At 41.7% G+C, this 60,948-nt stretch overlaps 3 protein-coding genes across 5 annotated transcripts in view; 1 reads left to right on the forward strand and 2 right to left on the reverse strand.

Moving 5' to 3' along the window:
- The window catches only part of LOC110520048 (polypeptide N-acetylgalactosaminyltransferase 5), a 14,575-nt gene extending 3,988 nt beyond the window's left edge, over window positions 1–10,587 (forward strand). For both annotated transcript variants that reach the window (XM_021597026.2, XM_021597027.2), the window contains 6 exons: window positions 3,654–3,773; window positions 6,041–6,158; window positions 6,412–6,741; window positions 7,283–7,363; window positions 8,929–9,081; window positions 9,459–10,587. In XM_021597026.2, the coding sequence (XP_021452701.2) occupies window positions 3,654–3,773; window positions 6,041–6,158; window positions 6,412–6,741; window positions 7,283–7,363; window positions 8,929–9,081; window positions 9,459–9,599 (943 nt within the window). In that variant the 3' untranslated portion in view covers window positions 9,600–10,587. The remainder of the gene's footprint in view (window positions 1–3,653; window positions 3,774–6,040; window positions 6,159–6,411; window positions 6,742–7,282; window positions 7,364–8,928; window positions 9,082–9,458) is intronic.
- Window positions 10,588–15,650: 5,063 nt separating this feature from the next.
- On the reverse strand, window positions 15,651–22,762 carry LOC110520049 (cytohesin-interacting protein). Its single transcript, XM_021597028.2, has 8 exons — window positions 21,408–22,762; window positions 20,897–20,946; window positions 20,617–20,671; window positions 20,398–20,500; window positions 18,047–18,140; window positions 17,665–17,731; window positions 17,257–17,323; window positions 15,651–17,028 (listed from the first exon to the last, which is right to left on the reverse strand). The coding sequence occupies exons 1-8, from the start codon at window positions 21,738–21,740 to the stop codon at window positions 16,574–16,576; spliced, it is 1,224 nt and encodes a 407-aa protein (XP_021452703.2). The 5' UTR covers window positions 21,741–22,762; the 3' UTR covers window positions 15,651–16,573.
- A 2,866-nt stretch (window positions 22,763–25,628) lies between these two features.
- Window positions 25,629–54,933, reverse strand: LOC110520051 (activin receptor type-1C-like). Of its 2 annotated transcripts, none has more exons than XM_036974311.1 (9): window positions 54,708–54,933; window positions 44,042–44,272; window positions 36,820–37,071; window positions 36,036–36,266; window positions 35,695–35,862; window positions 34,827–34,983; window positions 34,126–34,250; window positions 30,052–30,182; window positions 25,629–28,596 (listed from the first exon to the last, which is right to left on the reverse strand). In XM_036974311.1, the coding sequence occupies exons 1-9, from the start codon at window positions 54,775–54,777 to the stop codon at window positions 28,471–28,473; spliced, it is 1,491 nt and encodes a 496-aa protein (XP_036830206.1). In that variant the 5' UTR covers window positions 54,778–54,933; the 3' UTR covers window positions 25,629–28,470. The 2 variants fall into 2 exon arrangements, with proteins under 2 accessions (XP_036830206.1, XP_036830207.1); XM_036974312.1 differs by lacking the exon at window positions 54,708–54,933 and adding an exon at window positions 49,781–49,938.
- Window positions 54,934–60,948: the final 6,015 nt, after the last annotated feature.

The raw sequence follows: 60,948 nt of genomic DNA on the forward strand, positions 1-60,948 counted from the left end.
GTAGACCTGCACCAGGCTGGGAAGACTGAATCTGCAATAGGTAAGCAGCTTGGTTTGAAGAAATCAACTGTGGGACAATTATTAGGAAATGGAAGACATACAAGACCACTGATAATCTCCCTCGATCTGGGGCTCCACGCAAGATCTCACCCCGTGGGGTCAAAATGATCACAAGAACGGTGAGCAAAAATCCCAGAACCACACGGGGGGACCTAGTGAATGACCTGCAGAGAGCTGGGACCAAAGTAACAAAGCCTACCATCAGTAACACACTACGCCGCCAGGGACTCAAATCCTGCAGTGCCAGATGTGTCCCCCTGCTTAAGCCAGTACATGTCCAGGCCCGTCTGAAGTTTGCTAGAGAATATTTGGATGATCCAGTAGAATATTGGGAGAATGTCATATGGTCCGATGAAACCAGAATATAACTTTTTGGTAAAACCCAACTCGTTGTGTTTGGAGGACAAAGAATGCTGAGTTGCATCTAAAGAACACCATACCTACTGTGAAGCATGGGGGTGGAAACAGCATGCTTTGGGGCTGTTTTTCTGCAAAGGGACCAGGATGACTGATCCGTGTAGAGGAATGAATGAATGGGGCCATGTATCGTGAGATTTTGAGTGAAAATCTCCTTCCATCAGCAAGGGCATTGAAGATGAAACGTGGCTGGGTCTTTCATCATGACAATGATCCCAAACACACCGCCCGGGCAACGAAGGAGTGGCTTCGTAAGAAGCATTTCAAGGTCCTGGAGTGGCCTAGCCAGTCTCAAGATCTCAACCCCATAGAAAACCTTTGGAGGGAGTTGAAAATCCACGTTGCCCAGCAACAGCCCCAAAACATCACTGCTCTAGAGGAGATCTGCATGGAGGAATGGGCCAAAATACCAGCAACAGTGTGTGAAAACCTTGTGAAGACTTACAGAAAACATTTGACCTCTGTCATTGCCAACAAAGGGTATATAACAAAGTATTGAGAAACTTTTGTTATTGACCAAATACAGTGCCTTGCGAAAGTATTCGGCCCCCTTGAACTTTGCGACCTTTTGCCACATTTCAGGCTTCAAACATAAAGATATAAAACTGTATTTTTTTGTGAAGAATCAACAACAAGTGGGACACAATCATGAAGTGGAACGACATTTATTGGATATTTCAAACTTTTTTAACAAATCAAAAACGGAAAAATTGGGCGTGCAAAATTATTCAGCCCCCTTAAGTTAATACTTTGTAGCGCCACCTTTTGCTGCGATTACAGCTGTAAGTCGCTTGGGGTAAGTCGCTTGGGGTATGTCTATCAGTTTTGCACGTTGAGAGACTGAATTTTTTCCCATTCCTCCTTGCAAAACAGCTCGAGCTCAGTGAGGTTGGATGGAGAGCATTTGTGAACAGCAGTTTTCAGTTCTTTCCACAGATTCTCGATTGGATTCAGGTCTGGACTTTGACTTGGCCATTCTAACACCTGGATATGTTTATTTTTGAACCATTCCATTGTAGATTTTGCTTTATGTTTTGGATCATTGTCTTGTTGGAAGACAAATCTCCGTCCCAGTCTCAGGTCTTTTGCAGACTCCATCAGGTTTTCTTCCAGAATGGTCCTGTATTTGGCTCCATCCATCTTCCCATCAATTTTAACCATCTTCCCTGTCCCTGCTGAAGAAAAGCAGGCCCAAACCATGATGCTGCCACCACCATGTTTGACAGTGGGGCTGGTGTGTTCAAGGTGATGAGCTGTGTTGCTTTTACGCCAAACATAACGTCTTGCATTGTTGCCAAAAAGTTCAATTTTGGTTTCATCTGACCAGAGCACCTTCTTCCACATGTTTGGTGTGTCTCCCAGGTGGCTTGTGGCAAACTTTAAACAACACTTTTTATGGATATCTTTAAGAAATGGCTTTCTTCTTGCCACTCTTCCATAAAGGCCAGATTTGTGCAATATACGACTGATTGTTGTCCTATGGACAGAGTCTCCCACCTCAGCTGTAGATCTCTGCAGTTCATCCAGAGTGATCATGGGCCTCTTGGCTGCATCTCTGATCAGTCTTCTCCTTGTATGAGGTGAAAGTTTAGAGGGACGGCCAGGTCTTGGTAGATTTGCAGTGGTCTGATACTCCTTCCATTTCAATATTATCGCTTGCACAGTGCTCCTTGGGATGTTTAAAGCTTGGGAAATCTGTTTGTATCCAAATCTGGCTTTAAACTTCTTCACAACAGTATCTCGGACCTGCCTGGTGTGTTCCTTGTTCTTCATGATGCTCTCTGCGCTTTTAACGGACCTCTGAGACTATCACAGTGCAGGTGCATTTATACGGAGACTTGATTACACACAGGTGGATTGTATTTATCATCATTAGTCATTTAGGTCAACATTGGATTATTCAGAGATCCTCACTGAACTTCTGGAGAGAGTTTGCTGCACTGAAAGTAAAGGGGCTGAATAATTTTGCACGCCCAATTTTTCAGTTTTTGATTTGTTAAAAAAGTTTGAAATATCCAATAAATGTCATTCCACTTCATGATTGTGTCCCACTTGTTGATTCTTCACAAAAAAAATACAGTTTTATATCTTTATGTTTGAAGCCTGAAATGTGGCAAAAGTTCGCAAAGTTCAAGGGGGCCGAATACTTTCGCAAGGCACTGTACTTATTTTCCACCATAATTTGCAAATAAATTCATAAAAAATCCTACAATGTAATTTTCTGGGTTTTTTTTTTTCTTTCTCATTTTGTCTGTCATAGTTGAAGTGTACCTATGATAAAAATACAGGCCTCTCATCTTTTTAAGTGGGAGAACTTGCACAATTGGTGACTGACTGAATACTTTTTTGCCCCACTGTAAATTGACTGAATTATCACGATGAATTGAACAATAAATATCAAACAATGTGCATCAGTTGCTTTTTTTATTTATTTTTTTATTTTAAAAAAATTATTACATTACACTTAAAACTAATACTACTTTAGAAGTTTGTAGCTATCAATTGTCCTGTTAGCAATCTCCCATATTAGCGTACTTATTTCATTTCAAACTTCACATTTCTCTAGTGTAGGCTACTTTATCGGAATTATCAGTAACATTTTCTCAAGAAGTGATTATTTAGATCGGTGTTACATTTTGGTTTATTGCCCCAGCTCTAATTTCAGAGTTATTATTCAACCTTATTGTCTAGGCGTTAGACCCCCAAATTTGGTCTGTCAGTATCATCTGGGGGCACAATGTCTCTTTATTTACCTAGACTGGGCCGTTCTGGCTCGGACACTGCTTACTTATCTGTCTATGTCCCTAGAGTTGCAAAATGTGTGATAACATTGCAGCAATGGAAGCTTTGTGTGTTACCTACAAATCCTACATCATTAGAAATATTACATTCACAGCTATCCATCTGATACATTTTCTGAATATTTGAGTCAACGGCCTTCTGACTTCTAGGGTTCATGTTGGACTTACCTGTATACATTGCTGTGAAAAGTAACCCAGACGACCAGAATTGTATCAACTTATTTTTATCCAGCCAGGTTTGATGCAACATCCTGTTTACTGGATGTTGTTGATATATGTGATTTGTCGGCGCTATCTTGAGTTTCGTGCATTTCATTCCCTCACGCATTGTTAATCCAGTAATGTAATATTTGTTTAATGATATTCTGTTTACAGCTATGCGTTGGTTGACAACTTCCAAAGAGGGGTGTTCAAATGGCCCTTGGTGTTTTGGTGGCGCAGGTTATCAGAGGACGTCATTAAGAAGAATCACATGAAGGCTTCAGATCCCATCAGGTAGTTCTGGATTTCATTTACGTCCCTCATTACTGTATGTTTACAAACACAGCAAATTGGCTAGTGTTTATTTTTCCTTCAGTGTAGCATTTCTAGTGTTGATTCAGGGTGTTAAATTAACTCTAAGAGTGAGAATTACACATCACTCTGCAAGCCAGCATAATGAGATTTGCTGGCCTGTAAAGCAGGAGGTTCCTAACACCACTGTTAGGGTAAAACGTGGCTTTCAAAGTAAGTAATTCCCACTGGGCACCTACTGGTGGAAACAACATTGATTCAACGTCATTTCAATGAAACTACGTTGAACCAACATGGAATTGAAGTTGAATTGACGTCTACGCCCAGTGGGTTATGATATATGTAATGTATTGTCATAAACAGTTGCATGATAACATAGGAGGAACGATAGGAATTCACTTGGTGAAGTCCACAGGATTGAAAATTGGCTAATTAAAAAATTCTGAATTTATTGGTCACATACGCAGATATGTTTCTAGCTCCAACAGTGCTCCCTCTTCCTCCCTTTATCTTTCACCCCCTCCACTTCCCTCTAACTCACCAAGTTACTCTCACTTTAACTAAACTAGACAGGGCTTTCACTCTTGTGCCTAATAGGTACACAAGAATACGCACAACAATCAATATCAGCATTTGTGAGTTTGATTACAGGCTCAAAATGTCCAGAAACAAAGACCTCTCTTCTGAAACCTGTCAGTCTATTCTTGTTCTGAGAAATGAAGGCTATTCCATGTGAGAAATTGCCAAGAAACTGAGGATCTCGTACAACGCTGTGTACTACTCCATTCACAGAACAAGAGCAATCTGGCTCTAACCAGAATAGAAAGAGATGTGGGAGGCCCCGGTGCACAACTGAGCAAGAGAACATGTACATTAGAGTGACTCGTTTGAGAAACAGACGCCTCAAGTCCTTAACTGGCAGCTTCATTAAATGGTACCCGCAAACATCCGTCTCATCGTCAACAGTGAAGAGGCGACTCCGGGATGCTGGCCTTCTTGGCAGAGTTCCAGTGTCTGTTCTTTTGCCCATCTTAATCTTTTATTTTTATTGGCCAGTCTGAGTTATGGCTTGTTCTTTGAAACTCTGCAAACTTAACATTGTCACTAACCAGGTTTCCATCCAAACTTTTTATGTGTGTAAAGTGCATGATGGATAAACTAATGTCATGCCAGGCCTGATGGAAACAACATCTTTGGGTAAATTTTCCAAATGTTGAAAAAACTAAATACGCTAGACAAGGTGGGCTCTCTATGTATTTGTAAAATGAATGATGAGAGATGTCGGTGGAAACGCTTTTATGTGCAAATATTGTTATAATAACCATAATATTGAAGTAAACATGGAGTCATGTGATGACAATGTTGTGTGGTCCTCCCACTATGACTCATTGGAAAAGAATGCAATTTATTTAACTACAGATTAACTTCACAGTGCAAGGTGATGAGCTTGATGCTCCTTTCCAATAAATATTGAGGGTGTTATTGTGGTGACATGATGATCAATGCTTGGCTGCCATTTGACTAATAAATTTAATCTGGCTCTTTTGTCCATAATAATCTCTCTCGTGCGCTATACGTGCTCTCTAGCCAACCATATATATATATATATATATTTTTTTTTTAAATTTGGTACATGGGAATTCTAACCGCAAGAGGTATTTTTTTATGTGCACGCCATCACGCACAGCCTTTATCTGCAAGTCAATTTGATGGAAACGCATCTCTGGTGGGAAAATGTGCATATTGTTTTTATGCAATTTTTTTGGAATATTTGCATGAAACTTAGCTAGTGTTGATTTAACACTGGAGAATTTGTTGTGTAGTAACAGTTGCGGATTAGTTCAAGTACATAAGTATTGGGGCCCTCTTCCAATACTTTGGAAATTCATCCTTCGTTCCTTGTTTCCTTCAGTTAATCATCGATCTATACACGATTGGATAGGTCAATGCTAGTTTACGCCAACCTATTACTTTCACCAATCCAACCAGTTGAGATCAGTGACTACTTCAAGGAAAGGAGGAAGGAAGGATGCAGGATGGAAGTATTCCAACAGGGCCAAGTTCTGACTCATCCAAATTACTCTTAAGTTAATAAGACCAAGGAGGAATGTTGTGTTTTGAGAGAAACTGAGTTATACAATCTCCAGGACATCTCAACAGAAAACATTTCGCAGCTAAACAAATGGTACTTATTGCATAAGTTCAGGTTAGTCCCTCCCTTCTATATGACTGTGTACTTTGTTTCTCAGGTGTCCCATCATGGCAGGAGGACTTTTCTCCATTGATAAGAAGTACTTCTATGAACTGGGCTCTTATGATCCTGGCTTGGATGTATGGGGTGGAGAGAACATGGAGATCTCTTTTAAGGTCAGTGACTAATTTCTTCTGTTTTTAAAAAAAAAATGTATTAGAGATTGAACTATTTGCAGGTTTGTTATTCTTCAACCTGTTCCAGGATTACACACTTAACTCAGCTCATGATCAAGGCCGCCTCTTAAATGGCACCCTATACCCTATGTAGTAGTGCACTACATTTGACCAGTGCCCGATGAGCAATAGGGTGCCGCGTGGGACTTCAATCAAATGTTCTGATCACATCCTACTTGTGTTGTTTTTGCAGATTTGGATGTGTGGAGGTGAGATCGAGATCATCCCATGTTCCAGAGTGGGCCACATTTTCCGAGGCGCCAACCCATACAAGTTCCCCAAGGACAGGCAGAAGACGGTCGAGCGTAACCTGGCCAGGGTGGCAGAGGTGTGGCTGGATGAGTACAAGGACCTGTTCTACGGCCATGGATACTACCATCTGCTGGATAGGAGTGTCATCGACATCGGCAACCTCACAGACCAGATCGAGCTCCGGAAGAAGCTCAAATGCAAGAGCTTCAAGTGGTACCTGGATAATGTGTACCCAGACATGGCTGCTCCATTGGTCAAAGCTGAGGGGCTAGTAGGTGTACTTTTTTATTATAAAAATAATTGATTTGATATTTATAGCACTTTTCCAGATGCTCAAAACCCTTATGCAGTTTATTCCTTGTGGTTTATAACTTTATTTGAAATGCTTAAAATCATTGTCTCTACTGAACTAATAGGAATCCAGTTTTTGCTTTTAGGCTGTTTATCTTAGAATATATTGCAATTGGTGCTCTTTGTCTGGCAAACAATTGTTATTCTTAGTTTATTTTTCCGTTAACTTATCCCGCCTCTCGATGCTGATAGACAATTGTACTTTTTTTTATGAGCGGGGGATGTTTACTTGTCTGCTCTCAATGCCTCTGCAACACAGAGATGCCAATTGTCCTCTTATGTGAACAAAAAGTGACTGGATTGTGACAGTTGTCTGTCAGGATCTGTTGAAGGCGCAGAATGGAAAGAAATGAGAAGCTTTTCTACTGTCAATAGTGCAGTGACAATGCCTACGTAAACTACTGCTATGACTGCTCAACGCATTGACATGAAATTTTATACCTGTGATCCTCCTTTGCTAGGTTTTCAATCGTGGAGTAAGAAAATGCCTCGCTCTGCAGAAAGGCTCCCTTGCCTTTGAGATATGTGATCTCAGCAAGCTGGTAAATACTCCTAAATTCCCTATTTGAAATGAACAGCTGTCTTATGACTATAACCCACTATGGAATCCTTGTTGAGTTCAACACACACCGAACCGCACTTGAAAACCCCATAGTTATCATGAAGCCCAATTATACAGTACCAATCAAAAGTTTGGACACACCAACTCATTCAAGGGTTTTTCTTTATTTTTACTGTTTTCTACATTGTAGAATAATAGTGAACACATGGAATCATATAGTATCCAAAACAGTGTTAAACAAACACAAATATATTTTACATTCAAAGTAGCCACCATTTGCCCTGACAGCTTTGCACACTCTTGACATTCTCTCAACCAGCTTCATGAGGTAGTCACCTGGAATGCATTTCAATTAACGGGTGTGCCTTGTTAATTTGTGGAATTTGTTTCCTAAATGTGTTTGAGCCAATCAGTTGTGTTGTGACAAGGTAGTGGTGGTATACAGAAGATAGACCTATTTGGTAAAATACCAATTCCATATTGTGGCAAGGACAGCTTAAATAAGAAAAGAGAAACGACAGTCCATCATTACTTCAAGACATGAAGGTCAGTCAATCTGGGGAAATTTCAAGAAATTTTAAGGTTTCTTCAAGTGCAATCACAAACACCATCAAGCGTTGTGATGAAACTGGCTCTCATGAGGACCGCCACAGGAAAGGAAGACCCAGAGTTACCTCTGCTGCAGAAGATAAGTTCATTAGTTACCAGGTTCAGAAACTGCAGCCAAAATAAATGCTTCACTAAGTTTAAGTAACAGACACATCTCAACATCAATTGTTCAGAGAATAATCAGGCCTTCATGGTCGAATTGCTGCAAAGAAACCACTACTAAAGGACACCAATAAGAAGAAGAGTCTTGCTTTGGCCAAGATACTCAAGCAATGGACATTAGACCAGTAGAAATCTGTCCTTTGGTCTGATAGTCCAAATTTGAGATTTTTGCTTCCAACCGCCGTGTCTTTGCGAGATGCAGAGTAGGTGAACGGTAGGCTGTGTAAGGGCTATTTGACCAAGAAGGAGAGTGATGGAGTGCTGCATCAGATGACCTGGCCTCCACAATCACGCGACCTCAACCCAATTGAGATGGTTTGGGATGAGTTGGACCGCAGTGAAGGAAAAGCAGCCAGCAATTGCTCAGCATATGTGGGATCTCCTTCAAGACTGTTGGAAAAACATTCCTCCTGAAGCTGGTTGAGAGAATGCCAAGAGTGTGCAAAGCTGTCAAGGCAAAGGGTGACTACTTTGCAGAATCTGAAATCTAAAATATATTTGGATTTGTTTAACATTTTCGGTTACTACATGATTCCTCATGTTTCATAGTTTTGATGTCTTCGCTATTCAACAATGTAAAAAATAAAGAAAAACCCTTGAATGTGTAGGTGTCTTCAAACTTTTGACTGATACTGTATGTCTGGCATCCCAAATTGCACCATATTCCCTAGATATTGCACTACCCTATTGGTCTCGGTCAAAAGCAGTGCACTATATAGGTAATGGTGCCATTTGGGACACACCTTAACTATCCCCTCTGTCCCTAAACCTCAGAATCAGCACTTCAATTACACCTGGATGAGGCACGTTCGCCAGAAAGATGTCTGTCTCACTGCTCAGGACAAAGGTAGCAGCCTGGCTATGCAGCCGTGTGACAACACCAAGCCACAGCTACGCTGGCTCCACAAGGCCTCCAACTCTGCTCTGGTAGGTTCGCTTTACAGTGGGCCTTTACCTCCTCTACTAGAGTTCTCTGGATATCGATTTTTGTGACAAATATTTGTTATTCTTATGCCAAGCTACTGTCAGCAACTAGCATACAGAAGATGTACAGTGTGCTTTAAGGTTGGAGTGAAGAGGAAATTCAGCAACTCTTGGAGGATAGTGGATGTTGATTTTAAATTGCTTCTTTATTGTTAAAACCATCGCATTTTTGGTCCTTAGCCTCGTCAGGGTTTGCACCTCAATTCACAACACCTTGGTTGGAGAGCGAGGTAGCAGCAGTGCTCCTTTGCTGATTGAAAGTTAACATTATGTACATCCTGGTGCTTACTGTACTATTGCCCTGTGTCGTCTTTGTTCAGGTGGAGCACCTCGTTATGGAGCTTGCTTCCCAGCGTTTGTGTCTTGAGGCTGGGGCTCTGGGTGACCGCATGCAGCTGAAGAGGTGTGAGCCTACCAGTCCCTACCAGAAGTGGCAGTTCACACACTACCGCGCTGAATGACGGGAGTACAGGGCTACAGCACTATTCATGCATTAGTGATCAACACTCCGGTACTTGACTGTGCTGTGTGTGTGTGTGTGTGTTTGTGTGTGTGTGTGTTTTGGATTTGGTCTGTTGCAATAGGAATACGCATGGTGTTGGTTTGAGGGTGGTGTTGGGATGTGCAATGTTTTCTTAAAAAAAAAATATTTTTATATCATGATCAACTTTTGAATGACTTATGAGGCCCCGGAAATGATTTGAAAGGGCAGCTATTAGACAATGTAATCACAGTGTTTTTGGATGCATTGTTTACTGGAGTTGCACTTTTTATTGAGCTCTTTGGTTTTACACTGTATGTTCATCAGCTTTGCAAAAACAAATGTTCTCTAAAGAGCCGTGGCATATCGACTATTTTTCTACAGATGTTCTCTATATTGTCGCTCTCGGTTTGACCACACAATTGACCATATTTCCTACTGTTTCAGTGCCAAATGGCTGGATATATTATGCCACTTTTCCATGATTCATGTAAATACATATTTTCTGTCCTTGTACCATTTTCACTGTTTGAAATACCATTTTATGTACAAATTGATGAGCCTGTGTAGACATTACATATCACAGATAGCTTTGCTAAAGACTTTTTTTTTTTTAATGAGATTAAAAATAATTGCATTTGCATGCATGCATGTGAGGTTATGACTCAGCTCTGGGTTGACGTTTCCCCTAAGGTACCGATCTAGGTTCAACTTCCCTTCCCCCAATCCTGAACCACCAACGATTAGTGGGGGGAAATGCAAAACTGACCCAAGATCAGTGTCTACGGGCCACTTCACCCTACACCGAATGTCTCACTTAGGATAATAAGAGCTGCTTCTTTATTACTATATGGGAATAGGTTTAGTACATACTGTATGTATATTTCTCTAACACTAGAGGGGACTGTTGTTGAAGGAATATCATTTTTTTCTCCTTTTCTGAATAGATATTAAAAATGATCATTTAACGTGGGTTTCTTTTTCCAATTTTTTTGCAACAAATATTTCACGAGAACCTATAGGCCTACACTTTCTCACTGTTCTTATGGAAATATTACGGCATGGAAAGGTATGGCTGTTACAGAGAGCTTTAGGGGTTAACTTTAGTAGTTGGATCTTATGGCCTAACGGGAACTATATACATTTAAATAGCAGGACTTCTTGGGTTGATCACCTTAAAATAAAATAAAAAATTGCGGTGGGTTTTAAGATGCTTACATTCATACTTCCAGTGCTTACCAAACTAAATTGAAATCTATACAGGCCAGATTCCTTGGGAAAGTATTCAGACAGCTTGACTTTTTCCGCATTTTGTTACGTTACAATTACCCCATAATGACAAAGCAAAAACAGGTTTTTAGAAATGTTTGCACATTTTTCTTTAAACACCTTATTTCCAAACTTATTCAGACCCTTTGCTATGAGACTTGAAATTAAGCTACGGTGTTTTCTTGATGTTTCTACAACTTGATTGGAGTCCACCTGTGGTAAAGTCAATTGATTGGACATGATTTGGAAAGGCACACACCTGTCTATATAAGGTCCCACAAAAACCAAGCCATGAGGTCGAAGAAATTATCGGTAGACCTCCAAGACAGGATTGTGTCTGGGGAAGGGTACCAAAATATTTATGCAGCATTGAAGGTCCCCAAGAACACAGTGGCCTTCATAAATGGAAGACGTTTGGAACCAACCAGACTCTTCCTAGAGCTGGCTGCCCGGCCAAACTGAGCAATCGGGAGAGAAGGGCCTTGGTCAGGGAGGTAACCAAAAACCCGATGGTCACTGACAGAGCTCCAGAGTTCCTCTGTGGAGATGGTTGTCCTTCTGGAATTTTCTCCCATCTCTGAAGCACTCCACCAATCAGGCCTTTATGGTAGAGTGGCCAGACAGGAAGCCACTCACTTCCAACAGGACAATGACCCTAAGCACACAGCCAAGACAACGCAGGAGTGGCTTCGGGACAAGTCTTTGAATGTCCTTGAGTGGCTCAGCCAGAGTCCGGACTTGAACCTGATCGAACATCTCTGGAGAGACCTGAAAATAGCTGTGCAGCGACGCGCCCCACCCAACCTGACAGAGCTTGAGAGGATCTGCAGAGAAGAATGGGATAAACTTCCCAAATACAGGTGTGCCAAGCCTGTAGCGTCATACCCAATAAGACTCCAGGCTGTAATTGCTGCCAAAGGTGCTTCAACAAAGTACTGAGTGAAGGGTCTGAATACTTATGTAAATGTCATATTTTAGGTTTTTATTTTTAATAAATTAGCAAATATTTCTAAAAACCTGTTTTTTCTTTATCACTATGGGTTATTGTGTGAAGATTCATGAGTGAAAAAAAAATGGTAATACATTTTTGAATAAGACTATAACGTAACAAAATGTGGAAAAGGCCAAGGGGTCTGAATACTTTTCCGAAGGCACTGTAAATCTGCTAGTAGGATTACTATGTCCCCAAGCCTCTTAATTTTTTTGATCTACTAATCAAATACCTGCCTTACATAATTACGTTTCCCACTGTTATTTTCAATTGAAGTAACTTAATTCTGGGGATTATATTATTACAATACTTCTGTGCATATTGAGCTCTTATCAGTAGTCATTCCAAGTCGGTGGGAACTTAAGACTTTTTACATGTCGAACATTCATTTGGCTTGAGTAAGGACATAGCATTACAGTAAAACGTCAACATTTGAGATATAATACACAGTCTTTTAAGATTGTGTATTAGACAGATTAACAACCCCCTAACAATAGGTGATCGTTATGCCAGTTTGCATAGTGACTGGTTTAGCATGCCCCTCAGTCCACATCTAGCTCCTTGTAGTTGAAGTAAAGCTGCAGTGTAGCCTACTTCAAGGAAACAGACATCAATAGAATGTTCTAGATTCTTCATCATGGACTCAAAACTCGTCAATCTTTTGGCGAGTGTTACCTTTTGCGTGTCTTCCTGTAGGAGACAATGCTATATTTGGAGCTGATGTTGTGGTTGGAGAATTTCTTCTGAGGGGTTCGGCCAGACTTCTGTTCTCATGAAGACTGGGAACTGTTACCTTGACAGGCCAGGGAATCTTGGGAACCTTTGTCTGTCCTCCACCTCATCCCGACTCTCACTGTTGGGCTGTTGGACATTCCCCTCCACCCCATCCACTTCCAGGCCAATTGCGGTCGTCCATTCCAGTTGTCCAATGAAAACGCTCATTCTCGGTCCACGTTATCCTGTTTGATTGTAAGAGAGATTTACCATCTTGCATTTTAATCAAATGTGTGGCCAATAAATGCCTCTTTGTTTGTGTGGCTTGAACAAGTGAACTGATTGTAATGATTCTTCAGTTTAATCCCTCCTGAGTGACCACCTTCTCCCTGTGACATTCTGAGGCTAGATTGACATTCTACTGTAGATATAGTCAAAAAGCAGGGTAAGCTACAGAGAAGAGTTTATTCCTATAGAGGCCCCATCATCCATAGAGTGCACATGTTGCATGTTTAAAAGTCCAATGCAGCCATTTTTATCTCAAAGTCAAATAGTTTCTGGGTAACAATGAAGTACCGTAATGTAATAGTTTTCAATTCAATTTGTCCTAAAAAAAGAAAATAAATAGCATCTTAGAAAATAGCAATTTTGCTTGGACTGTCTGTGTGGTCTGAGTGGGAAGGGGAAAATGAGTTATCATTGGCAGAGAGGTTTGTAACTCCCTTCCTTATTGGTCTATTGTGACTCTCTCCCACCAAAATAGGTTCAGGCAGTCCTTTCAAACAGCTCTTACACTATAATGTTCACAGTATATCCCAATCTCAGAATGCAAAGAGTGTGCAAAGCTGTCATCAAGGCAAAGGGTAGCTACTTTGAAGAGTCTCAAATATAAAATATATTTAGATTTGTTAAACACTTTTTTGGTTACTACATGATTCCATGTGTTATTTCATAGTTTTGTTGTCTTCACTATTATTCTACAATGTAGAAAATAGTACAAATAAAGAAAAAACCTTGAATGAGTAGGTGTGTCCAAACTTCTGACTGGTACTGTGTATATATATATACAAACGAATGTGGACAACCCTTCTAATGAGTGAATTTGGCTATTTCAGCCAAACCTGTTGCTGACAGATTTTTCAAATCGAGCACACAGCCATGCAATCTGCATAGACAAACATTGACAGTAGAATGGCCTTACTGAAGAGCTCATTGACTCTCAAAATGTGGCACCGTCATAGGATGCCACCTTTCCAACAAGTCAGTTCGTCAAATTTCTGCCCTGCTCGAGCTACCCCGGTCAACTGTAAGTAACGTTATTGTGAAGTGGAAATATCTATTAGCAACAACGGCTCCACCATGAAGTAGTAAAAATGGTCTGTCTTCAGTTGCAACACTCATTACCTATTGTAGTTCCAAATTGTTTCTGGAAGCAACATCAGCACAAGAACTGTTTGTCATGAGCTTCATGAAATGGGTTTCCATGGCCGAGCAGCCGCACACAAACATAAGATCACCATGTGCAATGCCAAGCGTCGGCTGGAATTTTGTAAAGCTCGCTGACATTGGACTATGCAGCAGTGGAAATGTGTTCTGAGGTGATGAATCACGCTTCGTCATCTGGCAGTCCGAGGAACAAATCTGGGTTTGGGGGATGCCAGGAAAACACTACCTGCTCCAATGCATATCACTAACTGTAAAGTTTGGTGGAGGAGGAATAATGGTCTGGGGCTGTTTTTCCTTGTTTGGGCTAGGCCCTTAGTTCCAGTGAAGGAAAATCTTAATGCTACAGCATACAATGACATTCTAGAGAATTACGTCCTTACAACTTTGTGATATATAATAATAAATAGTATAAAATTTTAAAAAAAACTTAATGAAACAGTGCAAATCAGCTGTCAGCTCAACTGGTTTTAATACATCAATGGTAACATGATGGGAGACTAGTCAGGATCGAGGGAAAGATGAACAGAGCAATGTACAGAGAGATCCTTGATGAAAACCTCCTCCAGAGCACTCAGGACCCCAGACTGGAGCGAAGTTTCACCTTCCAACAGGACAATGAACCTAAGCACACAGCTCAGACAACCCAGGAGTGGCTTCGGGACAAGTCTCTGAATGTTCTAGAGTGGCCCAGCCAGAGCCCGAACTTGAACCCGATCAAACATCTCTGGAGAGACCTGAAAATAGCTGTGCAGCGACGCTCCCCATCCAACCTGACAGAGCTTGAGAGGATCTGCAGAGAAGAATGGGAGAAACGCCCGAAATACAGGTGTGCCAATCTTGTAGTGTCAAACCCAAGAAGACTTGAGGCTGTAATCGCTGCCAAAGGTGCTTCAACAAAGTACTGAGTAAAGGCTCTGAATACTTATGTAAATGTAATATATAAATGTGTAGTTTTTTGTTAATGTGCAAAGATTTTTAAAAAAATAACATTTTTGCTTTGTCATTAGAGGGTATTATGATGAGGGGGGAAAAAATTATTTAATCAATTTTAGAATAAGGCTGGAAAGTAACTAAATGTGGAAAAATTCACAGAATACTTTACAAATGCACTGTATATTGCTCCAGCCATTATCATGAGCCCGTCCTCCCCAATTTAGTTGCCACCAACATCCTGTGAGTGCAATGCTGTCTCTTGCTGCGGAGTCCCCAGTCTTGAGGTTCCAAGTCAAGTAAAAAAAAAATTCTATCCATTTGAGTCTCAAGTCAGACGTGGGTCAAAGTCATGTGACGTTTGTGCTGCCTATCCTTTAATTAAAGTTACGTTTATGCTACCTACCCTTTCATTCAAGTTACGTTTATGCTGCCTACCCTTTCATTTAAGTTACGTTTATGCTACCTACCCTTTCATTTAAGTTACGTTTATGCTACCTACCCTTTCATGTAAGTTACTTTTATGCTACCTACCCTTTCATGTAAGTTACTTTTATGCTACCTACCCTTTCATGTAAGTTACTTTTATGCTACCTACCCTTTCATGTAAGTTACTTTTATGCTACCTACCCTTTCATTTAAGCAACAGAAGAAGGCAATATGAGAGTATGAGATAGAGAATATGTGACGAGTGACAGTTTATTTGTGCATTTCTTTACAGGTCACTTGTGTTCAGAGAATTTCAAAACATATTTGCTTTGAACCTTAATAAAAGCAGCAATATGAAGACAGCAAGCATAAAACAAATTACATTACACGACACTCCAAGTTACTGAAAAATGTCCTGAATTACAGGAAACTTCAGGTGTAGTTTATCAAGACAGAAAGTTGTAGATACATAAGCAAGCCAAATGTGGCAATGGGAACAGAAATAGTGAAGAACGTAGCACCTTCTCTGCCCACATCCTGTTTTGAACTGTGCAGTTAACCACGTAGCTAAGAACTCACACTTTTTTACGTGACAAAACTGACAGACATGCTGTCCAATAACTTGTTTGATCACATGTAAATATGCAACGCATACATGTCTTAAGTTATATACAAGCAAAATGTTTAATTGAGGAAGATCGAGCCTTTTCATTCATAGTCTCTCTTAGTTATCACCCTACCTCCAATGGTCACAATTTTAGAAATGGCAAGCACAATCTTTGTTTCATCGGCTGCACACACATGAACTGAGTTCTTGCGTTCCTTATTACAAATAACTGCATTCTTTATTACAAAGAAGTGTTACAATTTTAAGAATTGACGCTGTTTCCTCTAGGATTTTGGTCAAGAACAAATCCTCTGAAAATGGTTGTGTGAAAGTGCAACACCAAAGCAGTCCATCATGCACACAGTATCTGTAGATAACTGAAGGCTTTTTTTCAAAGGGAGAATGCTTGCTTCCTCCTAATGCTTCTCATGTCCAAAATGCTCATATAGTATGTGTCTCTTCCCGAGTCCAGGTATGGCATCCATATTAGGACTGTCTCAGCGAGAAATGTTTGTATTGAACGTCACATCACACAAAGACGTACTGTAGTGTTCGTTCATAGCTCAGTTCAGGTGTCCTCCTCCTCCACTGAGTGGTTGAATCCAGGGATGAACTTCAGGATGTGTTTGCGGACGCTGGCTCTTCTGGCCTTCCTGGGGAGAGTCCCAAACAGGGAGGAGACTCTGGAGGCATCCCACGTGGGGGAGGGGGAGGAGAGGGAACTGCTGCGGCTGGACAGGCTACCGCTGCGGGTACGGCTGAGGCTGGCTGGGGGCCTGAGGGGCCCCTCCTCGGTGAAGTCTCTGGAGAAGAAGCAACTATCGTCTGGACTGGCCACACTGCAGGGGCTCGGGGATCCCAGGTCGCCAAACACACTGGCCAGGTCACTGTCCTCCGTCATCCCACTCTGGCAGCTACTGTCACTGGAGAAGCGGTGGCCGCGGTGGCCACTATGTCCTGACAGAGACATTGGAGACATCAGGGAGTCCATAGAGGGGTGTAGAGAACTGTCATTCAGGTTACCTTGAGACAAGAGAAGGGTAGTTAGTTGACAGTGTGGACTTATCCAACCACAGTATTCATGTGCATTATAAAGGATGTGGTTGATTGACAGGATTTTTTCCCCCAGTTCATTTCTCACAATGATGTTCAACAAAGCTCATTAATAGACAGATCAGCGACTCGTCATTTTCACATCAGCTAATGAGAAAGGAAGTTCTGCGGGTTTCAAAGCTGGGCAAAACCCCTCACCTCGCGTAAGACATTTTTCCTGTAATGTGAGTGCTTGCAACTCCACCCTTTTCTCTCTCAGGGTTTGCTGTGTGGACAAAGACGTAGAATGACGATTAGACTCGGTTGACTCGGAGGTCAGCCATACAGTACTTAACATGACCTGTATAATGACGTGTTACCCTGTGGCCCAATTCATCTATGTAGGGTCAGTGATGAAATGGTGTTGAGCATACATATAGCTATACTGAACCTGTTTCAATACTGTGCTACCGTTGTTCTGTCATGTGTGCTTAGTTGTGCTGAGCTGGGTGGGGTTATGTGGTTGGCTACAGCACAGAGCACACCACCCATATTTTCCACTGTAAGGTCTTATTCAACTAGGGTGTGTTATTGACGCCAAACATTCGCCCTGTAAGAGAGACACACCTTGAGCAAGCTCAACTTCTTCTCCAGTTCAATCCTCTTCACCACCGTCCCACACACCGTCTCCATCCTGAGATTACACAGGGACTAAATGAGCACAAGCAGCCATAGTTCCGTATATAGTGCGCTAATTCTGACCATGTCCCATAGGGCACTTTATAGTGCACTACTTTGACCAGGGTCCATAGAGCTCTGTTCAAAAGTTGTGCACAGTATTGGGAATAGGGTGCCATTTGGGATGCTCCCAAACAAATCTCACAAATAATTCTGACACCGTGATACAATATCAAGGTTCATCAGAATGTTTCTATGCTCATTGTTTTTCTCATTCTTCAGAGTTAGACAGTAACCCTTTGGCTTGGGTCTCATTGCAGGTCTTACTCACCGTAATAGGTTGTTGGATTCTCGAATCAGGTCAACGATGCCCTGATGGCTTGACCCCTCAATGCTGACTCCATTGATGGTGACGATAACATCACCTATGTGAACAGAGCAAGAGGAAGAGGGACAGAGAGTGAGAAAGAGAGAGAGAGAGAGACAGAGAGAGAGAAAGAAAGAGAGCATATAAGAGATAGACAGAGAGAGAAAGAGAAGTCAGGCCTTTGCGTTGTCTGTGTGAAAGTTACATGTATTGTAATGGGTGTAACGTGGACATCTCTCTGATTCAATCAGATCAAGCGTTAAGCGGCGAAAGCTGACACCCGCATAGCTGATATTGTGGCAGTGGCAGAGGTGTAACTGCGTTGGAGCTGTCAAATCGGTGAGCAGCTGCTCTTGATCATTGTCACGAAGCCACACCCATCCCACTCGCATTAGAAGTTCAGAACGAGAAAGTGTTGGCTAAATAATAATGACGCTCAAATTGAAAAATCATAAAACTATCAATTACTACCAGCCTAATCGAGGTGTACTGTGGATCACATCTCACATTTCAGTGTTCAAACTTGTAAACAAGGCTGCATGGGATTTCTCATAATGCGACCCCGTTGCCAATGGCAATGTCCACTTTAAGTATAATGACAGGAACCGCTTGTGGACAGCCCGACACCACCAGAACAAACGCTACAGTGAGGGGAAAAAAGTATTTGATCCCCTGCTGATTTTGTACGTTTGCCCACTGAAAAATAAATGATCAGTCTATCATTTTAATGGTAAGTTTATTTGAACAGTGAGAGACAGAATAACAACAAAAAAATCCAGAAAAACGCATGTCAAAAATGTTATAAATTGATTTGCATTTTAATGAGGGAAATAAGTATTTGACCCCCTCTCAATCAGAAAGATTTCTGGCTCCCAGGTGTATTTTATACAGGTAACGAGCTGAGATTAGGAGCACACTCTTAAAGGGAGTGCTCCTAATCTCAGTTTGTTACCTGTATAAAAGACCTGTCCACAGAAGCAATCAATCAGATTCCAAACTCTCCACCATGGCCAAGACCAAAGAGCTCTCCAAGGATGTCAGGGACAAGATTGTAGACCTACACAAGGCTGGAATGGGCTACAAGACCATCGCCAAGCAGCTTGGTGAGAAGGTGACAACAGTTGGTGCGATTATTCGCAAATGGAAGAAACACAAAATAACTGTCAATCTCCCTAGGCCTGGGCTCCATGCAAGATCTCACCTCGTGGAGTTGCAATGATCATGAGAACAGTGAGGAATCAGCCCAGAACTACACGGGAGGATCTTGTCAATGATCTCAAGGCAGCTGGGACCATAGTCACCAAGAACACAATTGGTAACACACTACGCCGTGAAGGACTGAAATCCTGCAGCGCCCGCAAGGTCCCCTTGCTCAAGAAAGCACATATGCCCGTCTGAAGTTTGCCAATGAACTTGTGAATGATTCAGAGGACAATTGGGTGAACGTATTGTGGTCAGATGAGACCGAAATGGAGCTCTTTGGCATCAACTCAACTCGCCATGTTTGGAGGGGGGAGGAATGCTGCCTATGACCCCAAGAACACCATCCCCACGGTCAAACATGGAGGTGGAAACATTATGCTTTGGGTGTGTTTTTCTGCTAAGGGGACAGGACAAATTCACCACATCAAAGGGACGATGGACGGGGCCAAATCTTGGGTGAAAACCTCCTTTCTTCAGCCAGGGCATTGAAAATGGGTCGTGGGTGGGTATTCCAGCATGACAATGACCCAAAACACACGGCCAAGGCAACAGAGTGGCTCAAGAAGAAGCACATTAAGGTCCTGGAGTGGCCTAGCCAGTCTCCAGACTTTAATCACATAGAAAATCTGTGGAGGGAACTGAAGGTTTGAGTTACCAAACGTCAGCCTCGAAACCTTAATGACTTGGAGAAGATCTGCAAAGAGAAGTGGGACAAAATCCCTCCTGAGATGTGTGCAAACCTGGTGGCCAACTACAAGAAACGTCTGACCTCTGTGATTGCCAACAAGGGTTTTGCCACCAAGTACTAAGTCATGTTTTTCAGAGGGGGTCAAATACTTATTTCCCTCATTAAAATGCAAATCAATTTATAACATTTTTGACATGCGTTTTTCTGGATTTTTTGTTGTTGTTATTCTGTCTCTCACTGTTCAAATAAAGCTACCATTAAAATTATAGACGGATCATTTCTTTGTCAGTGGGCAAGCGTACAAAATCAGCAGGGGATTAAATACTTTTCCCCCCTCACTGTATGCGGATGTCAGCTAAAGCGGATCTGTTTGAATAAAGCGCTGAGTTTGGGCCACAGAGGAAGTAGGAGGTGGGTGTCTCACCGGCGGTCAGACCTGCACTCTCAGCTGAGCTGTCCTCCTGCACCTTGCACACAAACGTGCACATCTCCACCGCCATGCTTTTCTTCAGCTGCATTCCATACGTCTAGAACAAGAGGAATCACACTTCTGTCACTAGGCAGTACTGATAGCGCAGATAAATAATTTATTGAAAATGTATTTTGCATTCCTTGTAAAAAAAAAACTGATTAAATGTCTTACCTGAATTTCAAATCCAAAAGTCTCATTGTCTTGCTTTTGCAACATAATGGTAGTCCTATGTGCAGGCAGAATTCAGTTACACACTTGTCATAACTTGAGTCATTAAACATAGTAGTGTTTGTATCATAGTATTAACAGTCAATAAAATGTCAATCAAATGTATTTATAAAGCCCTTCTTCCATCAGCTGATGTCACAAAGTGCTCTACAGAAACCCAGCCTAAAATCCCAAACAGCAAGCAAACAGTGCACTATACAAATGACAAAGGTCTTGTATTTACCTCTGAGGGTCAGTGTAATCCACTAAGGAGTTTGAGCGGGCTCTGTTGGACTGGAAAGTCAAAAATATATTTTTATACATTTTCATACATTTTACAAATACAACAGTGAAAACAACTATTCTGATTATAAATTCATTTCATGTAAAATAAACAATATTTAGCCCAGTCTCTTCATATTCTTGGTAAATAATGTGACAAAATATGTTAATTTATCTTAAACAGTGTGTTTCCAGGTACATTTTTTCTGCGAGTGAAACTAGACTGTCTCATGTAAAACAAAAACATTACAATTGTCAAACAGCTTTTTGTCTTTGTAAGGGCTCCGTTTTGTTTTGGTAAGTGTTCATGTATTCCTCTCGGATGCCACTGAAACAGTTTTATATACTATCTACAAACATCAATGACCTCTAAGAATAACAAACTGTGTGCAGCTTATAGGTCACATGACTGAAATGATACACAGTAAAACTGTTCCATCTTTTCCTGTTTCTTTCCAAGGTTTCTCACTCACCTGTTTCCAGCCTCTTGGCAGAGTCCCGGGAGTAGTCCCCCCATTCTGACTGGTTTTGTTATGGGGTTCCTTCAGAGAGCGCTGATACCACAGACGACCCTTCTTCCTCAGAGAGCCCTCCATAATGTAACTGTCTTGCCTGCTCTGTCGCAGGAGCCTGTTGAGGTTCGTGGTGGATTGCATGGTTGAGTGGAGCGCTCTCTCTTCACAGCACCATATTGCAGCTCTGCTACAGATAGTTCCGTACAGTAACTCTGCATGTGTCGTATGTGGTGTGTCCCTGCCCTGCTGTGCTGCTGAAAGCAAATGTGTCAAAGCGGAAATCCACACCATGTGACTATGGCGAACCTGTGTTCGTCGATCACAGCCCTCGCTCACTTTCTTTTCATTTTTTATCTCTTATATTTCTTGTGAACTGTTTGTCTGCTCTGCTGCGGCCGGGAAAAGGAATCTGCTTACGTTTTTTTTCTTCTTTTCAAACATCCCCCTTTTCTTTGTGCAGTCTGTGCGATTCGATTTATGGTCTGTCAGAAATCAGCAATGCATGAAAAACTACCACCGCTGTGGTCGTGTCTAGCATCACCTGCTTCCCCTTACTCCAGTTTCTGTTTTCTGAATGGGTTGGAGTCAACCTGAGCCTCTCTGGTCCACCAAAGCAAAGAGCTTTGTCTTGTGAGGACAGACAAAAGCAGGCTTTCGCTCGGGGCTAGAGACTTGCTTTACAAACACACGGCATGGGTCAATGGCTAGAAGCCGCCAGAGGTGGTTTGATCAAAGAGGAAATCACACACAGGCCAATGGTCACGAATAAAAACAAAGTCGGATGTGCTAAAGAAGACTCTCACAGGACATATAAAAAACTACTATTTTCCTAATTAATTTTCCAAGATAAAGAACAATATGTATTAGATTATTATACAGTACCTTTCCTTTTGCATTCATTCAAATACACCAAAATGTATGATGTGTTTGGGATACAAAACCAATTAAAATAGGTCAAATAGAAACATCAGAATGTCCCACACCTAAAGCCTGTCTTGGTGACACTGTCCCAAATGGCACTGTATTCCTTATATAGTGCACCACTTTTGACCAGAGCCCTATAGGTTGCCATTTGGGACCAGCCCTCACGAAACAGAATAGTTAACGGCAGTGTTGCCTCACTCTAATCCTCTCTGGCCCATTGAACCTGTGTGACCCATGGCAGAGCCAGCTACCAAGCTTCCACGGGACTGTCAGGCCAGTAGATTTTCCCCTCCACTGTAACACTGTGTACAGACAAGGAATGCGCACCAAATGACACACTATTCGCTATACAGTGGCATTCGGGAATGTATTCAGACCCCTTGACCTTTTCCACATTTTGTTACGTTACAACTTTATTCTAAAATGGATTAAATAAAACATTTTACTCATGAATCTACACACAAGCCTCCAAATTGTGCAAAATGTATACAAAAAAAAACACAGAAATATCATATTTACATAAGTATTCAGGATCTTTACTCTGTACTTTGTTGAAGCACCTTTGGCAGCGATTACAGCCTCAAGTCTTCTTGGGAACGACGCGACAAGTTTGGCACACCTGTATTTGGAGAGTTTCTCCCATTCTTCTCTGCAAATCCTCTCAAGCTTTGTCCAGTTGGATGGGGAGTGTCGCTGCACAGCTATTTTCATGTCTCTCCAGAGATGTTCGATCGGGTCAAGTGAGGGCTCTGGCTGGGCCACTTAAGGACATTCAAAGACTTGTCCCGAAGCCACTTCGGTGTTGTCTTGGCTGTGTGCTTAGGGTCGTTGCCATCCCTCATATGCTCTCTCTAATTCTCTCTTTCTTTCTCTCTCTCGGAGGACCTGAGCCCTAGGACCATGCCCCAGGAATACCTGACATGATGACTCCTTGCTGTCCCCAGTCCACCTGACTGCTGCTGCTCCAGTTTCAACTGTTCTGCCTTATTATTATTCGACCATGCTGGTCATTTATGAACATTTGAACATCTTGACCATGTTCTGTTATAATCTCCACCCGGCACAGCCAGAAGAGGACTGGCACCCCTCATAGCCTGGTTCCTCTCTAGGTTTCTTCCTAGGTTTGGGCCTTTCTAGGGAATTTTTCCTAGCCACCGTGCTTCTACACCTGCATTGCTTGCTGTTTGGGGTTTTAGGCTGGGTTTCTGTACAGCACTTTGAGATATCAGCTGATGTACGAAGGGCTATATAAATTAATTTGATTTGATTTGTTGTCCTGTTGGAAGAAGAACCTTTGCCCCAGTCAGGTCCTGAGAGCTCTGGAGCAAGTTTTCATCAAGGATCTCTCTGTATATTGCTCTGTTCATCTTTTCCCCTCGATCCTGACTAGTTTCCCAGTCCCTGCCGCTAAAAAACATTCCCACAGCATGATGCTGCCACCACCATGCTTCACCGTAGGGATGGTGCCCGGGTTCTTCCAGACGTGATGCTTGGCGTTCAGGCCAAAGAGTTCAGTCTTGGTTTTATCAGACAAGAGAATCTTATTTCTCATGGTCTGAGAGTCCTTTAGTTGCCTTTTAGCAAACTCCAAGCAGGCTGTCATGTGCCTTTTACTGAGGAGTGGCTTCCATCTGGCCACTCTACCATAAAAGGCCTGATTGGTGGAGGGCTGCAGATATGGTTGTCTTTCTGGAATGTTCTCCCATCTCCACAGAGGAACTTTGAAGCTCTGTCAGAGTGACCATCAGGCTCTTGGTCACCTCCCCTGACCAAGGCCCTTCTCCACCGATTGCTCTGAAGAATTCTAGGAAGAATCTAGGTGGCTCCAAACTACTTCCATTTAAGAATGATGGAGGACACTGTGTTCTTGGGGACCTTCAATGCTGCATAAATGTTTTGGTACCCTTCCCCATATCTGTGCCTCAGCACAATCCTGTCTCGGAGCTCTACGGACAATTTCTTTGAACTCATGGCTTGGTTTTTGCTCTGGCATGCACTGTCAACTGTGGGACCTTATATAGACAGGTGTGTGCCTTTCCAAATCATGTCCAATCAATTGAATTTACCACAGGTGGACTCCAAATCAAGAAGTAGAAACATTTCAAGGATGACCAATGGAAACAGGATGCACCTGAGCTAACTTTCAAGTCTCATAGCAAAGGGTCTGAATACTTATGTAATTAAAAGGTATAATTTTTATATTTTTAATAAATTATTATTTTTAAATCTAAAAACCTGTTTTTGCTTTGTCATTATGGGATATTATGTGCAAATTGATGAGGAAACATTTTTTATTGAATCCATTTTAGAATAAGGCTGTAACGTAACAAAATGTGGAAAAGGGGTCTGAATACTTTCTGAATGCACTTTAGGGCTCTGGTCAAGTTGTGAAATGTGTAGGGAATAGGGTGGCATTTGGAACACAATGGCTCAACTAGAAATGCAATTCTGATGGTTGTCACGTTTAACATATTGCAATATTTCATCAAGACAAAAACAGTCCTCACTAATGTTTCAAATGTTACACTGTGCTGTTCAGCTTTAAGGAGCTGGGATATTAATTGACCAATTGTGTGAATGTAGGAAGTTTACAGTCAGTTGTTCAGATAGGCCTTGCCTAGTTGGAAATTCACTGAGGAAAGAGCAGGGGAGTTTGTAAAGTACGGGTACTGTAAGTGGTTTAATGACAGTTTACCCTCAGCTCTGCAGAACATAAACTACTTTGATTTATACTGTCAGGCCTTGAATACTTCTATGTCACCATTGGGGGGGGGGGGGGGGGGGGGACAAGCCTGGTTTCAGAAATGTATCCCACAAAGCCACATCTGTGAAGTTATGATTGTCCATGTTCCCGGTCACAGTGCTGTAGAATTGAACAGAGAATATGGTTAAACCGAAGCACATTCGGGAGTGGCTGATTCATCTGAGTAGTGATGCTAACAGCCAAGGTGACAAGGCTTACTTCCCCCATTTAAAACGGACACATCTGCTGTAGTTGTCAAGTTAGCCGTCTTGCCTTCTGAACCACAGTACATTTATGAATCCTCGCAGAGGATAAACGGATGACATACATAAGAAATTGTCATTTCAGGTAAACGACCGATAATGAGAGGGAAACGCTCTCATTCCGGAAGTTCAAATCATGCCCTGATTCTATCATAATCTGTAATGGGGAATTACATATTTTCTTGTCATAAGGTATTAAAAATATCAAAGAAAAATGTAATTTTCAATTAAATGTAGTTTACTGACTCACCGTTGTCACATATTTTTAATAAATAGTGTAAGACTGAAAGACATATTGACATAAGAGACCCATATCTGAATTCACAACACAAAATAGTTGCTCTTGTCAACAGAAAGAATTAAGCAAATTCATTGGAGGATGACATTTCTCAACGCAAAACCTTCTTTAGAAAACGAATACCACAGTCCCAGAGCAGGCAACACTTCCAAATTGTGTCATACACAACTTTCAACAGATATTCGACCAGAAATGACAGAATGAGTCTCCTTTCTTCAGAACGACAGATGGTCTGTAGAAGCAAAACAATTCCACACGTCCTCTTGACGTCCAGTTTCCTCTTGAGTTTCCTCAGGGAAACTGACTCGACTGTAGGCCATGACAACAAAAGCACAGCTTCATTTCCAATTAGACAATTAACATTAGCTTGCTTGTCCACAGGATACAGGCAGAGCACTAAATACTGCAATGTCAATATATATTTTGTTACAATTTTGGGGAAATAATTACACATATTAAAAGTGAAACGGTCATTGTTTTTACGTACAAAACATAATTGTAACATTGACTTAATGATACAGCTATATGGGCAACAGAGCAGCAAGCGTGTCACTTTGTACACCTATGAAGCAACTGCAGATGCTACATTGCCCATGATACATTGCCCATGCTACTGTACATTGACCCCCCAGACAGATGCTAACTTGCATGAACTACAAAGATGTTAAACAGTTTAGGGCTCTATTCAATCTGTATCGCCGAAGCGTTCCAGGGTGTGAGATCAGAAGGTCATTTCCGATTGAGCTGACAGCGTTTACCGTGAGCGCAGTCTTCGCTAACGCGGGAACATTGCCTTTAGATTTCAATCACGCTGTAAACTCTGAACTTTAGCGATCCAAACTCAATAGAGCCCTGATTTGCATAAGCAAACAATATTAAAGTAAACAAGAACAAATCTACATAAGTCATTAAAAGCCAAGTGTATTTTTCTAAACAGCACCCATCTTAAACCATCTCAAATCGCAGGCTTTGTTTAAGCAAAATGACACTACAGGCAATACATTTGCAAATTTCCAAACATACGTTGGCAAAATGTCTGTGCGATATACATGTCGTATACCTCTGATTGAACTTGCTGCAGGCCTACACAAACAGAGCACCAGGCCTGCCACGTTGTGTACAGGAGACACCCACAGCAGATTTAGTTTAAGTCCCCGTTCCTAAGCCTGTTATGGCAAGAGATTACAAGCCAAGTCTGACAATGGCATTAGTGTTCACATAAGCAGTCTGAACACGGCCACTGTTCAAACTCGGCTCACTGAAAAATCCCTCTTTAGTAGACAAACAAAATATTTGGTGAACAATTTGGTCATTTTTTTGTGTTTGCATATTATATTGGGTAAAGGGTGTACTGCTTTGTGTACATTATACCAACAATGTAGTACATTTTGTACTTTCTATATATATGTATATATTTTCACATTGGCATTTCATAGTGTCCCTACATATAGTAGCATTCAATTAAAGGCTTTGGATATAACAATATTTATATGGAATAAAAGTATTTCCATAATTCTATCTATATATTAAATATATTGAAATGTTTTTTTCTAAAACTTCTCTCTTCTGTAATATAACAAAAGTTGTGCTTCACAGAGAAGATGTGATTGTTAGGCAAAGTACATGTGCGTTTGGATGTGTTTAAAGGGGCAATCTGCAATAGCGACATCCGTTTTTTTTTCACTTTTATGACATTATTGATTCTTAAAGAATATAACTTGTAAACGAGCTGAGTAAAACTGTCGTAGCACATCGAAAACCAAAATATAAACTTGTTTTACGCCATTGTTTGTAAACAGTTCCATTGTACACAAATACTGTATATCCTCAAAGCATGGTTAAAACCAGAGATCCTATTAAATCTCTATACTTATTTCAACTATTAGTATTCTAGTTCCTAATTATAGGGTTAATACTATAATGTTGATATCATGGATGGTCAGTCCTTGCATCTATAGCTTACATTTCTCCAGCCCCCATCCCTCAGCTGTTAACCAAAATAGCAGTGGGTGTCCACTTTGTCATTGTTGTTGTTAGAACTGCAGATTGCTCCTTTAACAATAATATATTGTGTTATACAACATCTTAGACTTAAATACGGAGTATAGTTGATATAGGCATTATTTTTCAAGTCATATACAACGATATATATGGATACGAAATAGAATAGGGCGGGGATGGGGGCAGCACCCAAGTAGCAGTTATCTTTATGGATGTATACCTTGGGTGTCCTTTACTAATCAGGCATAGCAGTGAGTGCATTACTCAGTAACATTTACAATCATTTTTGCATGTTGCCTAGCACTACAGTACATACACTATTATATGGCATTCAATGTGCAACTTCAAGCTTTGGGCACTTAAAAAACATCTGAGGTAGCAGAGACAAAATCTGTACATTATAAATCATCCATTGTCATCTAAAAAGGTCACAGTTTCATTTCCTGTTCTTTCTTGATTGGGTGATGCAGTTCCAGTCACACACTGCAGGGCAGGACAGGAGTGTTCCCTGCTGGGTAGCAGCAGTAGGCTCCTTTGGCATCACAAGCTGAGAATGCACACTGCTGAGTCGTATTCATTAGTGCACAACATAGCAAAAAATATATATATAATATTTCAGTTTCTTATTTGACAAATTCAGGTAGACCCCTCCCCGCTCCAGTCTGTTTTATTCTGTTTGGTTTCTAATGAATAACACCCAGTTGAGTGTTTCAGTGTGGTCCAGAGGATGCTTTGCTCCCGACTAATAACAGTACATTGGGGGGGGAGCAGCCAGTGGGCTAGCTTACCAAGCTAATCTTTGATGTCCTTGAGTACAGTCACCTGAGAGACGGTCTTCTTGACCCTCAGTGCGGTGAGGCGAGCTGCAGCATTGGCGTACCAGCACTCGCGCATCAGCTTGCCTATCACCCGCAGTGCCTAACGAATCAAGAGGGATTTTTATCAATGAACAGGCCCAGATTGTACATGGTCTGACCAGACTTTTACGGTAATTTAACACAGGCTCTTATCCAGAGCGACAGTAAGTGCATTCAACTAAGGTACAATGCCTTCCGAAAGTATTCATACCCATTGACTTATTCCACATTTTGTTGTGTTACAGCCCAAATTAAAAATTGATGAAATCTTTTTTGTTCTCACCAATCTACACACAATACGCCCTAATGACAAAGTGAAAACGTGATTTTGGAAAAAAATGTGCAAATATATTGAAAATACAGAAATTTCTCATTTACGTAAGGACTCACACCCCTGAGCCAATACTTTGTAGAAGCACCTTTGGCAGCGATTACAGCTATGAGTCTTTCTGGGTAAGTCTAAGAGTTTCCACACCTGGATTGTGCAACATTTGACCACTATTCTTTTCAAAATGATTCAAGCTCTGTCAAATTGGTTGTTGATCATTGCTAGACAACCAATTTCAGGTCTTGCCATATATTTTTTAAATAGATTTAAGTCAAAACTGTAACTCAGTCATTCAGTAACATTCACTGTCTTCTTGGTAAGCAACTCCAGTGTAGGTTTTCCCTTGTTGTTTAGGTTATTGTACCGCTGAAAGGTAAATTCACCTCCCAATGTCTGGTGAAAAGCAGACTGAATCAGGTTTTCCTCTAGGATTTTACTTGTGCTTAGCTCCATTCTGTTTCTTTTTTATCCTGAAAAACTCCCCAGTCCTTAAATATAGAATTAGGGACCTTACTGATAATTTTCTGTGTTGGGTGCAGAGATGAGGTAGTCATTCAAAAACCATGTTAAACACTTATTGCACACAGAGTGAGTCCATGCAAAGTATTATGTGACTTGTTAAGCAAATGTTTACTCCTGAACTTACTTAGGCTTGCCATCACAAAAGGGGTTGAATACTTATTGACTCAAGATATTTCAGCTTTTCATTTGTAAACATTTGGAAAAACATAATTACACTTTGACATTATGAGGTATTGTCTGCAGGCCAGTGACAAAACATCTCAATTAAATCCTTTTAAAATTCAGGCTATAGCAAAATGTGGAAAACGTCAAGGGGTCTGAATACTTTCCGAAGGCACTGTAGGTAACACAACCCCATATCACAGTCATCGCAAGTAAAAACCTTTTCACAAACAGCAGTTCAATTCAAAATTCTAAATGCCAGACAAGTCAACATACAGTATTTACCTTATGGCACTGTAGTGGTAAAACACAAAAAAATAATAAAACATTCCAGTCTAGGGTTGTAAAATTCAGGTAGCGTCACCTAAATTCCCAGGCTCCCCGGTTGGAGTATTCATAAGGTTTACTGCTGATTCCAAGAATCCTCCAACTAGAAAAACCTGGACATTTTGGGGAAATGAACCGGAATTCAGCGACCCTATTACAGTCAGAATCGTATCTCACCTCGCAGCTCTGCCACTGGTTGGGAATGTTAGGTCTCAGTTTCTGGTCACAGACAATCTTTCTCATGTCCTCCACAGAGGGATCTGAAGGCACCATGTCATAGTAAGGCAACTGAAAATCTTCTTGAAGTCCTTTGGGGAAAAAAGAAAAAAAAAGACACATTTTATCATCAGTTCCGCGGCACAAATGTACCTCCATGAGTTCCACGGCAATATTAAACATGTTGTTTATTCAATATCGGTGGTAATATAATGATTCATTAAAAAAGGTCCCCAACAGTGAAAATCACAGTTTTTTAAAATCAAATTTGATGATATTTGGATGAAGACAGTTCATAGTAGGTTGATCCAAGTATGAAAAATGACTGTAGCTGGTACATAAGGAGGAGGCCATAGCTGGATGTGTGTCCCCCTTCAATCTTGGGAATGACTGAAGCCAAGTGGGTGACTGAAGCCCACTTGATCAAAGTGGGGCACATGGAGCCCCCCCTCCTCTGGATCAATCCCTGTTGTTAGTTGCATATCCTAAAGCCTTCCTTTACTTTTTCAAGCATTCGGACGGGAGATGAGTGTTACAAATTGTACAAGTCAATGGGGTCCTGCACACTGTAGGGCGGCCGGGTGCCTACACAGTGTCTTGCAAAAGTATTCATCCCCTTGCCGTTTTTGTTGCGTTACAACCTGTAATTTAAATGGATTTTTATTTGGATTTCATGTAATGGACAGACAAAATAGTCCAAATTGGTGAAGTGAAATTTAAAAAATTACTTGTTTAAAAAAATTTAAAAGAGGTGCTGGCATATGTATTCACCCCCTTTGCTATGAAGCCCCTAAAAAAATACCAATTACCTTCAGAAGTCACATAATTAGTTAAGTAAAGTACACCTGTGTGTAATCTAAGTGTCACATGATCTCAGTATAGAGTTGAAGTCAAAAGTTTACATACACTTAGGTTGAAGTCATAATACTAGTTTTCAACCACTCCACAAATGTCTTCTTAACAAACTATAGTTTTGGCAAGTCAGTTAGAACATCTACTTTGTGCATGACAAGTATTTTTTCCAACAATTGTTTACAAATTATGTCACTTATAATTCACTGTATCACAATTCCAGTGGGTCAGAAGTTACATACACTAAGTTGACTGTGCCTTTAAACAGCTTGGAAAATTCCCGAAAATTATGTCATGGCTTTAGAAGCTTCTGATAGGCTAATTGGCATCATTTGAGTGAATTGGAGGTGTACCTGTGGATGTATTTCAAGGCCTACCTTCAAACTCAGTGCTTCTTTGCTTGACATCATGGTAAAATCAAAAGAAATCAGCAAAGACCTCAGGAAAAACAAAATTGTAGACCTCCACAAGTCTGGTTCATCCTTGGGAGCAATTTCCAAACGCCAGAAGGTACCACGTTCATCTGTACAAACAATAGTATGCAAGTATAAACACCATGGGACCACGCAGCTGTCATACCGCTCAGGAAGGAGATGCGTTCTGTCTCCTAGAGATGAACGTACTTCGGTGTGAAAAGAGCAAACCAATCCCAGAATAGCAGTAAAGGCCCCTTTGAAGATGCTGGAGCAAACAGGTACAAAAGTATCTATGTCCACAGTAAAACGAGTCCTATATCGACATAACCTGAAAGGCCGCTCAGAAAGGAAGAAGCCACTGCTCCAAAACTGACATTAAAAAAAGCCAGACTACAGTTTGCAACTGCACATGGGGACAAAGATCGTACTTTTTGGACAAATGTCCTCTGGTCTGATGAAACAAAAATAGAACTGTATGGCCATAATGACCATTGTTATGTTTGGAGGAAAAAGGGAGATGCTTGCAAGCCGAAGAACACCATCCCAACAGTGAAGCATGGGGGTGGCAACATCGTGTTGTGGGTGTGCTTTGCTGCAGGAGGGACTGGTGCACTAAACAAAATATATGGCACCATAAGGTGCCATCACCCCTGGTGAGACAAAACCGCGACTTGTCAGTGAAGAGCACTTTTTGCCAGTCCTGTCTGGTCCAGCGACGGTGGGTTTGTGCCCATAGGTGATGTTGTTGCCAGTGATGTCTGGTGAGGACCTGCCTTACAACAGGCAGTCCAGCCTTTCTCAGCCTATTGCGGACAGTCTGAGCACTGATGGAGTGTGCGTTCCTGGTGTAACTCGGGCAGTTGTTGCCATCCTGTACCGGTCCCGCAGGTGTGATGTTCAGATGTACCGATCCTGTGTAGATGTTGTTACACGTGGTCTGACACTGAGGACAATCAGCTGTCCGTCCTGTCTCCCTGTCTTAGGCGTCTCACAGTACGGACATTGCAATTTATTGTCCTGGCCACATCTGCAGTCCTCATGCCTCCTTGCAGAATGTTCACACAGATGAGCAGGGACCCTGGGCATCTTTCTTTTGGTGTTTTTCAAAGTCAGTAGAAAGGCCTCTAAGTTTTCATAACTGTGACCTTAATTGCCTACCGTCTGTCAGCTGTTAGTGTCTTAACAACCGTTCCACAGGTGCATGTTCATTAATTGTTCATGGTTCATTGAACCAGCATGGGAAACAGTGTTTAAACCCATTACAATGAAGATCAGTGAAGTTAGTTGGATTTTAACAAATTATCTTTGAAAGACAGGGTCCTGAAAAAGGGACATTTCTTTTTTTGCTGAGTTTAGATGGCTAGACTATATTTGCTTTGCTTATACGGTGGTGAGGACAGTAGTCCTACTGACAACTTCAACAGGACGAGGATCAATTGATGTTTACTGATCATGAAAAGTATGCAGTTACATGCTGTATAACTCTGATGAGAGAGATAAATGTGGAATAATCTGAAATGTGAAGTTCTGACAATACTCTTCAAGAGGTGATGATTATAAAAACAAATAGTTCTAACATTTAACAATCCCTTGAAAATGGCACGTAGTTGTCATTGGTTTTAGCAGAGCTGATGGTCTCCTTGCCCCCCGGCAGCCAAATCGAACACTCTGTACCATATCATGACGTTTTATTGATAACAACCCATGCCAGCAGCATACCACCCTGCATCCCACTGCTGGCTTGTTTCTGAAGCTAAGCAGGGTTGGTCCTGGTCAGTCCCTGGATGGGAGACCAGATGCTGTTGGAAGTGGTATTGGAGGGCCAGTAGGAGGCACTCTTTCCTCTGGTCTAAAATAAAATATCCCAATGCCCCAGGGTAGTGATTGGGAACACTGCCCTGTGTAGGGTGCTGTCTTTTGGATGGGACGTTAAACGGGTGTCCTGACTCTGAGGTCATTAAAGATCCCATGACACTTAATTGTAAGAATAGGGGTGTTAACCCTGGTGTCCTGGCTAAATTCCCAAACTGTCCCTTATATGGTCACCTAATCATCCCCAGCTTACAATTGTATCTTTCACTCCTCTCCCCTGTAACTATTCCTCAGGTTGTTGCTGTAAATGATCATTTGTTCTCAGTCAACTTACCTGATAAAATAGGCTCAGAATGACCTTGTTACCTGGCAATGATCACAAGGGTATTTTAAAAAGCTGTCAGTCAAGGTGCGCTCATGAATATAAACTCCCTGACCACTCTGCCTGTTCTTTCAGGCTTCCTGATAGTTAGAGATGAGAGAAAAAAGGTACAACTTGATTCAATTCTGAACATTTTAATAGTGTAAAAATATTTCGGGTGACGTTTTTGGTCATTCAAAAAGGCCTTTTTTACTTGTGCTGTACCTTTAATATTTATAAAAGTGACAAATCACTGAATAAAGTAATTCGAGTCATCTACCCAAATAAACCAATAACTGCATCAGTCACTGCTCCAGTGTAATTTATTCCAGTGCATTACCTGCACAGACTGGACACTTCCATTCCATTTGCTTAAGGTTGCTTTTGTACCAACAGTTAAACGACTTGACTTGTGTCCCAAATTACACCCTATTCCCTACATAGAGGTTCCCTGGTCAAAAGTAGTGTACTATACAGGGAATAGAATATTAGCTTCAGCTTTAAATAGTGTCATTTCTAGTGTATTCGTTGCACAGTCTGGGGATTTCCATTTTATTTGCTTCAGTTTTCTTTTTTTTAATATATATAACTTACCCCTGACGGAACACCTCCGTGCCAGTTCCCAGAACACCAGGCCCAGGGAGTAGATATCGGCCCGCTTGAATGACTCAAAGCTGCTCATATTGATCGTGTCATCCAGCAGTTCTGGTGCCATGTACCTGCCGGGAGGGAGGATACACTTGTTAACTCCTAATTAACTGGGTTTTAGGGTGAGAGAGTCAACAATGACGCATATGTCCGTTCGAGTAAGAAGACTCAATGTCCTGGCAGAGATACGCAGACAGGCAGCAGGCACACAGAGATACGCACGGCCAGTTTATTATTATAGACACAGGGCTCCATGTGAGCTGTGGTCCAATCATTCTGCTAACAGTTTACAAGCAAAGCATATGGTGACCCTAAAAAATAAAATAAAAAAGGAGCTCTGAATGATGGAGAGAGCACGTGGAAGGGGATCGCTGTCAATTTCCTAAACGAAACGAGGGCGAGTGATGTGAGGTAAAGACTTGGCGTGTGTACCAAATGGCACCCTATTCTCTAGTGCACTACTTTAGACCAGAGCTGTGGCATTTGGGACGTACACAAAGCCAATGTGAGACCTTCCTGATCACCGGCCCAATATTTCTCCCTCCATCTCTCTAAAAGGACATAAAGATAAAATACTAATAATTGAATAAGTAGATTAAAGTGGCCAATAAACATGCCCATGCCCTTCTCTCAGGTAAAAGCGTTACCTCTTTGTTCCTACTCTGTGATTCGACGGTATGTCGATGGTGTTGGTGCTGGAGTCGTGTTTCACAGCCAATCCCAGGTCTGCTATGACGGCTGTCCCATTCTTCTTCACCAGGATATTCTTAGACTTGATGTCTCTGTGGGCAATGGCAGGTTTCCCTGTAAGACAGATCCCAAATCAGAGTTATGTTACATGTCATTTCAACTTGCTAACGTGACACATGGGGTTTGCTGTCCCTGTAGTATGGCCCTTGCAAAAAAGATGTCCAGGGCTAGGAATAATAGATTAATACTAGATAATAACACATTACAATACAGTTATACTTCATGTCATTTCAATAACTTGCTAACAGAAGTCTGGTGCTCACAATAGATTAACAGTAGTACTGTGTACACATCTGACACAAAGAAAACCCATTCAGAAGAAAATACCATAGGTGTCACATTGTAACTATTGAAGTAGGGCTTTGGTTATGAATGTGACAAGGTCACTACAGCAAGTAACTAGCAACACCAAGAAGTGTGCTTGGGATAGTAGCTAAGAATAACAAGGTGCTCCACGAAAGAGGATTTTCTGCTGTTCGTGCTCTGTACAGTAGGAGGCCCTCACCTAGTCACAGTGAGTATTCTTCTGACTTTTGGTAAATAAATACATGTGAATCCTGTGGGATGTTAAATAGATCATCTATAGCAGGAATGGCATCATTGTAACACTAGACTGACAGATACACAGGTCTGCAATTGTTACTGAATTGGAGGCTACTATACTGCAAAAAAAGAGCCCAGGGCAAATATATATATCTGTGGAGCTGTGGCTAGGACCTGGGAGCTGTAGTGCCCAATCTAGGCAGAGAGGTGCCAGTCCCTCACCCTGAGTGCCAATGATCTCCATGTGGAGGTGTGCCAGACCGCTGGTGATGGACAAGGCCAGGACGATCATGCCGTCCACAGACACTGTGTACCTGTTCAGGTAGTCGAACAGAGAGCCGTGCTCGTGGTACTCTGACACCAGCCACAGCTGGGTCCAAGAGCCGTTATCTGCAATGCAAAAACAGCAAAGGGCATGGTCATACACATGGAGTCAGTGTATGCGTACAGTCCTATTGAGAACGTTGGTCTCACATGGTCAAAACAATAGAGATGACCCTGGTCAAAAGTAGTGCACTTAATGAGGACCAGGGTGCCATTTGCCCAAATGTGTCAATGCGTACCTTTGTTATCGGCTGCGATGAATCCCAGGATGCTCTCGTGTCGGAGCATGATGGTCTGGTAGATCTCTGCCTCTCTGAACCAGGACCTCTCGTCTCGGGATGAGAAGATCTTCACCGCCACGTCCTCCCCTCGCCACCTCCCTCGCCACACCTCCCCGAAGCGTCCCTTCCCAATGGTCTCCTGCAGCACGATGGTCCGAGCTATTGTCCGCTGTACCAGCAGCGGCAGCCCTGTGAAACAGAAACTAAATCAGTTTAATCAGGGTTTTATATATTTTTTTAACTTTATTTAACTAGGCAAGTCAGTTAAGAACAAATTCTTATTTACAATGACGGCCTACCCCGGATGGCACTGGGCCAATTGTGCGCCGCCCTATGGGACTCCCAATCACAGCCGGTTGTGATACAGCCTGGAATTGAACCAGGGTCTGTAGTGACGCCTCTAGCCCTGAGATGCAGTGCCTTAAAACGCTGCGCCACTCGGGAGCCATCAGGAGTTACAACTGATCTGCCAGGAACATCATCTCTCTGAACTCGACTTGTTTCTCTCACTTCCTGCCCATTGTGGCCATATCAAGCAAATAAAATGGTGTTCAATATTAAAACCTCAGATTGATTCGCTACACTAACCATGAGGTCTATCTATCAGAGTGCCATTAGCCTGCTCTCCTCTGGTGTGCGCCTAAATGGAATCACCATTACAGACCCATTGACTTGAAAAGGGATGTCCATTCCTGTGATTCTATTTCTCTGACTGTAAATGCATTTGTAGACTCTCTCTTACCGGAGCCTGAGCCGGACGTGCTCATGTCATAGATGAGATCTTTAATACACTTGTCGGGGGGCATGAGACTCTGGTCGTCCAGGGGCTCCTCCACGTCATTCTTGTGGGCCCTGTTGTTGGCACAGCGCTGGCCCTGCACCACACACACCCCCAGCAGGATGCTCACACACAGCAGGGCAGAGGGAACCAGGATGACCGCTGCCAGCTCCAGCCTGCCCCAGCCGGGCTCCTCCGAAGGCCTCTCAACATAGCCTACACAACACATAGAAGCATACACACCATACTATGTATTCAAAAACAGAGGACCTCATTCAGTAACAAGAAGGTCAGTAGATTAAAATGTGCACACATTTGTGATATAAGATTTTTTTTTTAAAACGTGGATGGAGAATGTTTAGGGATTTTAAAAAAATATATATTTTTTAAATCCCTAAACATTCTCCATCCACGTTTAAAAAAAAAAAATCTTATATCACAAATGTGATATATCACAAATATATATATATATATATATATATATATATATATATACACACACTTCCTGAACTCAAATAATACATAGGCTAAACTTCTCATGATCTCTATGCCCTCTAGTGGTCATTTTCAACTTTATTTATTAACCCATTACTTCCAACAATGTACAGTACGTCATGACATACTGTACCAGCTTGTGGTCAAAATATGAAACTGAAGAAATCTCACCAAAAACAAAGGCCCCATTCTGTTCACCAGCACCTAACGATGTTATGAATATGGTTGTGTCCCAAATGACAACCAAAGGTAGTGCCCTACCTTTGACCAGATCCCAATGGGGTTGCCAGTATCATTTACTCCATGATCATTTAGTCAGACCGAAACTGGCCTGGGTGCTATTCTGCTTAAAAACAACTTTGACTTGCGAAACGATGTTGTGAGTTAGTATGGACACAGAAAGGCACAGTAACCCAGGCTCGACAGAAAACCAGCAATCCAGAAAATCAATACAGCCCTTCAGCTAATCTAAATCCTCTCAGATCCTGAGAAATTTGAATTTGGCAGATGCGAAGTTAGGTTTGCAATTGAACAACGTTTCTAAAAGTCCTGTTCTTTGCTAGAAGTTCTCAGGCAATCAGATTCGTCAGCAGCACAAGATACAGAAGCAGGGTTTTTACTGGGCATAGGTTTTATAAGTTCAGCTTGTTTTACCAATAATACAAATTCCATGGAGTCATGCACCGACTGCAAAATGCATCTTGGAGATACGTATCTAGACTATGAATCCCTCGACATATGACATGGCTCTGGCTGTACTGCCAGACATATCCAGTGAGCCTAACTTTGTGTCGCTATTTTGGGGAAATTAACGAGCACTGACTGAATGACATTGATGCAAATGTCCTGGAATTACCATGGAAATACTAATACTAAAAAAAGTACTAAAGCAGGTACTTTTCAAAGTTGGAATAGCCTTAATATCAACAAAAACAGAAAGTGCACTCTAGAGCTTAAGTGGCGGCATGTTATTTTGACCAGATGGTCTTATCCCCCAATCACAGCAATAGTCTTCGAGTGTCCTCGTCCAGTAAGACGTCTTGCAACATTGACAGGGTGAGAACTGTACACAGATTCAGACATGTGGACACGACAGCCCGAGTCAACTGTTTCATAACATGTCTTCTTTCCCTTTGACCTAAAAGCCTTTCTACCACACGTCCAAGTAGAGCAAAGCAAGTCACTCAACGAAGCAAAACAACAGGGTGGAAGGGGGGGGGGTTAGAGATCCGTCTCTAACCTCCATTGCTCTACTGGTGAAAAGATTGAAATGTTTTTCAACATGCATATCAGTTTGGATGCACTTGGGACATATCTACTTCCCCATATGCTTTGAATAGGCCACTTATCTGTGTCTAATGTCAGTAGTGGCATGTGTTCGGACAGCAATCGTTCATCATTTTTTGACATATTCAAATATTTGTATCCAAATCTCAATATCTTCACGACGGTATGAAACAACGTGTTCTTAAGACTAGGCAAATTTCTGGAAATCAACGTCCCCAGTTTGAAACAAAGAACAGTCATTATGACAAGAAATAGAGTCTATAGAACAGGCTTCCCCATTCAAAACATTGATGGGCATAATGGGTGGACAGGCAGCCATTGCTAACGTACCCATAGGAGCTAGATCATATATTCCATTTCTATGCACTAGGCAGATTCAGTATTTTACATGCACAGAGCCATTTTATTGTAGATTTCAAACATTACAACTGTAGTGGGCTAAAGTGATCTTATCTACCCTTTGAACTTTCAATCATGTGCTCTAACCGGTTACAATAAGATCCATAAAACATATCTAAATGAGCTTGTTTTCACGTGATCCATTGACGTCAGCGTTATATATACACACACACACACACACTACGGTTCAAAAGTTTGAGGTAACTTAGAAATATCCTTGTTTTTGAAAGAAAAGCAACACCAGGATGCGGGCCTTCTAGGCAGAGTGGCAAAGAAAAAGCCATATCTCAGACTTGGCCAATAAAAAGAAAAGATTAAGGTGGGCAAAAGAAGAGACACTGGACAGAGGAATTCTGCCTAGAAGGCCAGCATCTCGGAGTCGCTCGCCTCTTCACTGTTGTGGTGTTGAGACTGGTGTTTTGCGGGTACTATTTTTTTTACCCCCTTTTTCTCCCCAATTTCGTGGTATCCAATTATTAGTAGTTACTGTCTTGTCTCATCGCTACAACTCCCGTACGGGCTCGGGAGAGACGAAGGTCGAGAGTCATGCGTCCTCCGAAACACAACCCAACCAAGCCGCACTGCTTCTTTAACACAGCGCGCATCCAACCTGGAAGCCAGCTGCACCAATGTGTCGGAGGAAACACCGTGCTCCTAGCGACTTGGTCAGCGTGCACTGCGCCCAGCCCGCCACAGGAGTCACTAGTGCGCGATGAGACAAGGATATCCCTACCGGCCAAGCCCTCCCTAACCCGGACGACGCTATGCCAATTGTGCGTCGCCCCATGGACCTCCCGGTCACGGCCGGCTGCGACAGAGCCCGGGCTCGAACCCAGAGTCTATTTAACGAAGCTGCCAGTTGAGGACTTGTGAGGCATCTGTTCCTCAAACTAGACACGAATGTACTTGCGACTCCGGGATGCTGGCCTTCTAGGCAGAATTCTTCTGTTCAGTGTCTGTTCTTTTGCCCATCTTAATCTTTTCTTTTTATTGGCCAGTCTGAGATAGTCCAGCGTCCCGGAGTCGACTCTTCACTGTTGTGGCGTTGAGACTGGTGTTTTGCAGGTACTATTTAATGAAGCTGCCAGTTGAGGACTTGTGAGGCATCTGTTTCTCAAACTAGACACTAATGTACTTGTCCTCTTGCTAAGTTTTGCACCGGGGCCTCCCACCCTTTCTATTCTGGTTAGGGCCAATTTGCGGTGTTCTGTGAAGAGAGTAGTACACAGCGTTGTACGAGATCTTCAATTTCTTGGCAATTTCTCACATGGAATAGCCTTCATTACTCAGAACAAAAATAGAGTGATGAGTTTTAGAAGAAAGGTCTTTGTTTCTGGTCAGTTTGAGCCTGTAATCGAAGCCACAAATGCTGATGCTCCAGATACTCAATTAGTCTAAAAGAAGGACAGTTTTATTTATTTTTAAATCAGCACAACAGTTTTCAGCTGTGAAAGCACAATTGCAAAAGGGTTTTCTAATGATCAATTAGCCTTTTAAAATGATCAACTTGGATTAGCTAACAACGTGCCATTGGAACATAGGAGTGATGGTTGCTGATAATGGGCCTCTGTACGCCCATGTAGATATTCCTTAAAAATCAGCCATTTCCAGCTACAATAGTCATTTACAACATTAACAATGTCTGCACTGTAGTTCTGATCCATTTGATGTTATTTTAATGGACCAAAAATGTGATTTTCTTTCAAAAATATGGACATTTCTAAGTGACCCCAAACTTTTGAAAGATATAATTTTTTTAATTGTATTTATTTATTTATTTGATTATTGTTTAAAACTTTTTTGTTAACTGATTTCAAAGCCAAGATCAACTGTGACTTGAAGGCTAATGAAATATACTGGACAAAACATGTATAATAAGTATATGGAACAGATCCTTCTGTTTATTCTACTCATTCAAAATGTTTTACCTTTCATCAATGGAGTCCGGAAAGCCTCCATAAAATACACAGAGCAAAAATATAAAAACGCATGTAAAATGCTTCATGAGCTGAAATAAACCAAATCCAGAAATATTCCATATGCACAAGAAGCTTATTTCTCTCAAATGTTGTGCACAAAGTTGTTTCCATCCCTGTTGGTAAGCATTTCTCCATTGCCAATATAATCCATCCACCTGACAGGTGCGGCATATCAAGAAGCTGATTAAACATCATGAGCATTACACAGGTGTACCTTCTGCTGGGGACAATAAAATGGCACCTTAAAATGTGCAGTTGTCACATAACACAATGCCACAGATGTCTCAAGTTGAGGGAGCGCGCAATTGGCATGCTGACCGCAGGAAAGTCCACAAGAGCTATTGCCAGAGAATTGAACGTTAATTTCTTTACCATAAACTGCTTCCAACATCGTTTTAGAGAATTTGGCCTCACAACCGTAGACCACATGTATGGCGTTGTGTGGGTGAGCGGTTTACTGATGTCAACATTGTGAACAGAGTGCTCCATGGTGACGGTGGGGCTAAGGCATGGGGAAGTATAAGCTACGGACAACGAACAATTGCATTTTATCGATGGCAATTTGAATGCACAGAGATACCGTGACGAGATCCTGAGGCCCATTGTCCTGCCATTCATCCGCTGCCATCACCTCATGTTTCAGCATGATAATGAACGGCCCCATGTCGCAAGGATCTGTACACAATTCCTGGAAGCTGAAAATGTCCCAGTTCTTCCATGGCCTACATACTCACCAGAAATGTCACCCATTGCGCCAGTTTGTGATGCTGTGGATCGTTGCGTACGACAGTGTGGTCCAGTTCCCGCCAATATCCAGCAACTTTGCACAGCCATTGAAGAGGAGTGGGACAACATTCCACAGGCCACAAGCAACAGCCTGATCAACTCTATGCGAAGGAGATGTGTCGCGCTGCACGAGGCAAATGATGGTCGCACCAGATACTGACTGGTATACTTTTTTTTTTAAAAAGGTATCTGTGACCAATAGATCTGTATTCCCAGACATGTGGAATCCATAGATTAGGGCCAAATTGACTTAAATTGACTGATTACCTTATTGGAACTGTAAAACAGCTACACACACTTCATCCACAGCGATAGTAGTAAGTTATATCGTTGTCTAAGTGGCCTTTATGAGTTATTGATATAGTGCTTATCTTTTCTCTGTAGCTCGGGCAATTTGGAAGCTGTTCGACCGCTCTGCTTCGGTGCATACAATCAATGTGGTTACCAGGGGAACGGTAATCAAGGTCATAGCACAGGCACTGACGAATAGAGGAAATAGAGAGTCTAGTCCGTGCCCTCTTAAAATGCAAGTCCGTACCCTCTTAAAATACAAGGTTGTCAGCAATAGTGCAGTTCTCCTCTGAAACAGCAGAGATCACTTTAACATCCCTGTATCCATTCATACCCGAAGTTGTTGTGTAGACTGTAGTCTGTGAACAACTGACAAATGTTACCTTTAACAGCTTTATCATACTGTGTGTGTTGATTTTTCGCCTCAAAGGGTCTAAGTACACTCTGATGATTGGTCTGGGTCCTGTAGTGTCACTGTAAATCAGTTATTACCAACCCTGGCCCTGGAGAGACACCGGGTGTGCAGGCCTTTGTTCTAGCCCAGCACAGTCTGATTCGACTTAACTATTCTAAACCTTACATATACGATTCTAGATATAAGAAGCTTTATCACACACGCACACACACACATATATAAAAATAGTTATATGGAAAAGGTCAGATAGGTCAATTATATGATATGAAGAGTACAATTCTAGGGTTTTGGGCTATTTAGGGAGCGAACCGATGTTAACTTGCAAGGTACAGTGCTACTGCGAGTTGTACACTGATTATACAAAACATGAGAAATGCCTGCTCTTTCCATGACAGACTGACCAGGTGAATCCAGGTTAAAGCTATGAGCCCTACTGATGTCACTTGTTAAATCCACTTCAAATCAGTATAGATGAAGGTGAGGAGGATTTTTAAGCCTTGAGACATGGATTGTGTATGTGTGCCATTCAGACAGTGAATGTGCAAGACAAAATATTTCAGTGCCTTTGAACAGGTTATGGTAGTAGGTGCCAGGCACACCGGTTTGAGTGTGTCAAGAACTGCAACGCTCAAGAGTGTCCTGTGTGTATCAAAAATGGTCCACCACCCCAAGGACATGATGGGAGACTCCACCCAAAGGACACCCAATGAACTGAGGCACTTCTGAGGGGAAAAAAGGGGCACAACTCAATATTAGGAAGGTGTTGCTAATGTTTTGTACAGTCATTATATATCCATTTCGAGGCCTAAATCGTAATAATATACATTTGGCCGATTATAATGTGTACAAACCCTCACATTCCTAATGAAGAGTAACTTTGAGGAGAGCAAAGTGAAACGCCAGGAACTAAAAAAGGAGAAGCATGTGGATGTCATACAGCTTCAAAGCACCATAACTAACTACAGATCTTCCATACCGAACAGTAACAGAAATCAGGCGACGTTGAAACGTCAAAGATGAGAATGTTTACTCACCGAGGTCGCCGTGTTGAGAACAGCAACATGTACCGACAGCTTTAACTAACCTACCTCTAAGCCCTCTACCGTCGACAAAGCAGGCGGTTCGCTCTAACCAATTACACACGCCTGGCCTGACGAGGTGTCTATAAACCTGACGGGCGGGATCACTGGCAGGCGGCGGGTAACCTCTGACAACATTATGTCACAGGATACGCTAGGCCAATCAAATGGTAGCTCAGCTCATCTGGCTAGACCACGGTCTGAGCAGGAAATCCCTCCTGGAATGCGCTCTAGCTACAAACGATGTCCGCATGGGTTTTCTATTTCTTTCTAACGGTTTCCTTTGGTAGAATAAACACAGGTCAGGCTGAGAGTATTAAATGGTTAAGGGACATGTGTTTGAGTTTCAAAACCATGGGGTTAAATTCCAGAAAGTGAAAACCATAATGATTGGGCAAAAGATTCTAATAACAGTACAATAGACTTTGCGATAAGTAGCGTGACTTCATAATTACCTGGATGCAGATGCAGGGTCTCGTTGTTGCAGAAGTCTGTGAAGCAGCAGTTCCTCTTGGAGACGTTCCGGGAGCTGTAGCAGAAGACCTGTCCCCTCATCTCAGCCGGGGACAGACAGGACTTGACGGCCTCCTCCTTCCCGTTGATCAGCATCACAGAGTTCCAGCAGGCCCCGTCTGCACCCGTCTCACAGGTGTTGTTGGCACATAGCTGGCACACACACTTCAGAGCTGAAATGCAACAGTGTGACATTAGATGCTTGGCTTTCTACGAATACGCTTCTTAGTAAACTCCCAAGTTTGTGATTTTCTAGAGCCTTTCTTGCATATCACTTCAACTTCTGAAGAACAACATTAATAACTGTATACCTCATGTTTTAGGACAAGCCGTCTCAGGTACCGCATGGAAAACAGTCGTCTTTATCAATTTAGAACCATTTTGCATACTTTTTTTCAGCAATACAATTGGAGGCGCTCAGTGGCCATTGACCAATGTCTGTCTACTACAGACCTCTAGGGATAGTGGCCATTATGGCTAGTGGCCACTCATACTTTTGAAGCTGAGGCTTCCTACCTGTTATGTAATCCTGGACATGCTCTTAAAAACAAATAAAATAGTATTCTATAATGCCCTTTAGATTAACACCCAGATAATATTGTACTCTTCTTGGATGCCTACCCACTCCTGTCCTGTTTTGATAAAGCCACGAGGACAGCAGGGCTCTCCTACTCACAAGGAATTGGTGGTCTATTCTGTAGGATGGGACCAGTAGAGGAAGGGGGATGACCATCCTTCCTCTGTTAATTTCATTTTTTTTTATAGTGAAACATTAAAAAAGTTATCCTATACTAAATATATAGACATGTCACCAAATAATTGATAAAAAAAAACACACTGTTTTGCAATAAAGATCTACGGTAGCCTAAACAGCACCATGTAGGGTGCACCATGGTGTAGCCAGAGGACAGCTAGCTTCCATCCTCTTCTGTGTACATTGCCTTAAATAGATAACCTAGGAGGCTCATGGTTCTCACCCCCTTCCATAGACGTACACAGTAATTAATAACAACTTCCGGAGGATGTCCTCCACCCTAATCAGAGCGCTTGCAGAAAGAACTGACATGTTGTCCACCCAATCAAAGGATCAGAGAATATATCTAGTACTGAAAGCATAAGCTAAAGCGAGCTAGTTGCACTGCAGTGCATAAAAATAAAAAAAATCGCAGAGATGCGAGTAGGAATACAACAAGCTGTTTGTATGTGGCTGCTATGAAAGTGAACTGTGTTTATGTGTGATCAGGGGTATATTCATTCTGCCTATTCTGTTGAAAAACGTTTCTTAAAAGAAAGCAAATGGAACAAAGATAAACATACCTCATTTTGTCCAATATAAACTCTTGTTTGTAACTATTGGACTAATGACTACACCCTAGATCAGCTAGATGCAGGCAAGTGTGTGCAAGGCAGTATTGAATGTGTCACTGTCTGTCCATGTGTCACCTAAAAATAAAATCTAGACCTGTGTGCACCTACGTTGTCAACTTTTCATAGGCTAGGTTGTAGCAACCTCATGATGGGTACAGGTCAAATTTGAGTATAATGTAGTAGCCTAAACCAAATCGATGTTACATTGAACTGGGGGAATGGAAAATGAATGACAGAACCATTATGTTGTAATACAAATAAGGCCATGCTCATGAAAATAATCGTCCTCCCTCATCTTAAAAACGGCACTGACCGCCACTGGATGGGACTACGTCCAACTTTTATAGGAGTAGAGGTAATGTTTGCCTGGTTGATACGGAGCTGTAGGGAATCTCTCATGTCCTTAACTCGGGTCCCTGCTACATGTCTGAGCAAAGCTTGATTTCCCAGACTATCAGAACACCCCACAACACTGCTGATGGGAAGATGAATAGACTAATCCATTCCAAATTTATTTTTTTGTTCTAAACAGTGTGGTAATGAATTCACTTGTCCAAATGCCTTTACAATATTCCTGTGTGACTTCCTCCATCCCTCAGTTAATTTATGGAATATCTACATAGGCGTACAGAGGTCCGTTATCAGCAACCACCACTCCTGTGTTCCAATGGCACGTTGTGTTAGCTAATCCAAGTTGATCATTTTAAAAGGCTAATTGATCATTAGAAAACCCTTTGCAATCATGTTAGCACAGCTTAAAACTGTTGTGCTGATTTAAAGAAGCAATAAAACTGCCCTTTAGACTAATTGAGTCTCTGGAGCATCAGCATTTGTGGGTTCGATTACAGGCTCAAAATGGCCAGAAACAAACACCTTTCTTCTGAAACGCATCAGTCTATTCTTGTTCTGAGAAATGAAGGATATTCCATGCAAGAAATTGCCAAGAAACTGAAGATCTCATACAACGCTGTGTACTACTCCCTTCACAGAACAGCTCAAACTGGCTCTAACCAGAATAGAAAGAGTGGGAGGCCCCGGTGCAAAACTTAGCAAGAGGACAAGTACATTAGTGTCTAGTTTGAGAAACAGATGCCTCACAAGTCCTCAACTGGCAGCTTCGTTAAATAGTACCTGCAAAACACCAGTCTCAACGCCACAACAGTGAAGAGGCAACTCCGGGACGCTGGACTTCCAGGCAGAGTTGCAAAGAAAAAGCCATGTCTCAGACTGGCCAATAAAAAGAAAAGATTAAGATGGGCATAAGAACAGACACTGAACAGAAGAATTCTGCCTAGAAGGCCAGCATCCCGGAGTTGCCTCTTCACTGTTGTGGCGTTGAGACTGGTGTTTTGTGGGTACTATTTAACGAAGCTGCCAGTTGAGGACTTGTGAGTCGTCTGTTTCTCAAACTAGAAAAGCTGAAATAAATCATTCTCTTCTATTATTCTGACATTTCACATTCTTAAAATAAAGTGGCCATCGTAACTGACCTAAGACAGGGACTTTTTACTAGGATTAAATGTCAGGAATTGTGAAAAACTGAGTTAATGTATTTGGCTAAGGTGTATGTAAACTTCAACTGCATCTGGGATGATGCCAGCTCACTCCACACCAGTTTTTCCCATCTGAGCTGGGGTCAAAACTAGGCTACATGTCGCTCCATCTACCATTGATTGTTTACATTATACTCTGCCCTTCCTATAAGCCATAGTGAAAGTAGAGGACTTTCTTAGTGTGCCTGACCAATGGCAGGCATGGGCAGGCACACTAAGATAGAGGGTTTCTGGCATAAGAGGCACTCTACTGTGAACAGATGTCTGGTAAATTATACCTAATCATAAAGTGCAGACAGAGAGAAAGTAGCTACACTCAACCTAACCTGCCAATGGTAAGACTGCAAATGAGGCAGAGTAGATGAGTGCCTGTTTACAAAAAGAAAACTAAATGGGGGGGAAAACAGCTCCGACAGGCAGGCAACCTGTGGCTCTGGATATGTCTTAATTGCCATCTGGGGTTCACAATCATGACAAATCGATATAAAACCACATTGCAAATTGTTTTACTACTAGCAGCATGTACTGTTTATAAATGGTCATTGCTTTGAACTGTACTATATGAAAGCAACTCATAACTCTCTCATAGTGATGATTGGATCTCACTTGCCGTTCTTGCTTATCCCCATGGGTAGAATTGTGATGATTATGGAATTTTGGGAAACGATAAATTGTCATACATTAATTATGTCCATTTGCAAGTCATGTTTGTGGAAAAATGTTTTGACCTTGTAATGCATCTTTTTTTAAATGATATCTATGAACTACACTCCTCTCCGTATGCATTTGGACAGTGAAGCTAAAATTGTAAATTTGGCTCTATACTCCTGCATTTTGGATTTGACAAACGTTTCATGAGGCGACGGTAGAGAATATCAAAAATAGGGGAGAGTTGTATTATTATAAAAATAAAAAATTAAATTAAATAAATTGGGCACAGGTGCTATTTTCACTGGTTTACATTCATCCTTTTGGAAGTTTTACTATACAATTTCTTCCATCCTATCCAAATGTCTGTCTAGATCTGCAATAGGCTAACTACTAGCAATCATACCACACAAAAGTCCTTCAAAGCTGCACCAATTTTCTATATAAATTCACAATAACAAGGAGGAATAGCAGATAGGCAGCGGAGAGACCAGGTGTGTCATTGCGCATTGAAACAACATTGAAGGCAAGAGACACGAAGCTCGAAGAGCTTCCCTATTAATCTTGTTTAGGGACAATACAATGACCCTAGACTACAATACCACAATGCAATGAATAATTAATTCAACTTCTATTGCACTTTAATTACAAAAATAATCTCAAAGCTCTTGAAAAAGCAAAACAGACAAGAATAAAATACAGATATGATAGAGTAGGTCTGGATTACGATTCTTTGTTAGTTTAAAGTGGAGTGTTTCAAGACTCAAACAGATGGCGCGACCACATAGGATGAGCACAGTTCACTCTCCACTGAAGGTGTCTCATCGGCGTCTCGCCATCCTGGTGGTGTGACAGACTTCTCCGTAACCGTGGAATCTCTGGTCTTGTAGAACGAGATGAAGTTTGTTTTTGAGCTCTCTCTCTCACTCAGGATAATTGTGACAGCTGCTCATACCTTCAGATGATAACCTCCTGAGCAATCAAATTGTCACTTCCAGCTCACCATGCATTGTAGTCCTCTTTATTGGGTTAGGAGACCGTCAAACCAAAAAATAAATAGTCTGGTGTATTCAAATCAAAATACATGAGTTAGCATTGCTACCGTAGCCTGGCAGAATTGCTAGCTAGCCATCTTTAGAAATATGATTTTCCATGAATTCATAGGCAGGAAACAAATTGACGCAATCCAGACCTTATCTGTACACATTTGGCTGTTCAAAAATATAAAAAAAAATAAGAAAAAAGTAAGGAGTGTCAAACAAAAAAAACAGAAGAAAATATTTTAATGTACAGGAGCCCTCTGCCTAGGTGACCTCACGGCGCCACGGAACTTCAATTGTATTGTTGTTTTTAAGTGGGTCCAAAATTCTACTCTACGCTGTAAAACTGCAGTGAATATGTCATTTGAATTACTGACCGAAAGCCCTGTGATTTGAATGTTTCATTCTGTTTGGATAAGTTGTGGGTCTACACTCAAAAGTTCGAAAGGTCTAGAAAAGCACAGTAGCAGGCCAGTCTGGCTGTATTTTGAGATGAGCCGTAACAGACGGCACATCATTCTCCCAAGTTGTCCCATAATAATGTGACCACATATGCGCCCAGCTATTCAGGAAATGTATTTACTTCCTATTGGGTTAAACAAAGCTGTAAACGAATCCAACAAGTTTGCAAAGTCACAAGCTTGATGGAGTCATTATGTACAAGGACTGTGGGACCAAATACTGAACTCTGACTACTTTAATACACTAAGTGATTTTATCATATATGTATGACTTCTTCAAATGGGGGGACTGGATACATAAAGTGCTTACACTTCTAAATGGTAAAAATACACATTCTGTGTCACCTAATATGAAACATTTGATGTTAAATCTAAAATGTATAGAGCCAAATTTAAACTGTAGCTTCACTGTCCAAAAACATACAGAGGGAAGTGTTCCTGATGAATACAACACAGCTTTGGTGACACCCAGTCTGACAAACTAATGCTCGTAACTGACTTGCCTAGTTAAATAAAAGGTTACACACACACACACCAAAAAGTTATTTTGTTGGCATTTACACATGTCCCCATTACCAGTAAAACATAATCAAAACCTCTCGTTCACTTACTTGCCATGCTGTTTTGTTAATTTGTTCCATCGTTTCATTCTCAACCAGGAATTCATCATGCATGTCAAGCAGTGGAGTATCAGCTCTGTCTGTCCGTGGCCTCTCTTCCAAGGTGCGCACAGTCACTGTGTCCGTTTCCATCTTGTCCAGCTGTGTCTAACATTTCAGGTAAACCCTGTTTCTTGTCTGCATCAAAGTAGCAGTCCTTGTACCTAGCCTCGAGCATGGTGGCGACACAGTGAAGAGGCTCAGAGAGAATGCCACCGAATCGCTTGTTCACAGAATCGCTTGTTCACAGCCTCAAGTACTTTCGCAAGTTAACCCCACGGTCTGTGTGGGCAGTTTTGTTGAGCAGGCGTTTCAATGCCATGATAGAGGATATCATGTCTGCTGCAGACACAGTTGATTATCTTATTTCTCCAGTCAGTTGGAGCTAGGAGTGTGTTCATGTTTCCAAGTTTCAAACATGTTCTCAAATGCCATCGAAATGGCAGCAGCGGTATGAGAACCAGCACACTCTTGAGCATGCAATGCGGCTTTCCTCAGTACAAAATCCTCATCGACCCACTGTGCTGTCAGACTCAGCATAATTGCGGGGCTGACATCGTTGGTCCAAATGTCAATTGTGACGCCCATAGCAAGTAGCATAAGTAAATCCATTATCTTGGCGTTAACAGATTTTGCCTTTGAGTTGTGTCGCTGAAATTTTATAACTCCTTCAAATGACTGCTGGACTTGAACTTGTTTAGTTGTTGGAAGTGCGCTTAGTATTTTTCTGCTTTTGTTCTGTGTAGCGCTGTATTTTTCCTGGCATCATTACGTCATCTACTTACGTTATATTTAAACGTACGTCAGCTTTGACACCAGTTTTGCACATCGGTGTTAAACTACACATCGGGCCGATGCTGGCATTTTTAACAAATGTCGTCCGATTCCGATATGCTCACCGATATATCGTGCATCCTTACCTTAAACCCTGAATAGAGACACCAACTCCACTGAACAGCAGGCTAGTTATTGCTTTTCAATGCTTGCTGTTAGCCACTGATTCCTTCTAAACCACTCATTGGTGAATTTGCGATTTCCAACTTGTGTAATGTTTATGTCCAATGGCCGACGAGCGTAGATATGTTTTATCTATAATTTATCTTCATTATTTCTCTTCATATGACAAGGATTAAAAAGGATTTACCAGTAGATTGTCAACTTTATTCATGATGATGACTGCTAGCTAAGATTTTGAAAGTATGATGTTCAGTCCAATCAAAGCTACTGTAGATATAACGTGATTTGACGTCATTTCATCTGTGGCCAATGACCTTGAGCCTTCTTGGATGGGCAGTTCTAATGTAACGCTATGGCAGCACCAAAGGGGCTTGCATTTGAGCTCTACCCTTAGATTTGCCAGTGACGTAGTGTCCCCATGAGTGACAGAACACTGAGCCAATCATGGCGCAACTAGAGAACATTGCCAACCCCTACGCTCCGTATTTTCCGCTGGCTGCCCCACCACCACAGAAAGCCCTGAGCTAGGCTGAAACACCTGTATTTTGGAGTTGCCTTACTCAAGAAAGCAAAAAAAAAAAAGAAGAGAGACCATGTTTGTATGCAGATTTATTAACTAAGTAATTATTTATTTATTTTACATTGTTTGCAAACTGATATGTGACACGTATTAATGACAATGCCTGCTGACTGCAGGAATGTCCACCAGAGCTGCTACCAGATAATTGAATGTTCAATTCTCTACCACATACCGCCTCCAACGTCATTTTAGAGAATTTGGCAGTATGTCCAACCGGACTAACAATCACAGACCATGCATAACCAACCCAGCCCCTTCACATCCGGCTACTTCACCTGCGGAATCGTCTGAGACCAGCCACCTGGACAGCTGATGAAACTGAGGAGTATTTCGGTCTGTAATGAAGCCCTTTTGTGGGGAAAAACTCATTCTGATTGGCTGGGCTTGGCTTGGCTCCCCAGTAGGTGGGCCTATGCCCTGCAGGCCCACCCACGGCTGCTCAGTCATGTGAAATCCATAGATAAGGGCCTAATGAATTTATTTCAATTGACTGATTTCCTTGTATAAACTGTAACTCAGTAAACATGTGGAAAAACTTTGTTCAGTATAGTATACCAGTCAACTGTCTATCCTGCCCTCCATCCATAGTGACAGTTGGATCGTTTGTCCAGATCTGCAATGTGTTAACTAGCAATCATACCACGCATAAAATTATTCAAATCTGCACCAATTTTCTATATAAAATCCACAAGAGAGAAATAGCTGATAGGCAGGACCAGGTCCGTCATTACACATGATAGAAGAGCGCAGAGACGCAGCTCAAAAAGCTCCCTTATTGATCTTGTTAAGGGACAATACAATTATCCCACAACACCACAATCCAATGAATAATTGCATTATTGTTTTCAAGTGAGCATAATTCTACTCTAGGCTGTAATATGCAGTGAAAATGTAACTTGAATAATAGAGCAAAAGCCCTGTTATTTAAATGTTTCATTCCATTTGGATCAGTTGTGGGTCCACTCTCGATAGATTATAGAAAGGCACAGTGGCAAACCAGTCTGGTTCTATTTTTACTTCTAATACTGATGAGCTGTCTGTTGCCGATCATCATTCTCCCAAGTCATGACCACATAGGCCTACGTCAGGGTTACCCAAACTCGGTTCTCCGAACCCCAAGGAGTGCACCTTTTGGTTATTGCCCTAGTGCTACACAGCTGATTCAAATAATAAATTAATCAACAAGCTTTGATCATTTGAATCAGCTGTGTAGTGTTAGGGCAAAAAAACAAAAAAACGTGCACCCCTTGGGGTCCCGAGAACCGAGTTTGGGAAACAACGGATTTTATGCACCCAGCAGGCCCAGTTATTCAGGAAAGTTTAACACGCGTTCTGCTTTCTAATCCGAGGGGCTATTCGTCAACCGGGAACCTAATACTTCAATACTTTTTAAAATGTATTATCTTTTACACCGAGTTTACAAAACATTAAGAACACTTCCTCTTTCCATGACCAGGTGAAAGCTATGATCCCTTATTGATGTCACCTGTTAAATCCACTTCAATCAGTGTAGATGAAGGGGGGGAGACCGGTTAAAGCCTTGAGACAATTGAAACATTCAGAGGGTGAATGGGCAAGCAAGACAAAGGATTGAAGTGCCTTTGAACGGGGAATGGTAGTGGGTGCCAGGCGCACCGGTTTGAGTGTGTCAATAACTGCAACGCTGCTGGGTTTTTCACCCTCAACAATTTTCCGTGTGTATCAAGAATGGTCCACCATCCAAAGGACATCAAGCCAACTTGACACAACGGTGGCAACAATTGGAGTCAACATGGGCCAGCATCCCTGTGGAACGCTTTCGACACCTTGTAGAGTCCATGCCCAGACAGAATGAAACTGTTCTGAGGGCAAACGGAGGTGCAACTCAATATTAAGGTGTTCCTAATGTTTAGTACACTCAGTGTACGTGTGGCATTAACTAGCCAATGTTCTAATCTGATTACGCTACCTGCACACGTTCATCCACACTAATAATTACAGCATCCAAACTGCGCTAAATCCATTCCACTAAAGGATAGACATCTGTTACAAAACACGCAAAAGTTGAATGACATTCGGAGATTGTCAAACCAAGCCTTCGATCGATCCTGTTTCAAGTTAATGTCACATGCACAAGTACAGTGAAATGCCTTTCTTGCAAGCACTATACCCAACAACGCAGCAACGTAAATACTAAAAATAACAAAGTAGGAAGGATTGGATGCATTTTCGGTTTGTCGAGACTAACACCTCAATTAAATTGAGATTGTCAAAACTGATGATGAACGCTCAAAATTACTAAATCGGTATGCATTTACGCGTTGTTTATTGGTTGTGTGTGGTGCATTGGCACAGAAATCTGTTGGTGGAAAATGACTTGCATTTGTTTTCTGAGTATAGCATCCAAATGTTGAACATCTGATTTCCAGAATTTTTGTCTGCAGCCGGCTCTGATCGTAGCGTAATGAAAACAGGCAGGGTGAGCTCGTCCGTGGTGGTCCGCGAACCCTCAACCTTCTGGCCCGGTAGACCTGCATGGCATCAACTGTACCACCAAAAAAAAAAAAAAAAAAAAAAAACACTGAAGTGGTAAAATCGATATCCTAGTTTATAAACACAGAGTTGCTACAGTTATTATTATTTATGGAGGTAATATCTTTGTTAATTTTATGAGACGGGAGGGTGTTAAATGTTTATTTTCAGGGGAGGGTCATGTGAAAATATTTTTAAAGGTTGCGGAGGAGGGTGCATTTTTGACACCTCGAGTTGGACCAGCAATGTAAAGAGGCTCTTATCATGATTTTACATTAAATCTACCTATTTAATACATTTTTAAAAATCATAGTACTTGCAGAGAACGTTTTTAAATAATACAACAAATGTAAAAGGTAATACAATTTGTGTTTGGTTCAGTTTAGAAACATGGAACAAATTCAGTCTCAGTGAAATAAATTAATTTCAAGAGTAGAGTAAATTAGGTTTATGACATAGTAGCCTACAGGTTGGCCAAGTCATATGAATTGAGCAAATACATGAACTTCTATCACGTTGATTCAAAAATAAACCAAGCGCTTTAGACTGATCTTTTGACATGAGCTATTTTTCATATGGTTAGAGTGTAATTATTTTACTTAATGTTCAGGATACAAAATGTGGTAACAAAAAGATGTATGCAAACTATATTATACATGAACTGCGGACATCATGTGATTGAGTCCACTCAAACTGTCAGGCTGTTGCCTACATTTCAAGTCCAACTGCAACACAGGACACAGAAAAACAGCCTACAATTACCGCCTAAACAAGTTATCACGAAACACATGATACATGCAGTGGTCGCACAAAGTTTGTCTTATAGCCTACCTGTGCTCAGCTGTGCGACGGATATAAATATCAACGCCGCTTCAACCGTGTTGAGCCTGGGATGAGTCATGGCCGGAGCCACATCTGCTTGGTTCGCGGACGCCCTGTCTATACCATGTTTCTAGAGAAAATCATGACTTTCGTGTTTAAATCCGTCGCGTACACACTTCGCATTGCTCCACTGTAAATAAGCAGTGAGAGAGCTGAATAAGCAGGCAGATTTGCTCCGCCTCTGTCGACTCGGAATTTAAAAGGATTAACGCTCCCCAGCTAGCACATTAAAAGTTCTGGGGACGTCTGTTTTTGGTTTCACATTGGTTGTGGGAAGTAAGCCACATAGATTTCCAGACCCAAATTGTTTTGCAAACAGAAGTGAACATTTTGCCTGTTCTGGGAATGTTCATTTTTAGGTTACAGGGAGGTTCTGAGAACATTTTACTCTGGTTCCCTGAAAAAATTCCTGGGAGGTTTTTATCAACTCTCTGAGAATGGAAATCATAGTTTTTAAAACCAGTTGAACTGACAACAACTGACAGTTTCTCTATGGCTTTAGTCATCAATCTAGCAAGAGGGCAATATTTTCTTAATTTAGTAGTGTTGTCCCCGCCCCCAGAAAGCTGTGACTTTTGGTTTTCACCTGGAATTGTTTATTTATGTCTGAGGAAAAAAAACAATTGAACCGATATGATCTAATACACAATAAAAGTATAATAAAAAATATACAAATTTGATATGATAAATAAAACTAATTGTGAATGAATAAGCCTTTTCATACTTTATATGTCCATATATAGTTCTGTTTTTCTACCTAAAATATTTCACCTTCTTTATTACTTTAACAAACATCATGACGCTGGTGATAGTCAAAATATGTAACATTTGTGAACATCTAAATCACCAACAGGTGTCCCTCCTATAAACAAGGGGAGAAGGGTTATCTACAGAGCTCAATGTGTCTGCCTCCAACGTAAAACAAATGTTTGACTTCCACACAAAATTACTTATTCTTCTTACTTATTTTAGGTTTAAGGAAGTGCGTAGGTCGCATATTTCTTGCCAAATTCAAAAGCAATATAAAAGCATATAAATAGGCCTGTCTGGATTTGATTAGAGCTTTGATCGAAAATGCAAGCCTGATACTACCTGAGCCTGATGAGCCATACATTAAATACATTTTATGAGCCCTACATTAAATTAAATAAAATGTTATTTGTCACATGCGCCGAATACAACAGCCTAGCCACTCTACCATAAAGGCCTGCTTTGGAATCACCAAGACTCTTCCTAGAGCTGGCGACCCAGCCAAACTGAGCAATCAGGGGAGAAGGGCCTTAGTCAGGGAGGTGACGAAGAACCCGATCGTCACTCTGACAGAGCTCCAGAGTTCTTCTGTAGAGATGGGAGAACCTTCCAGAAGGACAACCATCGTTGCAGCACTCCACCAATAAGGCCTTTATGAGAGAGTGGCTAGACGAAAGCCACTCCTCAGTAAAAGGCACAGGACAGCCCGCTCAGAGGCACCTAAAGACTCTCAGACCATGAAAAACAAGATTCCCTGGTCTGATGAAACCAAGATTGAACTCTTTGGCCTGAATGCCAGGTGTCACGTTTGGAGGAAACCTGGCCACCATCCTTACAGTGAAGCATGGTGGTGGCAGCATCATGCTGTGGAGATGGGACTGGAACAGGGCAGGGACTGGGAGACTAGTCAGGATTGAGGGAAAGAGGAACGGAGCAAAGTACCTTAAGGAAAACCTGCTCCAGAGCGCTTTGGACCTCAGGCTGGGACAAAGGTTCGCCTTCCAACAGGACAACAACCCTAAGCACACAGCCAAGACAATGCAGGGGTGGCTTGGGGACAAGTCTCTTAATGTCCTTGAGTGGCCCAGCCAGAGCCTGGACTTGACCCGATCGAACATCTCTGAAGAGACCTGAAAACAGCTGTGCAGCGAAGCTCCCCATCCAACCTGACAGAGCTTGAGAGGATCTGCAGAGATTAATGGGAAAAACTTGTAGCGTCATACCCAAGAAGACTCGACGCTGTAATCGGTGCCAATAGTGCCTCAACAAAGTACTGAGTAAAGGGTCTGAATACTTATGTAACTGTGATATTTCAGCTTCATTTGTATTTTTTTTTTTTGCTCAAATTTCTAATAATCTGTTTTTGCTTTGTCATTATGGGTACTTGTGTGTAGATTGATGAGGGGAAAAAACGGATTTAATCCATTTTAGAATAAGGCTGTAAGGTAACAAAATGTGAAAAAAGTCAAGGGGTCTGAATACTTTCCGAATGCACTGTATCGATCTAGAACAGGATGATCTATTTTGGATGCAATTTGAATGGAGTTGAAGCTCGCATGGGGCACTGATTTAAAGCAACGATATTCGAGTGATAGGCTGTTCAAAAACTCTGGAGATGCAATAATAAAAACAAAACATCTTTACAATTAAAAAATGAGGTGACCCTCAAAAGCCAGATGGAGAAAATTAGACGGTTATTTGGTCTTTATATTACTGCAGCATACACTATGCTGGAGCAAATGCAGACCTGCCTGTCACAAGAAAAAAAGTAACCATGATGAGATGAAAGGTCTACAACATGCATTGTGAACTGCACTCCATACTGAGATGGGCTGTCTGTCCTCGCCCTGAGCATTGATGATTCATCATGCAGAGGCTGTAGAGAAGCCAGATTTAGACATTTTATATAATTTAACCTTTCCATTTCACGGCATGCTGTTCATATAAATTATATATCAGTTATTTATCCCAGGAAAAGGGGGAAGTTTTGTGTGGTAAATACCGGTAAATCGCACACACCTGAACACACTTAACAAAATAAAGGAGAGACAGAGTTTAAATAACATTCTTAGAGCGTTTTCTGAACTTTACTTGTATGGTAGGAAATGTACCTTGCTGACAGACCCTAAGATTCTTGGTCCTAAGACAGGTGTCCCAACACTTGCAGCAGCTAGAAAGCAGTGATGGTCTTTGATTTGAGCAGCTTGCACACATGAGATACAGTACAAACCGTCAGAGCAGCATGGCAATCCAGATGTGTTGTCCAGACTCCCCCTGAGTGATTGTAGGGGTCCTACCCCAAATCCACTGTGTAGAGTGTCATTTATAGATGACTTGCCAATCACTGCTAAAGATATAGCACTTGAAACTGAGAAAGATCCTGTATTGACAATAGTTACGCATTTATGTCAAAAGAAAGTTGGGATGACTCTGTCCTTTGGGGTTACAGGGTGTGGATTCCACAAAGCAAGCAAAGCAGACTACTGGCAGAACTACATGAGAGTCATTGGGGTATAGTTAAGATTAACTCCTTAGCTAGAAGTCTTCACCTCGGGCCGTATTGCTTAATTATACTGCAAAATTACTGCAATAAAAAAACGGTGTTATTTTGGACACAGTATTTGCAGCATACTTCAGTTATACTGCACTCTAATTGCAGTTTTACTGCAGTGGACTCCAGTTATACTGCACTCTGACTGCAATCTTTTATCGTAAGGGATAAGGTCACCGGCAATCTGATTATAATAAACCAACTAACATTCATAGTTTATTGATTATAATAAACCAATTAACGTTCATAGTTTATTTACATATCCCCTCCAAGTTTTGGTGCTGGTCCCTCCCAAAAGCAAGATCAATTGTGCAGTATGGCTGCATTAGCACTGTATTCCATCCAAACAATCACTTCATCTGATTTGTTTTCATAATCAACTGTCAGAGTTCAGTTGAACCTCCTGCACAGGACACTTTGCATCTGGCTACGTTGCAAATCAGGCTAGGCATACATGTGGATTTCCCAGCAGCTCCATCAAGCATCGCCTAGATCTTGAAATCATCATCAGCAGCAACCATTCATCAAGTGTCCAGATAGTTATTTTCCTATTATAAGGAAAGGACATGCTATTCATGGGTTGCATGCTTCGTCACTATATCGTTTTGAAAATCCCTTTTTCCATCACCATTTTCGTATTTTCGGACAATTTAGCCTGAATGGAGGATGCTTTCTGTACATGCCGGTCCATGGCGGACACAAGTGTATTACCGGGAATGCATATCAATCTTAGACAATAGTGCAGATCTAGTGCCCCACTATCGGCTGCTTAGGCTACTGATATGTGATCCACCCAAAAATGTAAAGCCTTCTGGCTGCTGAATGCAAGAATGAATGTATACCCCTTATGATATATCATATGACCTATAAAAGCCCCGGCTGGAGGCTGGTTTGACTTTACTACAGGCATACAGTGGCAAGAAAAAGTATGTGGAGCCTTTGGAATTACCTGGATTTCTGCATAAATTGGTCATACAATTTGATCTGATCTTCATCTAAGTCTCAACTATAGGCAAACACAGTTTTCTTGTCTATATTGAATACATAATTTATGGAAAAAGTATGTGAACCCCTAGGCTAATAACTTCTCCAAAAGCTAATTGGAGTCAGGAGTCAGCTAACCTGGAGTCCAATCAATAAGACGAGATTGGAGATGTTGGTTAGAGCTGCCCTGACCTATAAAAAATACTCACAAAATTTGAGTTTGCTATTCACAAGAAGCATTGCCTGATGTGAACCATGCTTCAAACAAAAGAGATCTCAGAAGACCAAAGATTAAGAATTGTTGACTTGCATAAAGCTGGATAGATTTACAAAAGTATCTCTAAAAGCCTTGATGTTCATCAGTCCACGGTAAGACAAACTGTCTATGAATGGAGAAAGTTTGGCACTGTCGCTACTCTCCCTAGGAGTGGCCGTCCTGCAAAGATATTACTGCAAGAGCACAGCACAGAATGCTCAATGACGTTAAGAAGAATCCTAGTGTCAGCTAAAGACTTACAGAAATCTCTGAAACATCTCCATTGACGAGTCTACGATACGTAAAACACCAAACAAGAATGGTATTCATGGGAGGACACCACAGAAGAAGCCACTGCTGTCAAAAAAACATAGCTGCTCGTCTGAAGTTCGCAAAAGAGCAACTAGATGTTTACAGCGCTACTGGCAAAATATTCTGTGGACAGATTAAACTAAAGTTGAGTTATTTTGTAGGAACACACAACACTATGTGTGGAGAAAAATAGGCACAGCACAGCAACATCAAAATCTCATCCCAACTGTAAAGTATGGTGGAGGGAGCATTGTGGTTTGGAGCTGCCTTGCTGCTCCAAACCATCAGGGCCTGGACAGCTTGCTATCAGATGGAAAAATGAATTCCCAAGTTCATCAATACATTTTGCATGAGAATGTAAGGCTATCTGTCTGCCAATTGAATCTCAACAGTTCGATGATGCAACAGGACAACGACCCAAAACACAGAAGTAAATCAACAACGAAATGGCTTCAACAGAAGAAAATACGCCTTCTAGAGTGGCCCAGTCAGAGTCCTGTCCTCAAATTGTTTGCGTGTTATTAGTTTAAGCAGCAGAAATCCAAGTAAATTCAAAGGGTTCACATGCTTTTTCTTGCCACTGTACATGATCATATCATGGACTTCTTGGAGGAAGATGCTTTTGATGAGCTACTTGGTGAAGACTAGGACGAAAAGTATGAGACACACACACAAACAGGACAGACAGGCGAACATCTACTAGCAGAGAAGCAGCTGAACTGGTTCCCCCTCTAACCTTCCTAGGTCGATGCTGGTGGACCAAGCTGGTGTGCAAGTCGCAGAAATGTTATAGCCGGGCCTCCCTGGTGGCGCAGTGGTTAAGGGCGGTGTACTGCAACGCCAGCTGTGCCACCAGAGACTCTGGGTTTGCGCCCAGACTCTGTCGTATCCGGCCGCGACCGGGAGGTCCGTGGGGCGACGCACAATTGGCCTAGCGTCGTCCAGGTTAGGGAGGGTTTGGCCGGGTAGGGAAATCCTTGTCTCATCGCGCACCAGTGACTCCTGTGGCGGACCGCGCGCTAACCAAGGTTGCCAGGTGCACGGTGTTTCCTCTGACACATTGGTGCGGCTGGCTTCCGGGTTGGATGGCGCTGTGTTAAGAAGCAGTGCGGCTTGGTTGGGTTGTGTATCGGAGGACGCATGACTTTCAACCTTCGTCTCTCCCGAGCCCGTACGGGAGTTGTAGCGATGAGACAAGATAGTAGATACTAAACAATTGGATACCACGAAATTGGGGAGAAAAAGGGGTAAAAAAATATATTTAAAAAAAAGAATTATAGCCTGGTCCCAGATCTGTTTATGCTGTCTTGCTAACTCCTCATGTATGATAGTTGTCA

The sequence above is a fragment of the Oncorhynchus mykiss genome, chromosome 3, assembly GCF_013265735.2.
Source record: "Oncorhynchus mykiss isolate Arlee chromosome 3, USDA_OmykA_1.1, whole genome shotgun sequence".
Lineage (NCBI taxonomy): Eukaryota > Metazoa > Chordata > Actinopteri > Salmoniformes > Salmonidae > Oncorhynchus > Oncorhynchus mykiss.

What these genes read in the sequence shown, in the direction of transcription:
- LOC110520049 (XM_021597028.2), bottom strand. Translation starts at nt 21,740, where the DNA reads ATGGTGTGGATTTCCGCTTTGACACATTTGCTTTCAGCAGCACAGCAG. An exon ending in TGCCAAGAGGCTGGAAACAG is followed by an intron (nt 20,947 to 21,407) that starts GTGAGTGAGAAA and finishes TTGACTTTCCAG; the next exon opens with TCCAACAGAGCCCGCTCAAA. An exon ending in CTTTTGGATTTGAAATTCAG is followed by an intron (nt 20,501 to 20,616) that starts GTAAGACATTTA and finishes CTCTTGTTCTAG; the next exon opens with ACGTATGGAATGCAGCTGAA.
- LOC110520051 (XM_036974311.1), bottom strand. Translation starts at nt 54,777, where the DNA reads ATGACTCATCCCAGGCTCAACACGGTTGAAGCGGCGTTGATATTTATA. An exon ending in CATCGCAGCCGATAACAAAG is followed by an intron (nt 35,863 to 36,035) that starts GTACGCATTGAC and finishes TTTGCATTGCAG; the next exon opens with ATAACGGCTCTTGGACCCAG. An exon ending in GGAGATCATTGGCACTCAGG is followed by an intron (nt 34,984 to 35,694) that starts GTGAGGGACTGG and finishes TCTGTCTTACAG; the next exon opens with GGAAACCTGCCATTGCCCAC.